This window comes from Schistocerca nitens, chromosome 6 (genome assembly GCF_023898315.1).
Source record: "Schistocerca nitens isolate TAMUIC-IGC-003100 chromosome 6, iqSchNite1.1, whole genome shotgun sequence".
Lineage (NCBI taxonomy): Eukaryota > Metazoa > Arthropoda > Insecta > Orthoptera > Acrididae > Schistocerca > Schistocerca nitens.
The window spans coordinates 63,860,098-63,932,186 of record NC_064619.1 but is presented as its reverse complement, the minus strand read 5'-3'; positions in this window follow the sequence as shown (position 1 = coordinate 63,932,186).

The following is a 72,089-nucleotide window of genomic DNA, read 5'->3' as shown; positions in this document are numbered from 1 at the left end:
TCTCCCATGGAGACGATCGTAGAGATGCTGGATGTAGTCCTGTGGAACGGCTTGCCATGCCATTTCCACCTGGCGCCTCAGTTGGACCAGCGTTCGTGCTGGACGTGCAGACCGCGTGAGACGACGCTTCATCCAGTCCCAAACATGCTCAATGGGGGACAGATCCGGAGATCTTGCTGGCCAGGGTAGTTGACTTACACCTTCTAGAGCACGTTGGGTGGCACGGGATACATGCGGACGTGCATTGTCCTGTTGGAACAGCAAGTTCCCTTGCCGGTCTAGGAATGGTAGAACGATGGGTTCGATGACGGTTTGGATGTACCGTGCACTATTCAGTGTCCCCTCGACGATCACCAGTGGTGTACGGCCAGTGTAGGAGATCGCTCCCCACACCATGATGCCGGGTGTTGGCCCTGTGTGCCTCGGTCGTATGCAGTCCTGATTGTGGCGCTCACCTGCACGGCGCCAAACACGCATACGACCATCATTGGCACCAAGGCAGAAGCGACTCTCATCGCTGAAGACGACACGTCTCCATTCGTCCCTCCATTCACGCCTGTCGCGACACCATTGGAGGCGGGCTGCACGATGTTGGGGCGTGAGCGGAAGACGGCCTAACGGTGTGCGGGACCGTAGCCCAGCGTCATGGAGACGGTTGCGAATGGTCCTCGCCGATACCCCAGGAGCAACAGTGTCCCTAATTTGCTGGGAAGTGGCGGTGCGGTCCCCTACGGCACTGCGTAGGATCCTACGGTCTTGGCGTGCATCCGTGCGTCGCTGCGGTCCGGTCCCTGGTCGACGGGCACGTGCACCTTCCGCCGACCACTGGCGACAACATCGATGTACTGTGGAGACCTCACGCCCCACGTGTTGAGAAATTCGGCGGTACGTCCACCCGGCCTCCCGCATGCCCACTATACGCCCTCGTTCAAAGTCCGTCAGCTGCACATACGGTTCACGCCCACGCTGTCGCGACATGCTACCAGTGTTAAAGACTGCGATGGAGCTCCGTATGCCACGGCAAACTGGCTGACACTGACGGCGGCGGTGCACAAATGCCGCGCAGCTAGCGCCATTCGACGGCCAACACCGCGGTTCCTGGTGTGTCCGCTGTGCCGTGCGTGTGATCATAGCTTGTACAGCCCTCTCGCAGTGTCCGGAGTAAGTATGGTGGGTCTGACACACCGGTGTCATTGTGTTCTTTTTTCCATTTCCAGGAGTGTATATGCTCCTGTGCAACCTAGCGGTGGCTTCATAATGGTGTGGGCTGTATTATTTGCATGCAATGGAATGGGTTCTCTGGTCCACTTGAACTGGTTGCCTGGAAATGGTTATGTTTGGCTACTTGGAGACCATTTGCAGCCATTCAGGTCCTTCATATTCCCAAACAGCGGTGGAATTATTATGGATGACAATGCACAATATCACAGGGCCACTGTTGTTTGCGATTTGTTTGGAGAACATTCTGGACAATTCGATCGATTGTTTTGGCCACCCAGTTCACTCGAGATGAAATCCATTGTGCTCTTACGGGATATAATCGAGAGGTGAGGTCGTGCACAAACTCCTGTATCGGCAACACTTTCACAAATTGTGGACGGCTGTTGACGCAGCACCTTTCAATATTTTTGCAGCGACTTGTCGAGCGCATGCCAAGTGGAGTTGCTGCACTACACTGGGGAAAAGGAGGTACGATACGATATTACGAGGTAACCCAAAACTTCTTCATCTCATTGTATGCTGCAAGCCATAAACAAAAATCCATAGATCGATTCGGTGTTTCTAAATTAGTAAACAGCTTCCAGTCAGTGTCAAACCGATGGGCGCCATAGACGCATTATCTCGTATGGAGTGTCTTCACTGACACGAAAGGAATACATGGTGTGTCTCACGGATGTGTAATGGAATCTTTACTGTCCATGTTCTGTATGAATGACTCACTGCGCTGTATTATTTTCAGCCTCCGACTTTTTACATAAAAAGCCGCCACTAATGGCGATTATCAAATTTATGAAAACTGCAGTAATATCCAAACAGTTTTTAGCGAAGTAGTATTAGATTGCTAAGACCAGTAACCAGCATTATGTAGCGAAACTAGTTGTTAAAATGTAATATCCTTTCGCTACACAGATAATGAGCCACTAGTATGTTGTGTGGTATTACAAAAATGCATGGGAACAACTATGTTTAACGATGTGCAGTGTAAGGGCTATTTAACGTTAGCTGATAAATCGAATGCGAGACTGTAATCGCACTGTGGAATACTCTAAAGTTGTTGATTGTCTTCGAATGTGGTCAATTACAAATCATTTCGACGGTTCATACAGCGCTATCGGAGGAGTGGTTGAAAATATTTTGCGACAGACCAGCAGAGGACATGGAGCATAAACGAAGCACAGGTGCGCGATGTTTCATGCATGTCTGTCACGGAAGAGTATGCGACTTGTATAACTAAATATCTTGAAATCAGGATTCTTTGACTCTGTCTCTACGTTGTCTAACGGGATGCCGTCAACTGTGCCATTTCACATTTCGTAAATAAATAACAAATTGTTCTTGACGTGTGAATCAGATTAAACTTCGTTTAGACGTATGCAGGTGCTGTAATTTAGACAATGTTCCACAGCAACAATTTTTAAATTTCAGTCATAATAATTTATTCGGGCGTCACATATTGAATGCAGACTGGTGATTAATCTCATCAGCGATTTTACGCAGATTTAAATACCTCGACCTCCTGTATGATGGATAGTTAACTCGTTACGTAGCTACAATAAACGGCAACATAGCATGTGTTTGAACCTCAAAATTGTCGAAAGCTCTGATCGACACTAAACATAAAAAACAAGCCTACTGGTCAGATAATAGAATGATTCGAAGTGTCGATGAGTGTTGAAATAAATAGAGTCCCGTCTAAGCAGACTGTGTTAAGAGTTCGACTCAGTACAAGATCACTCTATGACCGACCTGACTTAACATGCAAAAATGCAAGTTCCGCCGACATTTGAGTGATAACCATCGGGGATTATTCTAAGTTGCCACTGAGCTACCGTGTGAACTATATCTAAACGTCACGACTGTCGTCAAGTAAAGCTTCTATATCGTAAAAGGTTGTGGCTCAACCACCGCTGCGATCAGCATAGGTTCTGTCCCTTCAATACCATTCAAACCTGTGCGAACAGTTTTTATAATGTAAACGTTGTAGACGAACTGCCATGTAGGTAAACTTCCATGCTGATTATGTGGTTGTTTTGATTTATTAATTAAGCTGTCTCCAATGAGGGATCTCATTAAAGTACCTCTCATTGGTTAACTACGTATGTAACAAAATATGTGTAAAGACCGATCGATCTGTATCAATGAATGCTGTAAATTATTGAGTGGATCGCTTTTACGGATAGAAAATTACAAATGTAAACAATTATTTACTGAAATTCCTTTACAGAAACGTAAATGGCTTTTTTTCTAGTAATATACATCACTTTCATACTACGAGGGCTGTTCAGAAAGTAACCTCCGGTTGATTTAAAAAAATACACCAAGTTAAATAAAAATATTTTAATATATACATCTTACAACTACATCTTTGCACTATTTTTCTACATAGTCTCCATAGCGATTGAGGCACTTATCGTATCTCTTCACAAGCTTTGAAATTCCTTCTGCATAAAAATCACCCGCTTGTGCCTGGAGCCAGTCTGTGACCGCATATTTGAGCTCTTCGTCGTCATCAAACCGCTGTGACCCGAGCCATTTCTTCAAATGCATGAAGAGGTGATAATCACTTGGCGCCAGGTCTGGGCTGTAAGGTGGATGGTTGATAACGTCCCACTTGAAGGACTCAAGAAGGGCCGTTGTTCTGCGAGCAGAGTGAGGACGGGCGTTATCGTGCAAAAAAACGATACCGGAAGTCAGCATACCACGGCGTTTGTTCTGTATAGCCCGTCGTAACTTTTTTATTGTTTCACAGCACACGTCTTGATTAATGGTCGTACCACGTTCCACGTTCAACCAACAACACCCCTTTGGCATCCCAAAACACCGTTGCCATCAGTTTTCTGGCAGAAAAATCTTGCGAGGCTTTTCTTGGTTTGGTAGGCGAATTTGAATGTGCCCACATCTTTGATTGTTCTTTTGTCTCAGGGTTCACGTACTTAATCCAGGTTTCGTCACCGGTCACGATTCTGTTTAACAGTGGTTCTCCTTCGTCCTCATAACGTGACAGAAAGTCTAATGCAGAGGCCATTCTTTGAGTTTTGTGGTAGTCGGTAAGAATTTTGGGCACCCATCGTGCACAGAACTTACGGTAACCCAATCTTGCTGTCACTATCTCGTACAAGAGAGTCTTAGAAATCTGTGGAAAACCAGTAGACAACTCCGACATTGAGAAACGTCGATTTTCACGAACTTTTGCATCAACTGTCTGAACGAGTTCGTCAATCACCAATGATTGTCTACCACTCCTCTCTTCATCATGAACGTTTTCTCGTCCACTTTTAAATAAACGTACCCATTCACGGACAACTCCTTCACTCATAACTCTTGGTCCGTACACGGCACAAAGCTCACGATGAATAGCTGCTGCAGAATATCCTTTGGCTGTAAAAAACCTTATGACAGCACGCACTTCACATTTGGCGGGGTTTTCTATCGCAGCACACATTTCAAACTGCCACAAAAACTAAACTAGCGCGGGTACGACGTTCACTCGACCACGGCTTGATGCCGACTGACCTGTTGAGTGCGTGAACGCACAGATGGCGTCGCTACTCCCCCCACAACCCACACTGTGACCAATCGGAGGTTACTTTCTGAACCGCCCTCGTATATACTTACATCCGCTGGATTGTTTCACTCCGCTTTAAAAAAGCTCCGTCGTGCTTTCTGGTTAGTACTACGGTCTGTGCTTCACGTACACAAACATGTACAATGCTACATAGTTTTTTTCAGCTCTACCGGGTGTCCGGAAGGAGGTCGACCATGTGCCTCCAGCAGTGCCAGCCAGGCTCCGCGCTATTTTGCGCAAAACTGAATGGTGTGCATGACCGAAATCAGTCACTTCTATTCTCTTTCTACATTATATTGTGTTTCAAGTAAGAAAAGTTGATGAATGTTGACTCAGCTACAATATGAAAACAGTTGTGTATCGCATGAAATCTGCTTAGAAGAATTTCAAAAACCAACAACTATTATTCTGCAGTTCCTTAAACATCGGTACAGGAGAGGTGAAATACATACAAATGGACTAATATAAGCTTCCACTAGTGCATGGATGCTTTTATTTCCAGACTCAATTTTGATTTAATTTTAAGTATACGCTTAGAGGGCTGATGCCGAGACATCTCTGCACTCTACTATTAGGATAATTAATTCTGAAAAGCCATTGTAAGACGCGAATCTTCGAGGAGAAGACCAGGAAACCAGTTTTTGCATAAGAAAAGGAACTGAGGTGCGGGTTTATGTGTTTTCATCAGATATCAGCTAAGATCAACGTTGCATTTACCAGAAAAAGTCGCTAAGTAAAGGAATTTTTATTTTCGTTGTGCTCCGTAGCCTGACAAGACTAACGAAACATTGACATGCCTTAACCTAAATTTTCTTCTTGAGCATTATGTGTGGTATTTCTTAGTGAAATCGAAGTATCTTCTTCTGCGTGCCCCGTGGGCCTTGAGTGCCAAGAAAGAAACAATGTGAATAATTCGCTTTCTGTAGTCTCGAGAGATTAAAGTTGCTGAAATTATTCGCTGTGTACAACTGCAGTACGGTGATAGCAGTCTTAGTGAATAGAGATGTTATTGTTGTTGTGGTCTTCAATCTGAAGACTAGATTGATGCAGCTTGCCATGCTACTCTATCTTGTGCAAGCCTCTTCATCTCCGAATAACTACTACTGCCTACATCCTTCATCTCTTGATCACCCTGTACGATTTTGCACCACACACTTCCGTTTAATACATAACTGGTGTTCCCTTGATGTCTCAGAATGTGTCCTCTCAACCGAGCCCTTCTTTTAGTCAGGTTGTCCTACAAATTTCTTTTCTCTCCAATTCTATTCAGTGCCTCCTCGTTAGTTATCTGATGTACCCATCTACTCTTCAGCATTCTTCTGTAGCATCACATTTCAAAAGCTTCTGTTCTCTTCGTGTCTAAATTGTTTCACTTCCATACATGGCTTCACTCCATACTAATAATTTTAGAAAAGACACACTAAAATCTATATCTGATGTTAATACATTTCTCTTCTTCAGAAACGCTTATTCTTAGTCTTCACTTTATAGCGCCTGTACTTCGACCATCGTCAGTTATTTTACTGTCCAAGTAACAAATCACATCTACTACTTTATGTGTCTTGTTTCATAATCTAATTCCTTCAGAACTGCCTGATTTAATTTGACTACATTCCATTATCCTAGTTTTGCTTTTGTTGGTGTTCATCTTATATCCGCCTTTCAAGATACTGTCCATTCCATTCAACTGCTCTTCCAAGTATTTTACTGTCTGTGAGAGAATTTCAAAGTCGTCAGCAAATCTCAAAGATTTTGTTTCTTCTCACTGGAATTTAATTCCCACTCCAAACTTTTCTTTTGTTTCCTGTACCGCTTGCTCGATGTGCTTACTGAATAACATCGGCAACAGGTTAGAATCCTACCTGATTCCCTTCTCAACCACTGCTTTCCTTTCATGACCCTCGACTCTTATAACTACCGTTTGGTTTCTGTGCAAGCCGTAAATAGCCTTTCGCTCCCTGTATTTTATCATTCTACTTTCAGGATTTCACACAGAGTATTCCAGTCAATATTGTCAAAAACTGTCTCTAGGTCTACAAGTGCTGTAGATGTGGGTTTTCCTTTCCTTAACCAATCTTTTGAGACAAGTCTGAGCGTCAATGTCGCCTCGCGTGTTCCCAAATTTCTCCTAAATCCTGTTTGATCTTCCCCCGAGGTCAGCTTGGACCAGTTTCTCCATACTTGTGCAAAGAAATCGTGTTAGTTATTTGCCACTATGACTATTAAACTAATATTCACACCAGTCAAAATTGGAAATTTGTGGTAAGGTTTTATGAGACGAGACTGCTGAGGTCATCGGTCCCTAAGCTTACGCACTACTTAATTTAACTTAAACTAACTTACGCTAAGGACAACACACATACCCATGCCCGACGGAGGACTCGAACCTCCCACGGGGGGAGCCGCGCGGACCGTGACAAGGCACCTGAGACCGCGCAGCTACAACGCGCGGCTCACACCTGTCAGCACATGCTGTCTTTGGAATTGGAATTGATATAATCTTCTCGAAGTATGGGGGTATGTAGCCTGTCTCACACTTTTTGCACACCAGACGGAAGTTTTGTAAGTGCTGGTTATTCCAAGGCTATCAGTGCTTGTAACGGAATGTCGTCTACTTCCGGAGCCTTGGTTCGACTTAGTTCTTTCAGCGCCGTGTCAAATTTTTTCACAGTATCGTATCTCTTTCTCATCTCTATCTTCAATTTCTATAACACTGCTTCAAGTACACCTCCCTTGTGTAGATCCTGTATACAGGGTGAGTCACCTAACATTACCGCTGGATATATTTCGTAAACCATATCAAATACTGACGAATCGATTCCACAGACCGAACGTGAGGAGAGGGGCTAGTGTAATTGTTTAATACAAACCATAAAAAAATGCACGGAAGTATGTTTTTTAACACAAACCTACGTTTTTTAAATGGAACCACGTTAGTTTTGTTAGCACATCTGAACATATAAACAAATACGTAATCAGTGCCGTTTGTTGCATTGTAAAATGTTAATTACATCCGGAGATATTGTAACCTAAAGTTGACGCTTGAGTACCACTCCTCCGCTGTTCGATCGTGTGTATCGGAGAGCACCGAATTACGTAGGGATCCAAAGGGAACGGTTATGGACCTTAGGTACAGAAGAGACTGGAACAGCACATTACGTCCACATGCTAACACCTTTTTATTGGTCTTTTTCACTGACGCACATGTACATTACCATGAGGGGTGAGGTACACGTATACACGTGGTTTCCGTGATACCACATACGTCGACGCGTTTCCAGTGGGACATTTTCGAGCAACGTTGGCAGATCATTGTGTAGAAACGCGATGTATGTTGCAGCTGTTTGGGCCCCTGCAATGAAGTGAGGACCAATGAGGTGGTCGCCAATGATTCCGCACCATACATTTACAGTCCACGGTCGCTGTCGCTCTACCTGTCTGAGCCAGCGAGGATTGTCCACGGACCAGTAATCCATGTTCCGTAAATTCACTGCCCCGTGGTTTGTGAAACCCGCTTCATCGGTAAACAGGTGGAACTGCAACGCATTCTCTGTTAATGCACATTGACAGAATTGCACTCGATGATTAAAGTCATCACCATGTAATAGCTGATGTAGCGACACATGAAACGGGTTAAAGCGGTGACGATGCAGTATGCGCATGACACTACTTTGACTCAATCCACCGGCTCTCGCAATGTCCCGTGTACGCATGTGTGGGTTCATGGCAACAGGAACTAACACACCAACTGCACCCGCTTCTCCTGTGACGGGCCTGTTACGGACCCGTTTGCGTGGTACGACCATACCTGTTGCATACAGTTGGCCGTAAATGTTTCGCAATGTGCGGCACGTTGGATGCTCTCTGTCCGGGTACCGTTCTGCAGGCTTACCATGGTCACAGTTCCTACAACACTACACTATCACAGAGGTCTGGTAACACGGTGTACTACAGTTGGTCTGCGTGCGGAGACGAATGCAGAATAACAATAGCAGCAAGCGCTACATGCGGACACTGCGACAGCTAGACCAAACCACAACAGTGCACTACAGCCACACTTGTAAACACGGTCGTCATCGTAAACACGTCCCTGCAGATGCTGCTCGCCGACCGTGGCCCGTGTTTGTTACAACACGCAACTGAACGTCGGAGGTTTCAAGCGTCAACTTTAGATTACAATATCTCCGGATGTAATTAACAAAAAAATGGTTCAAATGGCTCTGAGCACTATGGGACTTAACAGCTATGGTCATCAGTCCCCTAGAACTTAGAACTACTTAAACCTAACTAACCTAAGGACAGCACACAACACCCAGCCATCACGAGGCAGAGAAAATCCCTGACCCCGCCGGGAATCGAACCCGGGAACCCGGGCGTGGGAATGTAATTAACATTTTACAATGCAACAAACGGCACTGATTACGTATTTGTTTATATGCTCAGATGTGCTATCAAAACTAACGTGGTTCCATTTAAAAAAAACGTAGTTTTGTGTTAAAAAACATACTTCCGTGCATTTTTGTATGGTTTGTATTAAACAGTTACACTAGCCCCTCTCCTCACGTTCTGTCTGTGGAATCGGTTCGTCAGTATTTGATGTGGTTTACGAAATATATCCAGCGGTAACGTTAGGTGACTCACCCTGTATACTGCTTCCACCTTTCAGGTTTCCCTTCTTCGCTTAGGATGGCTTTTCAGTCTGAGCTTTTGATGTGCGTAAAACTGATTCTCTTTTCTTCGGGGTCTCTTTAATTTTGTGTAGACCCTGTTAATCTTTCGTCTAGTGAAATAGAATCCTTATATTTGTCCTCTAGCCATTCCGTCTTAACCATTTTTGTACTCCTTGTCAATCTTATTTTTAATTTGTTTATATTCCCTTTCGCCTTTTTCATTTACTACTTTTTAAAATATTTATACTCTCTTCAATTAAATGCACTGTTTCATGTGCTATCCAAGGATTTCTAGTAGCTATTGTATTTTTACCTATTTGGTCCTTGCTACCTTCAATATTGCATCTGTCAAAGCTACCCATTGCCGGCCGGGGTGGCTGAGCGTTTCTAGGCGCCACAGTCTGGAACCGCGCGACCGCTGCGGTCGCAGGTTCGAATCCTGCCTCGGGCATCGATGTATGTGATGTCCTTAGGTTAGTCATATTAGTTAGGTTTAAGTAGTTCTAAGTTCTAGGGGACTGATGACCTCAGAAGTTAAGACCCATAGTGCTCAGAGCCATTTGAACCATTTTGAAAGCTACCCATTCGGCTTCTACTGTATTCTTTTGCCCTCTTCCTGTTAATCCTCCCTCCGAAATTCTTAAAATTTTGTCCAGGTCCCACCTCCTTTATTTCCAACCTTTCTTCAATTTCTCCACTTTTGATCTACAGTTCATAAGCAATAAACTGTGGTCAGAGTCCACATACACACTGGAAATGTCTTATAATTCAAAATCTGCTTCCGAAATCCCTGACTTACAATTATACAATCAATCTGAAACGTTTCGGTGTTCTCAGGTCTCTTCTATGTGTACAGTTCTCTTTCATGATACTTAAACTAATTGTTAGCGACGATTAAATTATGCTCTGTGCAAAATTCTAGTAGACGGCTTCATCTTTCATTCCTTTCCCCAAGGCCCAATTTACCTACTATGTTTCCTTCTCTCCTTTTCCCTATTATCGAATTCCAGTCCCCCATCACTACCAGCTTTCGCCTCCCTTAACTACCTGAATAATTTCTTTTATCTCATCGTACATTTCTTTAATCTCTTCATCATCTGCGGCGCTAGTTGGCATATAAACATGTACTACTGTGGTAGGCATGGGCTTCGTGTCCTTCTTGGCTAAAATAATGCATTCACTATGCTGTTCGTAGTGTCTTAAAGATGCCCATATTTTGTATTCATTATTAAATCTACTCCTGCATTACCCCTATTTGATTTTGTATTTATAACCTTTTATTCGCCTGACCAGAGGTCTCGTTCCTCCTGCCATCGAACTTCACTAATTCCTACTATATCTAAGTTTAACCTATCCATTAGCATCTTTAAAGTTTCTAACCTACCTGCCCCATAAAGGGATCTGACTTTCCACACTCCGATCCGTAGAACATAAGTTTTCTTTTCTCCTGATAACGACGTCCTCCTCGGAGATCCGAATGGGGGACTGTTTTACCTCCGGAATATTGTACCAAAGAGGTGAAAATCATAATTTAACCGTATAGTAGAGATACTTGCCCTCGGAAAAAATTGTGACTGTAGTTCCTCCTTGCTTTCAGCCGTCACAGATCTAGCACAGCAATGCCGTTTTTGTTGATGCTACAAGGCCAACTGAGTCAATCATCCTGACTTTGGTCCCTGCAAACACCGAAAAGGCTGCTGCTCTGCTTCAGGAACCACGCATTTGTCTGTCTTCTCAGCAGATACCCCTCCGTTGTAGTTGCAACTACGGTTCGGCTATCTGTATCGCTGAGGAACGGGAGCTCCCGACCAACGGCAAGGTCCATGTTTCATGGAAAGGCCGGGTGTCGGGCTGTGGGGGGGGGGGGGGGGGGGCTATATAGCGATATCATTTTGAAATTGTACGTGTATCTGTCTCAGACAAAGAGATTTGTACAGGCCATTCCCATCGATAACAAACAGGAGCATTCAAGCTTGTCAGCGAGGGTTTCGCAACGAACGTTAAGCCAGAACTGATGGTACTATGCATGAATTGAACATCAGTCGTGGTTCAGTAGTTCAAATCGTCGATGAATCTCTAAACAAATGGCCAGTTTGAGCTCGTTCACTAGCAGGTGAACTGACTAATACAAATAAGAACGTTTGGAAATTTTGAAATCACATGTAAGGAGTTCTGATGAGGGAAAGGAAGATTTTCTGTCGAACAGTAATCGTTAATAACATGCCGATCCATCACTATGAACCACTGAGTGAACGCCAGAACATGGTTTTTAAACATCCATCTTCGCCTACGGTGAAAATGTTAGAAAAACCAGCATCTGCAATAAACTTGGTTATATGAAAGAGATATTAAAGGTCCAGTACTGATTAATTACACTTCTGGATGTCAAACAGTGTATGGTGACCGCTATTGTGAGGAGCTGGGAGATCTAGCATCCTAAATGCAAAGTAAGAGAAGAGCGACACGGTATGGACTCAAAACGTCACTGGATATCCCTTGCAGAAATACTGAAGAGAGACATTGTATGGACTCAAAACGTCGCTGGATGTCCCCTGCAGAAATATTGAGCCATGTTGCTTCTGTAGACATCGATAATTGCGAAAGTGTTGCCGGTGAAGGATTCTGTGCACGAAGTGACGTCTCGATTGTGTCCCACAAGTACTCGATGGTATTAATGTCGAGAGTTCCAGGAGGCTAAATCGTTCGCTCGAATTATCCAAAATCTTCTTCAAACCAATCGCGAACAGTTGTGTCCCGCTGACATGGCACATTGTCACCCATAAACATTCCATTGTCGTTTGGGAACATCAAGTCCATGAGTGGCTGCAAATGGTCGCTAATCAGTTGAGTTAGACCAGAGGATCCAGTCAATCCCATGTAAACACAGCCAGCACCAGTATGGTGTCACCACCACCTTGCACAGTGCCTTGTTGACAACTTGGGTCCAAGGCTTTGTAGGGTCCGCACCACATTCGAACCCTACCATCAGCTCTTACCAACTGAAATTGGGACTCATGCGTCCGGGATCGGTTTTTCAGTCTAGGGTCCAACTGATATGGTCACTGCGGTATCTGCGGTAATCCGGGTGGCCACACTTTGAAATACGAGCGCCGTCAGTTACGCAGCTGCTTTTTCTACAACCGCCACCGCGGAGAGAGGGCGCTGGCACTAACGATTTCACCAAGGCCAATCAGATGCAAGGATCCCCTCTCCGGAGCTCCAGCGGCCGATGTATTTAAGTCCGAAATTTCATGCATTGACCGCATTTCGTGTGTTTCCCAGTTGACACCTTCTGAGTAGACATTGTACTGAAGATTGAGAGATTTATAAATGTTTTGAACCTGTATGTATTTCTACATTCAAATATACTGTTAGCAACGACGCTGCAAATACAGCAACAAAGCTATGTTTTATTTTTTACGATTTGATTTTAGATGTCGCATAAATTAATGTCTCAGTTCTCTGGTCATGAACGGCGTCCGTTCCTCGCTCCTGTATCCACTGAAGAACCACACAGCATCCAAGGAAGTCATAACAGTCACGAGCCCTGGAGGGGCGCTGCAGGCGATGTCGCGCTGTTAGCAATGGCACTCGCGTCGGTTGTCTGCTGTCGTAGCCCATTACCGCCAGATTTCGCCGCACTCTTCTAACGGAAACGTTCGTCGTACGTCCCACATTGGCTTCTGCGGATGTTTTACACCGTGTAGCTTGTCTGTTACCACTGCCAACTTTACGCAAACGCCGCCGCTTTCGGTGATCAAGTGAAGGCCGTCGACCACTGCGATGTCCGTGGTGAGAGGTAACGCCTGAAATCTGGTATTCTAGGCACACACTTTGCACTGTGGATCTAGAAATATTGAATTCCATAATGATTTCCGAATTGGAAAGTCACATGCGTCTAGCTTCAACTAATTTTCCGCATTCACTCTGTTAATTCCCGCCGCGCGGCCTAAATGACGCCGGAAACTTTTCACATGAAACACCTGAGTACAAATGACAGCTCCGCCGATGCACCCCTCTGTTATATCTCTGCACACGACACTACCGCCATCTGCATATGTGTGTATCGCTAGCCCATGGCTTCTGTCACCTCAGTGTACATACCAGTTTATTTTCTTACTATTATATTGTCATGACAATATCATTATATGTGTTCCAAAATGACTATCCAAAATTATATCACTATAAACTGAAGGCAAGCAGAGACAGTCCTGCACTGATAGGGAATATTGAACGTTTTTATATTCGTAGAAACTGGCAAGGCCTGTGGTTTCGAATATTCGTGTATTTGTTTCCTTGCCCACAGGTGTGTGAGGCGAATAAGCAGTGCGATCCACCGACGCTTCTCGAGAAAGCAGAAGAGCTGCTGATCAAAGACATCAAGTCAGAATGTGATAGTACTGGTATGACATACTGCGCGAACCGCTGGGAACTCATCGTCTGTCATCCTGTTTGGTCGCACATGCTGGGTGTCATCGAGTGTGACCGACATGTGAGTCTCATTTAGCAATGTAATGTACTTCGCAGTCATAAAATTGCGTCACTTGTGTTCCTAACTAAGGCCAAGTCTTTACCTCAAAATAAAAACAAGGCTGTATACAATTTTTATTTGAAAAGAAATACATTTGACGATCTTAAACACCTTGAAGAGTTCGGGTATTCTCGGAAGGTAATTAACCAGAATATGAATAGGCAAGTAAATGTTGTTGTGTTACACCGACTTGTGTACTTTAACATTATTATCTTTAATAGGATTAACCGTTTGGAAACATGAGTAGAAGTTGATGCAACAGTGTATCCTGACAGTGATAACTGTGGCTCACCGGCTGTAAAGCCACCATTCAAAGCGGTAGTTACAAATTTCGACGTTATGTTGTGCCCAGTTAAATTTTATGCTTACTTCACGCAAGTGAATCACTGAAAAATAACTAAGTAGCAAGTAGCTTCACACGATCCCTGTTCTACGTTCAGAACATCACAGAAATGTTGAATTCAGAGATTGAGCATCCAAAAGCCACTCAAACTCTCTCTACGATAGCCCACACAGCTGCAGATTCGTAGATGACTGTATCTCCCAACAAATTCTAAAAGCCTAGAGTTTTCATCAAAGATGTTCTAATTGTGAAATTCTCGCATAATAAGTATATTGCATTTTTCACAACGCACAAAGCAGTTCCACACTGACTTTAGCTGACACTGCAGCCATATCGCTGCCCAAACTGAGGCTCGTATTACAGGTTCTAGGGGCTGGGGTGGAGCGGGTGACAGGCTTCGGTTAGGAACCCAGGTCTGAAAATGTATAACATAATGTTTCAGTATAAAACAAAGTTGATTATCGGTTCAATTTCGAGTCTCTTGCATCGCCGTACGCACACAAACTGAGATGAGGGCACCGTCGTCACTGCTAGCTGTGATTGTGACATTGCGCACCATTTTCGTGCGGCTTTAAAAACGGCAGCGAGAAACGTAGATTCGTAACTAGGAGGGTCGACAGTAGTCACCCGCGAACGCGCCGCACTGCTGCCTTATGAATGGACGTCTTTCGCCATGCAGAAGAGAACCCGACTACGAGCACTCGAAATATTGCTCGTGTCGCGCGCTCCTGTAGAGCTCACTGGCGAGAGACGTCAGTCACTACGCTGTGTGCTTACCGTGATGTTTTGAACGTAGAATATAGCCCTAGATAATGTGTGACTTAGAAATTTTTGTGCGACTAACTTGTCTCATTATTAGAGCTGAAATAAGTCAGAAATTGATAACTATCCAATATTCAAACTTATTTTACACCCTAACGGTATATTTCCAGACAAGGTTTGCCTATAAAACTTTATCAAAGTTTCCTCTACAGACCGTAGAATTGGGAACTGCGAAACTCCATGCTTAAGTACTGTCCTCCCCAGTATTTGCCTGTCACACTATACCAGTAAGCAGTTCATTTTTGGACGTTTCAAACTACAGAAGTCACGTTAAATACAAATATGAACACGCTGATGAGTCAATCAAACCCATACCAATTACGAAATTCTTATTAGAACAGATATTAGTGGATGGCTACCGAAGAATTTTCATTTAACATTACATTTATACCTCGGAAAAGACTATCATTTGAATTTAACAATAGATCAATGTATAGTATGACACTATAAAATAATTTTTGATTCCCTTAGGCTTCATTACATTACATTAGTACTTGTTCCATAGATCACGCATACATTTCATAGTGATGTGGAACGTGTCACTTTAACGTAAGTTTTCTACATCTACATCTACATCTACATCCATACTCCGCAAGTCACCTGACGGTGTGTGGCGGAGGGTACCCTGAGTACCTCTATCGATTCTCCCTTCTATTCCACTCTCGTATCGTTCGTGGAAAGAAGGATTGTCGGTATGCTTCTGTGTGGGCTCTAATCTCTCTGATTTTATCCTCATGGTCTCTTCGCGAGATATACGTAGGAGGGAGCAATATACTGCTTGACTCTTCGGTGAAGGTATGTTCGCGAAACTTTAACAAAAGCCCGTACCGAGATACTGAGCGTCTCTCCCGCAGGGTCTTCCACTGGAGTTTATCTATCATCTCCGTAATGCTTTCTCGATTACTAAATGATCCTGTAACGAAGCGCTGCTCTCCGTTGGATCTTCTCTATCTCTTCTATCAACCCTATCTGGTACGGATCCCACACTGCTGAGCAGTATTCAAGCAGTGGGCGAACAAGTGTAATGTAACCTACTTCCTTTGTTTTCGGATTGCATTTCCTTAGGATTCTTCCAATGAATCTCAGTCTGGCATCTGCTTTACCGACGATCAACTTTATATGATCATTCCATTTTAAATCACTCCTAATGCGTACTCCCAGATAATTTATGGAATTAACTGCTTCCAGTTGCTGACCTGCTATTTTGTAGCTAAAAGATAAGGGATCTATCTTTCTATGTATTCGCAGCACATTACACTTGTCTACATTCAGATTCAATTGCCATTCCCTGCACCATGCGTCAATTCGCTGCAGATCCTCCTGCATTTCAGTACAATTTTCCATTGTTACAACCTCTCGATGCACCACAGCATCATCTGCAAAAAGCCTCAGTGAACTTCCGATGTCATCCACAAGGTCATTTATATATATTGTGCATTACACAATGCAATTTTTTTTTGCAGTTACTACCTCATGTCTAAAAATTCATCTATTGACGTCGAGTGCTAGGAACTACTAATCTGTTTCCACTACCCTTACTGACGTAGTTAGCACCATAAAAGCTTCTAAAGTCAATATTTATGCCGTTAACGTAAAATTCGAAAGCTGTGTTAATACTGATATTACTAACGGTGCTGAATTCTTTTACAAATGTTTATGTTTCTCTTGACAGTTATTCACAAATTAGCAGCAAAAGTTGTTGAGTAGTAATTAGGATACTTTACTGTAGATATACACTCCTGGAAATGGAAAAAAGAACACATTGACACCGGTGTGTCAGACCCACCATACTTGCTCCGGACACTGCGAGAGGGCTGTACAGGCAATGATCACACGCACGGCACAGCGGACACACCAGGAACCGCGGGGTTGGCCGTCGAATGGCGCTAGCTGCGCAGCATTTTTGCACCGCCGCCGTCAGTGCCAGCCAGTTTGCCGTGGCATACGGAGCTCCATCGCAGTCTTTAACACTGGTAGCATGCCGCGACAGCGTGGACGTGAACCGTATGTGCAGTTGACGGACTTTGAGCGAGGGCGTCTAGTGGGCATGCGGGAGGCCGGGTGGACGTACCGCCGAATTGCTCAACACGTGGGGCGTGAGGTCTCCACAGTACATCGATGTTGTCGCCAGTGGTCGGCGGAAGGTGCACGTGCCCGTCGACCTGGGACCTGACCGCAGCGACGCACGGATGCACGCCAAGACCGTAGGATCCTACGCAGTGCCGTAGGGGACCGCACCGCCACTTCCCAGCAAATTAGGGACACTGTTGCTCCTGGGGTATCGGCGAGGACCATTCGCAACCGTCTCCATGAAGCTAGGCTACGGTCACGCACACCGTTAGGCCGTCTTCCGCTCACGCCCCAACATCGTGCAGCCCGCCTCCAGTGGTGTCGCGACAGGCGTGAATGGAGGGACGAATGGAGACGTGTCGTCTTCAGCGATGAGAGTCGCTTCTGCCTTGGTGCCAATGATGGTCGTATGCGTGTTTGGCGCCGTGCAGGTGAGCGCCACAATCAGGACTGCATACGACCGAGGCACACAGGGCCAACACCCGGCATCAAGGTGTGGGGAGCGATCTCCTACACTGGCCGTACACCACTGGTGATCGTCGAGGGGACACTGAATAGTGCACGGTACATCCAAACCGTCATCGAACCCATCGTTCTACCATTCCTAGACCGGCAAGGGAACTTGCTGTTCCAACAGGACAATGCACGTCCGCATGTATCCCGTGCCACCCAACGTGCTCTAGAAGGTGTAAGTCAACTACCCTGGCCAGCAAGATCTCCGGATCTGTCCCCCATTGAGCATGTTTGGGACTGGATGAAGCGTCGTCTCACGCGGTTTGCACGTCCAGCACGAACGCTGGTCCAACTGAGGCGCCAGGTGGAAATGGCATGGCAAGCCGTTCCACAGGACTACATCCAGCATCTCTACGATCGTCTCCATGGGAGAATAGCAGCCTGCATTGCTGCGAAAGGTGGATATACACTGTACTAGTGCCGACATTGTGCATGCTCTGTTGCCTGTGTCTATGTGCCTGTGGTTCTGTCAGTGTGATCATGTGATGTATCTGACCCCAGGAATGTGTCAATAAAGTTTCCCCTTCCTGGGACAATGAATTCACGGTGTTCTTATTTCAATTTCCAGGAGTGTATTTATGTAATTACACAGCACATAAAAAGAGTAATCATTAGACATTTAGCTAGTCAATCGTATTATTTTTAATAGGTAGATGTTAATTTCTTGAAAGAGGGCACAAATGTTAATCAGCCGCTGGCCTGTCATGGAGAGGATATGTTTAACACGGAGGTGAGTGGGGCATTCAGGATACGTGAGATTCGTTCGTCTAACCTAATTATGGTTTATGCTTCCCGGCCGCTGTTCATAATTTAATTACAGCCTATCGCGACTACATGTTTGTTATTTGCGACGTGTTGAAGAAAGATAGTATACGTCAAAAGAATACGAATATTGATGGAGAGCGAATATTTTAGTATCAGGCGCTCTATGGTTAAGATTTCATGTAGCAAATTTGTGGCTTTGCATATAAGGATTTAATTAAACCACGATACGTTCCGCCTGAGGTTACGGATTGACTGATCTCGATAGATTCTGAGCTCGGCAGATGAAGGACGTAATCGGATGACGACTGCATTGGAGAGTAGGACCGTGTGGTGTGGCCTACATTATATATGTGCATTTTTTTTTCAAATATTCTTTGTTCGCAGTGTACGTCTTGTGCATAGGTCGTCTGCAGAATTCACATCCGGTGGATTACGTTTAGATTCATTTTGCTTGATACTTCGTGATCCGCAGATCTACGAAAGAGTTAAGATACGCATTCATGCGCATAGGACCACGTACATAAGAGCGTCTGATTTGCTGTCTCTCTGAACGTTCCAGTACTTACCGTATTTTGGACTTCTCCATCCTCTCACCAGCCGCTTGGATGTGGAGGAGCCGGCCGTTGCAGGTGCAAGAGGTTGGATAAGGGTGCCTATTAAACTCTTCTGCCTCTTATTCCCCCCCCCCCCCCACCAAATTGTTTAATTACTAAACAACAATATATAGATAGCTTACCGTAACCTATCATAAGTATTTAATGCACCTTAACTGCCCAAAATCGGTCGCTTGTGCTTAGAGCAGAGATTTTCCCGTGGTGTAGCTACTGTACTCTGTACATCGAGTGGCAAACTGTACAGTCTTCCTGACACAGCAGTGGAAGCTATGATAATCATAAAAAATTTTTCAAAAGGAATCCGACACATGTCTGTCAAATGCGGCCTCTGAAACTATCTTTCTGGTCTTGCTGCTGCAATGAAGGTTACTAATACATCACCTTCCGCTTCTTAGCACTCTGCGACGCATCCTAAGCACCATTTGTCATCATAAATAGCAACAACATAGCAACCGTCTTGTATGTTGCCACTTCTACTCCTGAATCCAAAGTGAGATTCACTGTGAAGACACATGTTGCGCATGAACCAATAATTATAACCAGACGATTTGCTCATCTGCACATTATTAGAGTCCACCGGAAAAATTTCATGATAGCTCCTTGTGCCTGCAATAGCTTTAACTTGTTCCAACCTGCTTTTTCGCAACTTTTTTACAAAGTTGACCTCATCTTTCGAAACATAAAATGACTGTATTTCGGAAATATTTTTCTAAACACAGTTAAATAATTGAAGGAGTGCTAGGATATGGCCTTCTCTAGAATGCTGCAGACTAGCTCTTCATGCCATGCACTTACTGGTAACACCAGCATCGTCACATACATTTTTGCCACGACTTGTTGCGAAATAATTCCATTCTGCATGAATCTGACAATCATAGTAATGCATGCAAAATGTTTTGAGATTTTTACAAGTTTTATTCTGGCTAGCTGCGCCATTACCGAAGTATTTTGCAGAATGTTTGTCAGGCAGCTTGTTTTTAACATATGCCATGACAGTGCGCACGTGGCGTGAACTGCAATGGCACCATGAATTAAGCAGTCACTAAAGACACACAATTTCATAACAGATACGCACCTGCTTCATCTCTACAGTAAATCGCATATGGTAGAAGAGTTGCTAGACTGTTGTCCCAATTATATCGTTGAATAGCATCTTGCACTATCAATGCACAATTTTTAGAAAATTCCATTGTTACTACAGTTTCATCTTATTCCAAATGTTCCTTACAAAACTGGAGATATGCAGACTGCGCTGTTGCAGTAAAGCTCTGTGTGGTTAGTTTGTTTTTTTTCACAATACAGTTCAACAAAATCTTCCACTGTGGCTTGCATTGTTTGAAGAGTTGTGTGATTCATGTGTGTCTATTCTTCACAAGAAATAACTTCGTCGTCATCCACAAACACCTCACCATACAGTTTATTATTAATGTTTTCTGCAAGTTTTGTCTTCTCGAGACACTTCTTGCACCTGTGATTCGTGCACTGGTAGGAATTGATGTCGCTCAGTAGCAGTTTTATTGCATCTTTGTAATTCAGATTACCGTCCCTTATAGCAGCAAACATCAACTTAGTATTTCAATGGATCTCACATACACACTCATTGTGTGAGCCCCGTCTACTTAAAGGCACAACCCATTTTGGTTGAAGACTGAAAAGAAGACGATAAACCCACTTTGACATTAAAATAATTTTCTTTGAATTCTATGTATAGTTCAGAAGTGTTACATAGCAAGAAACTTTCTTGCCTCTGTAGACGTACATTTCCCATTTTTACCGTAACATATTGTTTCTTGGCAGCCATTATCCTGCTGTAGTCATCATTTTCGTAAAACACCTTTATTTTTGAAATCAGGTGTCTACCCTGAGGTTGTGGAAGTTCTGGAAGTACTCCCTGGGGTTCTCTAATTTCCCCGGCTTGATTTCCATACATGTATACACATTGAATTTCCTTGCTGTTCGCTCAGTAGACCAACTATATGGTGCAAGGATAAGAGTAGCTACTTTTCTCTGGCATGTGGATAAGACCAAATTTTTCTTTCACATCATTCATACTTGTTTCCAAATCAGAGCATTAATGGCATGATTTCTGTTACTTGGAGCAGATAGTTCTTCCTCTTCCACCATTAATGTCCCTGCCATTTTGTATTTCATTTCCATTTACTGTGCTTACAGCTTTCTTCTACCATAACTGGATATGTCTCTTTTGCCGACTCTCTATGCCTTCATGGGAGACAGATCACGAGCAGTCACTGAAGTATTAAATTACTCAGCCACTGTGGTTGAAGGTGACTGATAGACCTCATCATTTTCAGTACATTATCAGAATGTTCCTCAGTTTTTAGTAGTGTGACACACGTGGAACATAACTTTTGTCCTGGTTTCATGTTAAGTTCTGTGCATTGATTCACTTTCAATACATATGTTATATGAAATTCTAGAAGACTACACCTAAATGTGTTCTTATGGATCGCAAATGGGTAAAAACAGCTTTGTAGGAAAGAATACTTATCCAGAAACACTGTCATAGAATGATAACAAACAGTCATGTTACCTGGAACTGTACTTCTCGCTCCCACAGGGTGCATCCCATAGTTCCACAGCTACACATCTTGTTCTGATTCATCCAGAGCGTGTACATATTTCCATATGTTGTTTTATGACATTCAAATTCTTGTGCTCTACCAAAAGTGCAACTTGTTTGAACAAAAGCACCACACACTTCTGCCTCCATACTGTAGGGAAGCAGCCTGCTCACGCCATATAAAATTCATATGCTTTCCATTGTGTGCCAGCCTAGTCAGCTGTAACTAGGTATGATGTCACGAATGTTGCGCAATACCTTCAAAGTAGAGTAAATAATCTGAAAAGTTAATAACATGTCAGGAGTGATGCTAAAATAATAATGTGTGAAGTTTCAGTTTAGTAACTTAAACAGTTTTCGAAATTTGGACGTTTTTCGTAAAATCATCGGAGCAGCAGTAAGGAGTTAGAAACTTCAAAATTTATATTCGGATTCCTTTTTCATTATAATTTCATGGAAACAGCATGCTGGATCACACAAAGTAATATTTTGGTTGAAATTCATAATTTTCTGTTTTGTGTCCTTAAAGTACGGAAGCAAGATAGATTATGTAACTGATTAGATAAAACTAGGATGTTTAGATTTAGGTGGAATGGAGGTACGCTATAATAACAAAGATGTGAGACGTTTCAAAAAGGTAGCTATAAAACTATAGCTGTATCGTCTCTCCAAAGGGCAAGTTCAGAGCTCATATATTGCGTGCAGTAAACCTAAAATAATTCTCTCGCCAAAAGTAATTAACCTAGCCACGCTAGAATTTTATTATAGATACTTACCTGTGTGCTGATTGCACAATGAAATCGAGAGCTTCGTTGGCCTTCAGCGAATGAAGCAATTAATTATTTAGTAAATTAAAGTGGTATTCTATTAGCCCCAGCAGCTGGTCAGTAAGGCAAATTTTGTCGGCTGCGCCTTCGGCGGTCCGCACCGCGGCTATGTAAATAAGAGCGTGCGAGCTAGAGTAAGGCCCCAGTTCTCTTCTAGATTCGTATCAGCGCGCACTTCGTGTTGGAAGCCGCGTCGCGTTTGTGCAGTTGTAAGGAACAGCCTGGCATGCCGTGTAATGTAACTCGTTAAGCACGTAACAATGAGTTCGCGTTGTGGTAAAGTGTTAATTATGGAACGACTCCAGTGATTTAGTCTCAGTTGGCGTCTGTCGTACACTCCTGGAAATGGAAAAAAGAACACATTGACACCGGTGTGTCAGACCCACCATACTTGCTCCGGACACTGCGAGAGGGCTGTACAAGCAATGATCACACGCACGGCACAGCGGACACACCAGGAACCGCGGTGTTGGCCGTCGAATGACGCTAGCTGCGCAGCATTTGTGCACCGCCGCCGTCAGTGTCAGCCAGTTTGCCGTGGCATACGGAGCTCCATCGCAGTCTTTAACACTGGTAGCATGCCGCGACAGCGTGGACGTGAACCGTATGTGCAGTTGACGGACTTTGAGCGAGGGCGTCTAGTGGGCATGCGGGAGGCCGGGTGGACGTACCGCCGAATTGCTCAACACGTGGGGCGTGAGGTCTCCACAGTACATCGATGTTGTCGCCAGTGGTCGGCGGAAGGTGCACGTGCCCGTCGACCTGGGACCGGACCGCAGCGACGCACGGATGCACGCCAAGACCGTAGGATCCTACGCAGTGCCGTAGGGGACCGCACCGCCACTTCCCAGCAAATTAGGGACACTGTTGCTCCTGGGGTATCGGCGAGGACCATTCGCAACCGTCACCATGAAGCTGGGCTACGGTCCCGCACACCGTTAGGCCGTCTTCCGCTCACGCCCCAACATCGTGCAGCCCGCCTCCAGTGGTGTCGCGACACGCGTGAATGGAGGGACGAATGGAGACGTGTCGTCTTCAGCGATGAGAGTCGCTTCTGCCTTGGTGCCAATGATGGTCGTATGCGTGTTTGGCGCCGTGCAGGTGAGCGCCACAATCAGGACTGCATACGACCGAGGCACACAGGGCCAACACCCGGCATCATGGTGTGGGGAGCGATCTCCTACACTGGCCGTACACCACTGGTGATCGTCGAGGGGACACTGAATAGTGCACGGTACATCCAAACCGTCATCGAACCCATCGTTCTACCATTCCTAGACCGGCAAGGGAACTTGCTGTTCCAACAGGACAATGCACGTCCGCATGTATCCCGTGCCACCCAACGTGCTCTAGAAGGTGTAATTCAACTACCCTGGCCAGCAAGATCTCCGGACCTGTCCCCCATTGAGCATGTTTGGGACTGGATGAAGCGTCGTCTCACGCGGTCTGCACGTCCAGCACGAACGCTGGTCCAACTGAGGCGCCAGGTGGAAATGGCATGGCAAGCCGTTCCACAGGACTACATCCAGCATCTCTACGATCGTCTCCATGGGAGAATAGCAGCCTGCATTGCTGCGAAAGGTGGATATACACTGTACTAGTGCCGACATTGTGCATGCTCTGTTGCCTGTGTCTATGTGCCTGTGGTTCTGTCAGTGTGATCATGTGATGTATCTGACCCCAGGAATGTGTCAATAAAGTTTCCCCTTCCTGGGACAATGAATTCACGGTGTTCTTATTTCAATTTCCAGGAGTGTATTTTCACGTTTCGCTGCAGGACAGACTTTCTGCTTTTACTAGCGTGGCATTTAATGAGTATTAACATCAAATTTTGGCGAGCATTTATTTTGAACATTTAGATCAATAACGATTATTGAACAGTTTCGTTATCTAGGGACATAGGATCCATGCAATAGACTCTGAACAGTTCTGATAGTGCAATAGCTGATATGGGTAATCATTTGTCTGGAATTTTACGCTTTATCATTTTCAGAATATAGTGAAAGTTGTTACAGTAAACTGCATTTTCTAAGAATCCCAGACATCATCCTGAATCCTCAGAGTAATGAACTTCAATAACCAATAAAATTATTTCTCCATCAGAGTGAGCACAATGAACTCTAATTACAGGCATCACGTTTTTGCTAATAACTTTTTGGTTGCCAACATTGCAGCTAGCCTGTGTAGAGAACGGCAACAAATAATAGATATAAAATAATTTAATATTCCACCCGGCACCCCACAATACTGTCTCTACCACAACAACACCGACCAGTCTGAATTATAAGCTTGAAAGCATGAGTAACCTGTGTTGCTCACTTGGTTCCTCTGTACTTCTTGCCCCACAATGTTACATTCTGTTTCTCAACATCTCTGTTTAACTTTCGTTGCCAAATGATTCCCAACACTTTCTGCAGCCTTATTTGACACAAGAAATGAATCTCATCAGATAAGGGAGACCACAGCTGTCTGCATCATCACTATTAATGTTAAAACAAATGTAACTATACACATCTCTGTCAGCTTTCAATTTACACAATTGCCTTGCAATAAAAAGTAGAAATTTTGAGACGTCTTACAGTATGGTTTACTTATACAGTGTATGAAATTTGGTTAGGATATCACTTGTCTCTTTTGTGCTACCTCACTGTGTAAGCCGACGTTTTTCCAGTGATTTTCAATTTTTTCTATCATAATGTGCATGTAATTCAGTACATGTGAAAGATATGGACATGATGTGTGTGCTTAGCCGACGTCAGGTTAACCACGAAAACTATTGTCCTCTACGTGAGTGAATTATGTTTGTCATGGCGGGCCCCTACAATATGTTTCTTTTAACATTTCATGAAAATTTTTGTTTCCCATCAGGAGCATTTTGTTGGTGTTCTTATACATTTATTATGGTCCCTAAGTGAATGTCACTAGGTTGTAAGAGTTTCAGTGGACTATGAGGGATATTTCCTAAGTTATTAAGCTCTCACGTCGGCTGTGAAGATTGATTGCCAGTTGGGCACTGCATTTTTCGGGTCGCAACAACTTCTTTCGTAAGCTATAAGTTTAGAACTAACACTCAGTTTAATCTGATACTTTGTACATGAGCGATCCACCATTGGTGTGCTATAATTCAACCAAATCTGTGACTGTGAGCTGGAAAATTGTCAGTCTGATTGAACTGACGAGGAAAGACTCATTAATACGGAGGCACTGGTTTTTATTTGTGACAATGCAAGTACAGAAGTATAGCATTTGGTTTTTAGCTTCAGACGTGTGGCTAATTTTAAAATTTTTTACCTCTAGAGAAAAGGACAGCTTTGCTTAAAGATTATGAGTCATCTGGTAACGAATGTCTGAAAGACTTTCTCCATGGTCTCGCATTTGGAGCAAGTCTACATATGCAACAGAGTACCGTCAATACTATAGCTCTGAAAACGCATTTTGTAAAAAAATATGGCCTTTAGAACGTTTTCCACTCTTCGGAGCTGACTCATAAAAGTCCCAGAAGGCTGAAACGTTACTATCATGTGACGTAAGACTCTATACGAGCAACAAAAACAGTTACTGTTGATTGAATTTGTTTCACTGGTGCCTTGTAAGTTACCAGCCTCGCTAGCGCAGGTCGGTAATGCACGGTAGCTCGGTGTCACCCAAGCCACGCATAGCCGGTTGAGAGCCTGTTAGTGGAACAAGTTATCTTGACATGTTCTTCACGGTAAGGGAAGCTGATGTGTTGACGTACAGCTGTTGGACACTGGACACCGCTCGTAAGACGTACACTAGTGAAAATACACCTTCTGTGTGCGGTCGTCAGATGATAAGATATTGAGCATCCCTCTTTCTGCTATTCGAGGGGATTCTCTTAGAAGCTAATATCGAATTAACTAACTGCTTTCCATTGATTAGTATTTTCAATCACAAAACACTACTGGTACTCTATATCGAATTGAATTGCTCCCCTACACACTATACGGCTTAGCACCTGAGAGATCGCACATCGAGGGAAATCTTACTACGCATAAATATTTTCTATGTTGCTGCCATTGCAATACATTCCTTCTTGTAACCCTCTAAAAATTCTTAATTAATAAACAACTCATCCACAGTCCCATTTGTTTCCCTGTCTTCTTTTTATGAGAAACTTAACAACTGCTTTCTTTCTTTCCATAAAGTATATTATTTTTTAAAATAAATCACTGCTGGAGCCCTGTGCGTAGCCGTCTTGGTGATCAATTAAATAGATGATAGCGTCAACTGACGATAGTAGACAGCATATTGTTTTACAGCTATCTTGAGATCTATACTTTCTTTTCAGGGAGATGGCAGCTACATATGCAGTATTATGACCGATTCCTGCGAGAGGAACCGTTCGTCTTTGTGGGAATCGTTGGGCGGCATCGATTCAGCCGCATTCGGAATTCCGCCCGGTGAAAACTGTGAGGGCGGTTACGGTGAGTCTTTCAAAGGGCGCTTTTTCCCTGTTAAATTCTATCCAAACATGTACATATTTAATTACCTTAGAATAACTGATTGATTAGCCTACTTCTGCAGAACATGCTGACGTAGTGGTGTTGTAGCAACTATCAAATGGGTTAAATGGCTAGTCAGTCGCTGTATGCCGCTATCATTCGAACGCGTTTCAAAATTGAGAGAAGGAACGATAGAATTCAGCATACTGCTGGTGATGTTTAAAAACTGACCAAACGTTCTGTTGGACATGCCGTGCAACAATAACAGTTCATGATTTGAAGAAACCACTGGGAAGCTAATTCACGATATTCAGTGAGTGAACAGAATCCTACTGCTACCAGATATCATTCCGAAGGTGAAGCTGGCAATTTTGGTACATGGTTTCGGTGGAAAGTTCGCTAAGACGTTCGTCAACGATAAACTTATCTACACATGTTTTCACTTTTAGATCGACACAGAGGACTTTTTAGAAGACAGTTGTATATACTGAATTTGTCTTCGTCCTAACTTAGAGTCTACTTCGGGTACCGTATATGATGCAGTCCAGTGGCTGACTAGTGAAGGCATCATACTCTGGAATGGTGAGCTAGGGTTCAAGTCTGAAGGGGATAACGCTCCCCTCGGCCGTGACATTCAGTCATGCACACGTGTCTCGGTGCCGGCCAGAGTGGCCGAGCGGTTCTAGGCGCTACAGTCTGGAACCGCGCGACCGCTGCGGTCGCAGGTTCGAATCCTGCCTCGGGCGTGGATGTGTGTGATGTCCGTAGGTTAGTTAGTTTTAAGTATTACTAAGTTCTAGGGGACTGATGACCTCAGAAGTTAAGTCCCATAGTGCTCAGAGCCATTTGAACCATTCTGAACGTGTCTCGGTGGTGGTGCCAACTGGCGAGCAACTTGTGGAATTGAGCCACTCTGAGGTTGGCAACCGAAGGCTTCCTGAACTTAGGAGTGCCGCTGGTCTTCTGTAATCGTACGTTCTGTGCATTGACCACCATTAAGGGACGGCAATGGATCATTACGAGTCATAAGGAACGGGAATTTTGGTGTAACTGCCCAGATCACAAGGATAGTGCAAACCGCTATAAAAAAACTCAACCTTTATTTGTTTATGTGGCAATACGTTGAATAGCTGTTTAGGTGAAATAGTCGATATAGGGTAACCTACCACAGTATAGGTGTTACTGAGGCTAATGGGGTCTTTCTACGTGGATTCTTATTTTTCTATCGCTTCGTGGGACTCATGGCTCATAATTAATATACAGGATTATTCAAAAGTACCTCCGAGGTTTCAGATGACGACTGCACGAAAACGGAAGACACACAAACATACACACATCATTGGTCAGGGCGTATGTACAACTTTTTAACTCACGTTACGAGTGCTCAATATGGATACAATTTATGACAGAGCAAACGTCAATACGCGTATGAAATCCATTGCAGTCACTCGTGCTGCTGTTGATGCCAGGGAAGCCACAACGAAATCTGTTCATTGGGTTGCCTGTCTGCAGGTGCGAACCAATGTGGTGAGCCAATACAGAGCAGATGATTTGTCTCCGGGATATAACAGTGCGGCCGTTACTGGCGTTTACTGCAGCTTCACAAGAACAAGTATTCCGAATTGAAACTTGGAGAGAAATTCTATCAATTGTTATGTGCCCCTTTTCCTGCATATCTTTCAGTTTTCAGGAAGTCGTCTTTTGAAACTTCAGAGGTACTTATGACTGACGCTGTACTATGAAATCCTCCATTGGTTAGGATGGGCTGTTGACAATGTCTATCATCCAAACATTAAAGAGAGATTGACAGGTTGTTTCTTCAGACCAATGAACAATGTCTGTTGCATTCGTGAATACTGATAGCGTACAGCTATAGAAAAATGTAATTACAAGAATTGAAAGGAAAGAAAGGTGTCCGAAAAAAGTGTCTCGTTCCTCAATCAAGAAAATAGCTTAGCAATGGGATGCTATTAATAAAAATAAGTATGACTTTGCAGCGCAACGAGTTTACCATCACACGTAACTCAGTATGTAACACACCGAAAAGTAACTGATATTTACAGAACCATAGCCACACCTTGCATGAACAAACCTGTTATGTATTTGGAGCTAAATACAAGTTGGATCAACCGAGTGGTTTGTTAATTTTCCGTACATAGATTTTACGTTTTTTTTTTTTTCTAATGTTGGAGGGTTCACTGCAAAACACACCGCCAGATGCTTTCTCTTAATATCGAAACCAACCATTTCGTCCGTCTGAAATGACCTCGTCGTCGACAAGACGCAGTCTTCTGTTCTCTCCTCATTTTTATTACAAATTCGATAAACATCTCGGAAGAGTTCCCTTGGCGAACACCGTGTTTTCTGTGCTATGTCGTGCAAAGAACGGCTGAGTGTAGTGACATAGTGGTTTGCACTCTTGCGTTTTTACTTGGTAGCAGAGTGCTTCATATCCCTGTTCAGCCATCCTAATTACTTTTGTAGACATATTAAAATTATTAACGTATTAAGCTATTTAATCTGCTCTTTATGAAATAATTTTTTGTCTCTCAGAAAAGTGCTTTGGGTAAAATCAACATAACATGCTGCAAATAATTTAAGTTCAACCCACACTTCCACGTGTACCAGTCGTTTAATTCTGTCTCTTGTACTCAATCGCTTTACAGCGTTACCATGTGCAGGTATTCAACAAAACAGTTTCGTTGGTAGTGAGAGAGATGTCTTCAGCTGCAGGAATATACTTTAATTTCGGCGTTGAAATTCTACATGTTTAAGTGAAATGCTGTAGTATACCCATCATCACAGTACACAAAAGCTACGCCAGATTATATACGGGCTATATATGAAGAGGGATGAACATTTTAGTGAAGTCAGTTCTGTTCTTCAAGCAATAAGTCTAACATGAATTATAAATAAAGTATTCCTCAGATGCTCCACGAAGTTTTCTGTTTCCTCTCGATCATTTTAGGGATTTATTTTGAACATGAAAGAAAGAGGTTTTAGTTGAATACCTAACGGAAATGGGACACACGTTAACGAAAATTTCTGCTCTAAATTATCCACACTACCACCTCGAAACAGACGCTGCCGGTGAATGTAAAATGTACATGCTGAAGAGACGACTGCAATTGATTGAGGTGATAGTTCCATATTATACATTTTGTTTTACGCATAATTAATATAATCATAGGGCCAAAATCCAATGGGTGTGTGTCGTAAGAAGCTGTTCCAGTAATTTGTGTAGCTTCTTGTAGCAACAATGTAACTCTCGAGCAATCTATAGAGGTGATCTTGGAGCTATCTGTATTGATATGCCAGCAGGTGTGGCAGTGTACACACCCGTTTTGGTGCAGTCACTGAAGGGATGTTGCCAATGCCCCGCACTACCTGCTCCGTCCCGTATGTGCTCATTTCAGCGGGTCTGATGGTCATGTTGAACAGCAGAACATCTTGGAGTATCTGTTAGGCAAAGCGGATGGCTGTGCATTCACAAATATGTGCAGATCTCCATCACGTTACAAGAACGGAAGCAGATTGTGCTCCATGATGATCTAATGTAATCTCACTGACCAGCGGCATTCATTATATATCAGAAGTTCACCGTCGCTCTTAAGCTGTGACTTCTCCGCGCCTTGATGCTTCAAGCAGGTTCTTTGTAGCGCTGATTGTCTCCGCTCTCCAGTCCCAAGTCGCGCTACCAAATGACCAATATGTCCAAGAGCCAGAGTCAGATTTTCATGACCAAGTACCTTCCAATAAAAATTATATAGTTAATACTCGCGACCGTCAGCTGCGACTCCGTGGGTGGGGCGGGCGGTGGCAGCCTCCCACACATGAAGGAAAAAAAAGTTGTTTTAGTCAATTCCTCCCATTTGAAAATTTGTCAGATTAAAGTTTACCTAATATTCTGAAGGAAAAATAAAGTCAGCTGACGATAACATGGTGGATTATATGTCAGCTGGCTGCTTGAACATGAAAAAAATTATATTTTCAATTATTTCGTCTAAACTAAACCTTCACCTGGTGACCGTTTATATGCTACTATGAATGAAAATTAATGTCAGCTTGCTGTATCTCAGTGGAAAGTTTGTCAGCTGGTACCTTGAAAGGTGTAACGCAACAGCATCTATCACCTACTGAATCTTATCAGCTGACGACTTTTTCCTTGACTTACAGCTAGCTGATTTTTTTCATTATTTACTAAAGCATGTTAACAATCCTCTTAAACAATCCTCTTATAAATTTTCATCCGGGAGGGAATCACGTTTCTTAAGTTATTCTCTTTCATTTTACAGATTGAAGCTATACATAAGCCCTTTCGATATTGCTGATAGATTGTGGATTAAAATTACCTTCTCCAGATGCTATGCTATAGCAGAGCATAGAACGCTAAAGGTACACTTGGAGGGGTAAGTTTTACCCATGACTGCGTACAAAGGCCCTTTGTTGAGTATAGCACAGTAGAAGATTGTTGGTAGAAACAAAATAGGTGGGGAATATAATGCGACTCGAAAAGAAATTGAAACTTGTTTAGTCGAAGACAGTGTTAGTATAGTAACAGTTCAGTGTAAAATAAAATAATAAAAAATACCCATGCTCAGTTGAAATTATTTAGTGAAGTATTTACAATACGAAAGTATTTACAATACGAAAAGATAATAACCTAGCTGATCACGATACTTTGCTTCCTACACAGCCAAACAATTTTCAGTTGTATCACAGTGAATGTTATCGACGTTATACAGCTTTGCCGCCAAAATATAGTAAAAGAAGAACGATATCAGAAGACACACCTTCTTCACCATTACGGTACGTATATGGATTGGATATAATTTCTATAAATTATTTCCATTATAAATTTATATTAATTTAATGTAAGAAAAAGTATAATTTAGTAATATATTAGTTGCCTCATGTACGATATCGATATTACTACAGTTTTGAACTAGGAAATTACACGATAGACTCCTTCTACACTAAGCATGTATACACTATACACACTTTTTAGTAAAGTAGTATGTGTATATGTGCGCTGTACAATGAAAAGTAGTAATAATATATGTTACTCTAAAGAATAAATTATGTTTTTAGGCAAAACGAAGATGCCTTTCATGTAAGTGCAGGACCAAGAGGACTCAAAAAACACTGGTAATACTCTGTCTGCCGAGCAAGCTGACGCCAGTGAGGTTACCCCGGAGCTACACGTTCCCGAAAATTTTAGCTTAACTGCTGAAGCCGACATTACTCCTGAAGATGTCACTGAAGATGTTACTGGAGGTAAAAATATTTGTACACGTTTCTTTTGCGGGAAGAGCCGAAAAAAAATTTAAAGGTCGCGAGGAGAAATTATCTATTTTCACTACAAATGGACGCAATTCGATAGAAAATTTGGCGATAGAGAGCAACGATTCCGACATGATAAAAAAAATTCTGAACTTACCATCCGATGAAGAGTTATATTTTCATAAAAACTGTAAAATAGTGACATAACTTCACTAGTCTATATTACAAGAAGATAAAGATAAATTGGAATCGCTTTTTACACGAAATATCCAAGCAGAAGCCTATGAAGTTGTTGAAAAATTTGTCGAGGAAAATATTATCTTACAAGAGCCAACTTTCTTCTTAAAATTTTTAAATAATATCTATATTGAACTCTTGAAAAATACTCATCAAGATATTTCAAATTGCAGTATTGGAGTATTCCATGTTATAATGGCGTATTTCAAGGCAGTAGGTAAATTCATAGATAACTGTGGTTTGTCAACCATCATGGTAAATGAAGAATTACTCGCCAACTGATCAGTCAACGGGTTCGTTACTGGAATACATTTTAACAAATGTAAGCCTTTACATCCTATGATTACGTTAGCGTTGAAAAGGTTACATTCTGAACACTTTATTCATCAAGAAAAAGTCAATTTACCCGATGGGTTGAAAACCAGTTTGTGACGGTTTCTAAAAACAAGGGCGTCTGAACCTTGATTGCAACAAGCTGAGTTAACGGAAATATTTAATAAATATGAGGAGTTTACAGTAGAAACATTGGAACGCAAACATGGTAAGACAGCGCAGTATTACATGATGTATGTAAGGTTGATCCATTACTGCTTAGTGCTTACTACCAGCATCCGTACCAGTAACTTCGGAATGTTTAAAATGGCTTTACTGAAAATAGTTAATTTGTATTTTATTTCCAATCAACCAAATTATGCGTGGTATTTAGTTAAGTAACTTGATAATTTAATTTAATGAAAGTTGACGAGACTCATCCAGGCTTCCGTGAGAATTTTGAGAAGGGATCATTTGGTATAAAGCCGACCAAAAAGCCTTTTTCAAAACAACCTATTGATCTTACTCTTGAGCAAACAATTCACGCTGATGCTGCCAATAAGCTGACTGGAATTTCTCACATTACCAGTTCAATCTCAGCTAGGCAACGACGGTGTCGTAGTCATACCATTCGTTCAACAGTTATTACTTATACAATGCAAGAAACTGGACTAAGCTCTGTGCAAGATGTGACAGCAGATCTTAAAAATCGCCGAATAAAAAAAAGTACTGAGCATCTGCACAGATTCATCGACGGTATTAATCGTAATATCAACCCGTTTGATAAGAATTTAGATAAACGATTTTTATACAGTATTTCTACGTGAAGCAGCACCCGAACATACCGAGAATTTTGTACTCAATATTGAAGAAGGCGGCAGTAAAAGACTTGCGGATTTCATACTCTGTTGCGTTACAGATCCGAACAATTTTGAGCAGGCTATTCCATAAATCAAGTGCCATACTTTTGTTGATATGACTAAGAAAAAAAATTAAGGTTGGCCGAAGGTAAATGGAACTTCCAAAGCAGCGTGACTTATTTGGGCAACTGCTTCAGATCTCTTTGAAGAAAGAACTTGATTTGGATAAAGTTCTTTCTTATCCGTTAACACCAGTGCCACTATCTTTCTGCCACCTCGACAGTACTATCTGCAAAACACCCAGGTCAGCATTGATTGCTTTATTAGAGAAGCAAAAACAATCCGCGCCACCTCAAGGTACTGATATCATTATATGCAATGGATATTTCATGTTACAGGAAATGAAAGACGTAGCTCTTAGCTTAGGGTATATTTCGAAAAACGTTTTACAGATGATTTGTGCAAACACAGCTAAGATTATCATCATTGCTTTTGATCGGTACATATTTCCATCGATCAAAGATACCGAACACAAACTTCGAGGTGGAGCAAGCTAACTTTGGTATCGATGGTCCTGATCAAGAACGAAAAAAAGACTTTTCAGTTGAGCTGAAAAATATTCAATTCAAGGAAGAACCTGTTCAGTTCTTTATTGAAAATTGGGAGCAAGATTATATGGCATCACACATGAGCAACAAAACTACTTTCTTGAGTACGGATGCTTGTTGTAGATACGTGGTCACTTAAATGAAAAGTTGTAAGAACTGTAGAGAACGCATTTTCGTGTCCAACTCATGAAGAAGCGGATACAAAATTATTTTTCACGCTTGTCAAATCGATTTTAGTGGTTACTTAACGATTCGTTGTTCTGACACTGATGTATTTGTTATAATGTTAGCTAATATGGCGCATGTTTCACAACATGTTACGTTTTCGTGGAAGTCGGCGTTGGAAAACATATGAGGTTCATCAATGACACTCAACTTTATGACACTTTGGGATCGTATTTGAGCGCAGCACTTCCAGCATTCCATGCATTTACAGGATGTGATTACAGCCCTGCATTTTTTAGAAAAAGCAAGAAGCGTCCATTTTCGATAATGTCAAAATCTGAAGCTTTTACAGAGTGTTTTGTACAATTGTCAGACCCTTCGATGAACAGAGAAGATTTATTTGGCAGAACTCAAGAGTTTGCTTGTGATATGTATGGCCCTAATCGGTTAAGAAACATAAACGACGCTAGGGTTGCATTGTTCCAAAAACCTTATAAATTTTTGGACCATAATGAATTTAAGTTGCCCAAAAAGGGTATTGACGGTTCTTCTCTACCACCATGCGAATCAGAACTGTACAAGCAATATTTAAGGGCTTCTAGTTACATTGCGCATATTTGGTCTCACGCAATCCTTAAAGTTCCAACAACTGAAGAACCTACTGCCTATGGCTGGGAAGAAATAGACAACCGATTCGAATTTGATTGGTTTCTTGGGACTCACTTATCAACGTCGATTGAGGAAATAACCATTCAGCCTGGAAGAGGTATCATTTCTTTTTTCATATTTTCGTTTTTTCATATGATCATGATTTACTATACACGCGTACTAATAATTATTCTTTCTAACTTTTCACAGATGATGATGATGAAGACATGATTGCATGTAACTCTGACTGTGACTCTGACAGTGAATCAGAGAGAGATGAAAGCGACTCAAACCAAGGCGAGGGTGAAAATGATTAATCGTCATTATTATTTTTAATCAGTTCATTGAAATAAAAGTTAATTAATTAAATAATTATGCTACAAGAAATTATTCATTAATTAATTTAATTATAACAACATTTCCTCCATTATTGAACTTCATATATGTGTTATCAAAACACTCAGATCAAGCATACTGCCGAATAACGTAAGAAACGTGATTGTCTCCCGGATGAAAATTTATAAGAGGATTCTTAACATGTTTTAGTAAATAATGAAAAAAGTCAGCTAGCTGTAAGTCAAGGGAAAAGCTGTCAGCTGGTAAGATTCAGTAGGTGATAGATGCTGCTGCGTTACACCTTTCAAGGTACCAGCTAACAAACTTTCCACTGAGATACAGCAAGCTGACATTAATTTTCATTCATAGTACCATATAAACGCTCACCAGGTAAATTTTAGTTGAGAGGAAATCATTGAAAATATAAATATTTTTTCCATGTTCAAGCAGCCAGCTGACGTATAATCCACCATGTTATGGTCAGCTGACTTTATTTTTCCTTCAGAATATTAGGCAAACTATAATCTGAAAAATTTTCAAATGGGAGGAAATTACTAAAACAACTTTTTTTTCCTCCATGCGTGGGTGTCTACCACTGCCCGCCCCACCCACGGAGTCGCAGCTGACGGTCGATAGTATTCATAGTATGAATCCCTAATGCATTTCACGAAGTTCCGCTCGAGAAGAAATAATTGAGCGAATTTGTAACTCGCTCCTGGACTATTAAATTAGGCCCAAAATAAGCTTCGCATGCCGAATGTGAAATGGGCATCTACCCTTTCGGAATCAGGTTGACGAACGTGTGTATCTCCATACACAGCTGACTTAACTAGCCCGATGTGATATCTTGCTGGGAGACTATACAGCCGCGTCTACGGCAGTAATGTAGTCAGTCCACTAATTGTACAAACAGTTTTCATGTACACTCTTGTGACGTGCTGGAAATCAATATTACTAAGCGACAACATCGGGAAGCAGTACCCGTGATTCAGTTGAAGGGTTGCCTATCCAACGCCTACCAGGGACAGCAAAAGCTTCACTTCCAATATTTCACATAATTATTGAGCGGATGTAAGAATCTAAAATGGTGTCATAATCTACTCATTAAGAGACGTTCAATACACAAAGGCCAGCCTAAAGGTTATAAGCTGTGTAAACGTCTTGATGCAGCGTAATTCACAGCGCGCGGATACCCAGAAATTATTCTTCCGGTATTTGAGAATGACAAAACTTAGAGACATTGCAAGAAACTTTACATTTAATTTCATACCTTCACAAAATTTTTCTCCTTGTGACCATCACAAAATGATGAAAGTAAAAGGTTTATGGCCTACTACATTTTCGCTGTCCATGCAGTAAAACTGTAGGATTAGACATTAAGTTTTAAGTTATTTCCCGTTTATCACTAACTGCATTCTCAACGCATTTTATAGATGGTGTCCACATATATCACTGAATGTACTTAGAAAATTGTATGATTCTGTGAGACATAGCTCAGGAGATGGGACGTCACAAACATGGAGATACGTGAAACACAAGTTTTTGAATAACATGGAGCGAAAATAATGAGGGTACTTAGTGACTACTAACAAACTTTAATAGTAATTTAAACTCTTTTTAATACTTTTACCGGTTGTATGCTGACGTCGAGTATTTAAAACTTTTAACTCATTTGCTAAACTCGACCATCTGGTGAGCAAGATGTATGAGACAGGCGAAATACCCTCAGACTTCAAGAAGAATATAATAATTACAATTCCAAATAAAGCAGGTGTTGACAGATGTGAAAATTACCGAACTATCAGTTTAATAAGTCACGGCTGCAAAATACTGACGCAAATTCTTTACAGACGAATGGAAAAACTGGTAGAAGCCGACCTCGGGGAAGATCAGTTTGGATTCCGTACGAATATTGGAACACGTGAGGCATTCCTGACCCTACGACTTATCTTAGAAGCTAGATTAAGGAAAGGCAAACCTACGTTTCTAGCATTTGTAGACTTAGAGAAAGCTTTTGACAATGTTGACTGGAAAACTCTCTTTCAAATTCTGAAGGTGACAGGGGTAAAATACAGGGAGCGAAAGGCTATTTACAATTTGTACACAAACCAGATGGCAGTTATAAGAGTCGAGGGGCATGAAAGGGAAGCTGTGATGCCGGCCGAAGTGGCCGTGCGGTTCTGGCGCTGCAGTCTGGAACCGCGAGACCGCTACGGTCGCAGGTTCGAATCCTGCCTCGGGCATGGATGTGTGTGATGTCCTTAGGTTAGTTAGGTTTAACTAGTTCTAAGTTCTAGGGGACTAATGACCTCAGCAGTTGAGTCCCATAGTGCTCAGAGCCATTTGAACCTTTTTTTTTTTTTTTTTTTTTTTTTTTTTTTTTTTTGAAGCTGTGATTGGGAAGGGAGTGGGACAGGGTTGTAGCCTCTGCCCGATGTTATTCAATCTGTATATTGAGCAAACAGTAAAGGAAACAAAAGAAAAAGTCGGAGTAGGAATTAAAATCCATGGCGAAGAAATAAAAACTTTGAGGTTCGCGGATGGCACTGTAATTCTGTCAGAGTCAGGAAAGGACTTGAAAGAGCAGTTGAACGGAATGGACAGTGACTTGAAAGGAGGATATAAGATGAACATCAACAAAAGCAAAATGAGGATGATAGAATGTAGTCAAATTAAATCGGGTGATGGTGAGGGAATTAGATAAGTAAATGAGACACTTAAAGTAGTAAAGGAGTTTTGATATTTGGGGAGCAAAATAACTGATGATGGTCGAAGTAGAGAGGATATAAAATGTAGACTGGCAATGGCAAGGAAAGCGTTTCTGAAGAAGAGAAATTTGTTAACATCGAGTATAGATTTAAGTGTCAGGAAGTCGTTTCTAAAATTATTTGTATGGAGTGTAGCCACGTATGGAAGTGAAACATGGACGATAAATAGCTTGAACAAGAAGAGAATAGAACCTTTCGAAATGTGGTGCTATAGAAGAATGCTGAAGATTAGATGGGTAGATCACATAACTAATGAGGAGGTACTGAATAGAGTTGGGGAGAAGAAGAGTTTGTGGCCCAACTTGACTAGAAGAAGGGATGAGTTGGTAGGACATGTTCTGAGGCATCAGTGGATCACCAACTTAGTGTTGGAGGGCAGCGTGGAGGGTAAAAATTGTAAAGGGAGACCAAGTGATGAATATACTAAGCAGATTCAGAAGGATGTAGGTACTGTACTGGGAGATGAAGAAGCTTGCACAGGATAGAGTAACATGGAGAGCTGCATCAAACCAGTCTCAGGACTGAAGACCACAACAACAACAACTCATATGCAAAGTAGTGAAAAGTTTTATGCTGTTTAAACAACGAGTTACTTTTGTAGCAAGACAGACTCAGTTGTAATGCACCCATTCTTTTGTTCCCAGTAGTATTATTCAACTCCATCCATGACTCGGTGCTGCTAACGATTGCCTGTGCTGCTCTTGTTAATCCAAACATGGTCATTCTTCGTTGGGCTGTAGTCAGTACTCGTCGCTACATTACAGCACATACCTGGCTGCGCACATCGCAGCTGACTGTTGCACATACGGGAAAGTATAAAAGACAATTACAGCCCTTGAATTTAGCAGAGCCGGCTTCTGAGAATTCGCGGTGCCTTATGCAGGCACTGCAAAACCCTTTGTATCGTCTATGTACGTATCTCCGTGCCAACCACGCAGAGCCAGCTTGTGAGAACCACTCCAGCTGAATATTTCCTGCAGAGTTTGTTGTGCTAGCCACGTGATAGGCGGGTGGTCACGACTTCACGGCAAACGGTTCCATTAGGAGAAAATCTGTCGATATCCACAGGAGCCACGCGCGCCGAGCCATTAGTACGCTAGGCAAGATGCTGTGCCCTAAGGACCTACTCCTCTGCGGGGTACCGTGGGTTACATGAAGTGTTAAAAGGATCGTATGGTTGACATTTCAGTTTAAAATTGAGTACGTTATCATATTTAAGAGTGTTTCCTTCATGTTTGCCAAAGATTTAAAATATTCACAATACTGTATTACCAACGCACATTCTCTGTGGAAGTTGACCGTGTTACCCACCTTAGTCAGATTGACCTCACAAAAAGAAGCTACGAAATAAGTGCTACTTCGTTCACAACGTAAATCATCGAACACTTTTAGTTTCTTACTTCTCACTCTTTGCTGTGTAATGCTAACGAGAGGTTCCTATGTTTGTTTTACGACGGAACATACCAATGATGGCAGTATTTCTCCATAGCTAGCTTCTATTCGACTGTATACACCGTAATCTATGTATTTATCGATCTCAGGTCACTGAGTGCGGAAACGGCGTGTAACATGTTGGCTTCCTTTGCCACTAGCCTACACTTGACTGGTCATATGTTCGTTATGTCTGAACAATTTTGTCATCGAAGTAGCGGCTGGACCAGCTACAGCTTCTAACCTTACATAACGCTTCAACACTAGAAGAGAATATAGGACTGTACATACTATCTCGTGAATTGTCGCAAAATGTTAATGGTTCCATTTTTAACATCCAATTAGTTCTGAAACAACCCGTACATATAGGGAATTTTAGTACCCTATAAATGCAAATGTATTCAGTAACTTCGCCAGACTCTTAGACGATATTTGAAATCTGCTTAAACAGTTTCACAATATTTGGAAAGTTAGACAATATTTCTGTTCGTTACCATTTGTTTATTTCACAAAAATTTTAAGATATGAATGGTACGCTGCTGATGCGCTTATTGCTCAACTACTGTTCCCTAATTTTTAAAAGCTTTGTGACAAGTATACGCTGTGCATCACTTGTGAGTGCAATTTATTCCTGGTGCTAAGTACAGGATGGAACTCAATTTCAGATGACGTGTACCCAGAGGATTCACCGTTCTTCAGTACCATGTGCTGTCCGCCAACTTTATGCCGTACGACGGTTTCAGGTCAGTCTCTGACAGTCTTTGAGAATTACCATTCCCCTATAGGCAGGGCCGGCGCTAGGCCCCTTTACCCTGTCCGAATATTTCGGATATTGAATTTCATATCCCAACAGCATTATTTAAGATTTCACATAGAAACGAAAAGTAGAACAACTTCCATAGTGTTATTGTAGAATTCTACTGTGAACAGGGGGAATCAGAAACATTGGAAACTTCTTGACATTTCTTCTGTAATGTACTGTGTGTTCTAAATCACAGAGAAGAATGTAAGGGATTTATTATATTTCACTGCTGATACCTGATAATGCCTAGAATTTGATGTAGGCCCCAGTTTACCCTAAAATAATCTCAATATCTCAAGTGTTGCAGAATTTCGATCAGCACTGTTTATAAACAGATATTTTAATACGTTTGTACTGGCAGTTTACAAGTAAACTGAATAATACATTTCATCTGAGTTAGTTTCGAACGTAATGTGGGGTGCACGAAAAGGAATACTTACCTAAGATAGGTACCATCCTTTACATTCGTCTACGACTAAATTCTCATTATCGAAAGTTCTTCGACAACTATTCAAGAAGTGGCTGTGTTGTGCAGGCTGATAATGATACAGGCAGGAAACTCTTCACTCGATGCAAATTTTGAAAGCTGGCCCTCTTTGTAAACACATGTAGAGAAATTTGTGTGTGGTATTTCAATCACATTCATCCTGAAAGAACCTATGAGGAGTAACGGGTAAATGAAGGGAGACTGTAGCACGTATGGGACACTAGGCAATCGCTTTCCCCGGTGACCTTCCAAGAGTGAAGTAGGAATTTGTGCATATTATGTCAGTACACAATGTAGTTTCCCCTACCCCACTTACAACAAATGGAAGCTTGTGTTATATGTGTATATATGCAACGCTGGCTGCTTAAGTGCACACTGTTAAGTTGTAAATATTGAAGATGAATCTAGTCAGAAAACCTTAGTTTTCCAAGCTGCTTGTATTGTTAAATGTTTCTATCATATATTTGTCCGACTGATTTATTCGACCCCACTAGATTATTAAGTTGGTTGTCAGCCGTAGGACTTTATAAACTTTTCATGTAATAATCGGTAACTACTAATGTAATGTTCGATTAGTTACGTCAGCTACAACTGGATACAGAAGAGATAACGATATAGGATAGCAATTGCAATATCATTTACCAGACCACAGGTAAAACCGTACTACATTTCTTGAACAGAGTCTGCGGTCACCGACACACAAAATACGAAAGCACACAAGTGTCATCGGCAACGACTGGTAAATAAACATCTGTTCGGAAAATGTTCCCATTCCGGGACTGGAGAGGTTTTATAATCTTATGGCTATTATAGGTCACGACTCTACCTTATCTTTAAAAAAAACACATGAAGTGTGAGAAACACTTTTTGATCCAATTTAATTTATCGTTCACTGCCTGAATGTGATACCTCTGCAGGTAGTTGTTGGAGCCGTATAAAAAATATTAATAGCTTTACTTCAAATTCACTGCTGTAACATGACTTGACCCATAATAACCACAACATTTACAATATGTATTTCGTGGAAACTGAGGGAAAGGACAAGCGTCTTTTTTTCTGCTGGACAAATAAATTCCATAAGCGTGTATCAACAAGTATATGATGCATTCTCGGAAATCAAATGACACTTTATGTTGTCCGATTGTAAAGTTAAAATATGGTCTTTTCTGTTTCGTATGTACTTATTCAAAACCCGAGAAATGTTTGATTATGTGTAACAGAAAAGTACACGTGTCTTGGTCGTCTAAAGTACGAGACCGCTGTCTTGTACCGTGCACTGTCTTGAACACTACTCTATCTTGATGCAAATATCTGTCATTGGCTGAAAAAGTATAGACCACTTCACTTCAGACTCGCTTGAATTTTTGTGACTGAAATCGTTCAGGCCTTATTGTCACAAGAATTCTATCCTACAAAAATCTCTATTACATAACATTACCAAAGGTTACTAGTCACTGATTCCATTGGCATGCTGACGAGTAAATCTGTCTCCCTGTGGTATCACGTTCGACTGCTTACCATCACGGTATCAGTACAAGTTTTAAACTTCTCTACGGCTGTTTAGTTGCTGTCCAACACCTCATAACGTCAGATGCTAATTACTTATTTTCTATGTGCATACTACTCTAATAATCTTGTTGGTTGTCTCAGTTTTCCACTCTGCTCTTTATACAGTGCCCAGTATTTCATTCGAATATGAGGCTGCATATGAGTACAATCCGAGAAGAGGATCCTATTTGAACTGAATTTTTGCTACTAGTATATCACATGGCAGTTGGTCTTATATTGACAACATTATACAGCGTAGTCATCTGGTATTCAATCGATTAAAGTGGTAATACACACTGTTGTAAGTTAATGAAATAAATACATAGCGTATATAAGTTAAAATTCGGATGGATCTTCACGTTTCCACTTTAGATGAATTTCATTTCGATTGCAAATGGAAGTACTACAAGTTGTAGTCCTTACTCGCATTCCACTGAAATAATTTTAAACATTCAAATTTATTTGTGATTTTTACCGCAACAACTTTTCCGCGATCTTACAGGGCACATTTAATATGTCGCCCGGCAATGCTAGCGTCGGACCTGCCTATAGGATACATGTATTACGTATGAATTATTGAAAATGTTGAATAAGGCACTGATATTATGTGAAAATTTAACAGCGGTTAGAAGTTTTGCACAGATTGAAAGTATATCTTGAAATACGTTGGTATGCCGTGAGTTAGGCACTATGTTCTGATATTCACAAACTACAGGCTAGTAACAAGTTTACTTTCTAAATTTTGCGTAATTTTGTAGCTTGTTCCAATAACTGGACTTCCTTGCAAAAAATATTTTTCACCATGAGGAAATCAGGAGTTAGAAAAGGTGATAAAAGTGACTAACAATAGCGTATGCAAATAATACATGTGTCAGGCCAGTATCAATAGAACAATATTTTGTCAGACCGCCGGGAGTGGCTATAATTACTTTCCTACGTGATTACATCTAATAGAAGAGGTACTGATAGTTTTTACTAAATGAGATATTATGCACCTGATGTATGGATACTCGTCACCTGAGGGGATACAGCGTTCGGCAACTCTAAACGTTACATGCCCGTACGGGCTGAGTTGCAAATGCAAAAATACAGACCTTTCTAATGAAATGCGAAAATTATGCTGGGTGTTTGTTGTGGGACGATCCGTGCGTAATTAAATTACTGAGTGGATGATATTAGCTGAATCGCTAGCATTAGGTAGGTCACAAATGACCACCAGTTACTGTGATATCGTTCCATTCCAATGTAAGTTGTGTCCGCTTCCCAACATTGATCTGCCGGCCGCGGTGGCCGAGCGGTTCTAGGCGCTTCAGTCCGGAACCGCGCGACTGCTACGGTCGCAGGTTCGAGTCCCGCCTCGGGCATGGATGTGTGTGATGTCCTTAGGTTACTTAGGTTTAAGTACTTCTAAGTTCTAGGGGACTAATGACCTCAGATGTTAAGTCCCATAGTGCTCAGAGCCATTTGCAACATCTGAACCAACATTGATCTGAGCTGCTCAATTGTCAAACACACTGCAATCTAGGGATTCCTTCTACAGAAAAACACGAACTGTTACCACTGATCGGCTGGTTTCACGTACTTAAGCGTGATTCATCTCCTGGAGAATGCAGTCAATATTCGAAACGACATTGAGAAGAAAATGTGAGTTAACGTCGCTTGATAATTTTCGGGCCTTTTTCTGAACAATTTCGTTGGGTAGAAAGATCATTATACTTAAGAAATAGCTCAGTCACGTCTGACCTGAAGTATAGCATCTCTGGATGACGTGACAGAAGATCTGTTATGACTTTTTCAGTTTTAATAATCAGGTATTTTAATCGTAGTTTTGCATTACCATTTGTCCGAATCGTCGTATAAAAATCATCTTTTCATTTGGTTCTTGCATGCAGCTACAATTTTTTGTTGTGAAACGTGCCCTCAAATTATTTTGTCTGCTTCTTGTTAGTATTTTACCATAACCGGCAGCTTCGAAATAATATAGGAATCTTTCAAAAGAGTTCTGCAACATTCCTCAGTTGGAACGCCTGACATTAACATAATCCATATATAATTTATATATTTTGACTGATTATTTTTGGACAGATTACGTGAAGTAAGACACATGTTACTCTGTTGACAGGTTTAGCGACTGGCAGACCTATATTGTCGAGTGCTACACCCACCACTGAAGAGTGTGAAGATGAGTCGACAACCCCTTTAGCAACGACTGCCGTATCAACGACAAAAGGTAACAGCACACCCATTCACTTTCGGAAAATTGACCAAAACGGTACTGGAGGTAGGATCTGTTGGCTTCATAACAGGTTACACATAATCAATGAAATATGATGATATTCATAAACGGTTGAATTTTTTACACCGTAAGAGTTACTTATGAACAGCTGGTTAAGAATTTGAAGTACGATGATTGTTCATGTTTCAATACCTAAAATAAATGTGATGACTTCAAAACACAAAGGGTCACATTATGCTAAATTAGTACTATATGTTATTGACATACCTGGATTTAACAAGCAAAACCTAAGTGGGATTGCACTACTAGTTTACTTCCGTTCGGTGAGTTTGCTTCGTACGGTTATATACAGGGCGGTAAAGAGTGCAGGCGTAGGTATTTTGATACGTGGTACAAGTGCACACATCAGCGTTTCCCTTTTTTCACATCTGCAGCTAACAGTCTTAACGCAAGTATTGACATAATTTAATACCTGATGGTTTCTGCACAGTTGTAACTGAAACCCGAAGTGGACTAAGCCTGTCAGTACCGAATAACCGTTTCTCATGCACGTGTTCACATTTCAATACCTGATCTGCTGCCCTTATATTTATAGGTGCTAACCAACCTAAAATCACACAACTTGTAATACCTATAATTATAAGTCTGGAGATGACGTAAATGCTGGTGTTATGTTGTTAGTACACCGTCCTCAGTCACCAATAGAAATATCTGCAATTATACTCGTTACACCGTGCGTATCTGTAAAGCCTTGATGTATTCGTGGTTTTGGTTGTAATTTTTCTATTAATACATAACTAACATATCTGCGTTAACTTCGCTGACATTGCTCTATGTTTAAAAAAACGTCAGGTATGAAGGCATACTGTGGCATTTTCTCGAAAGGTCAAGGCAGTAATCAACTGTTAATCAAGAGTGTTACTCAACCTACAATTTCTGAAGAAAGTAGCTTTTAGAAACAAGTAATGAAACAGTTGATTACATGTAGCAACACACAGGTATGAGTTAAAACTGAGCATTTATTTGCAACCTTAGTTGCATTACTCGTTGGAAATACACAGACACTTCTATGCAACTAATTCCTTGATTTGTAGTATGTCTTGTTTCAGTTTCTTCCCTGCGGGGTAGCGTTTGCGCGAAACATTTGGCGTACCTCGATTAAGAGTGGAGCATTAATTAGCCAACATCACTGCACTAGTGCGATGCTGATAGCGTGACTCTATCACCGGGATGCTCTGGTGAAAACGTTCACAATGTTCATCGCTAACGACCCTAAGTTTTCGTGGCTGAAATCAAGACTTTAATCCAAGGAAATGAACTTTCAGTGACTTATGGAAACCTAGCAGTTTGCACAATAATTATGTACTGTGGACAGCAGATTAATAATTTCCAAGGAAGTTGGCTGCGACTGACTTTAACACCATCCACGCATGACTTCCAGCACCACTCAATAAGTCTTGGAAGTTGCTATTAGCAATGACCTTCTTTAACTGCGAATTCGTAAACAAACCTTCTTTCACTGTCACATACCTTAGTAGAGGAAAAATATCTCCCACGTCCAAAATTCTTCATGACCCGAGGTTCACACGATGAAGTGGCGTGACATCTTCGGCAAATTATTTCTTCCTGGTTGCAATCCATGTCTGATCGACCATTCCCTCTGTAAGTAGTGATACATTCTGTATCTGCTGAGTCGGGCCTGGTAGCTGAGTCGGCAGTACCAGCCCGGCACACCCAGCGTTCAGTCACACGGTGTTCACTTGAGTGAGCTGCGTCCAGTATATACAGGTTATGTGCTATCCCTGCTGTCTCACGTAGCATGTTAGCATGTATTATAAAGTTAAGTGGAAACTGACAGGCATTACACGTTTCTAAGGATGTGAGAAAGTAAAACAATAATGAGAACCTACTGGTACCAGTCAGTACTTTGTTGGGCTGGCCCATCTCACGTTTTGCTCACCATGTGAGTTGAATCGCTATCAGCTAATAAATATTTAACGCTCGTAATAAGTAAATTAAGTCATACGTAAATTAAGCCATCTACTTTTATATTATTCCCTGTACTTTCTGGCGACACTTTTGCACTCTGTGTTCCTTGTACTCTAGCTAGGGCCATGATTTACGACTGTAGACACGGACAGAGGGCAGTGACTTGAAGTGTGTTTGATCGACCACCGCCCTGGAAGTGCCTCAGCGTCCAGCAGAGGTGCCAGGAGATTGGCCGAAGTGTCCACTCACGGCAGTTACAACACTATGGCCCAAGTACTATTTAGCTCCGGCACCTGGCAGTTGAGATCCGACAACTTTCCTCATAATGCACCCAGCACAGAACAGAGCCCAGGCCTCTGTCCAAAGAAGTCATACACTGTGCCTTGGCGAATATATGAGGTTATGTTTTCTCCAGATGGCTCGCCTTCCTCGCACGCTTTGCAGTGTGAAGACAGTCACAGGTACAGAACTCTTTGTCCTGTGACAAAACATGCAGTTACATTGTGTTCAGTAATTATTTTCTTTCTTTGCAAACTGATGGGCTGCGAATTCCACTTAACGTGGGGTGAACACCCACCTGACTAAGCATTTGTAAGAGGACACGTCATTGGCAAATTTTTAAAAAAATAGCAGTGGAGAGGATCAGGTCCCCAGTTTCCTAGAAATTAGGAAGTGGATGCAAGTTTACTGAGTGAAGTGAAAACCTTAACTGAGAAATGGGAGTATAGCTCAAAATACTTTAAGAACTGCGTTCGTGGGAGTTAGACGGTTGATTAATATTGTGAAACATCTGACTGGTGGAGATTTTTTTATTTTGTTAACAAAAATATTATTGGCAGCATGTTACGTAGCCTCTTCTGTGCACAGGAATAGTGTGGACATGTAAGGAGGTAAGAGAAGCCGGTTTCAGTAAGGAGCACTTCGTCTGCGGGTTCAGAAGAGACAACCTTGCCTGGGGATTCCAAGCAGAACACATCGTCTGAAGATGTTGTGGGAGGCAATTGGCCTCAGAGACTGAATAGATACACATCACTCAACAGGTGTGGAGGAGAGATGTTCCCGCAGTCAGCAGCAGATGGTGGTGCTCGCAACTTCCTACTATATTGCACGCAGAAAATTTGAAGGAATTGCTGGTTAGGAGAGCAGGGAATTAGACTTACCGATCGCTTTAGGTGAGTTGTTTGAATCCGATAAGTTATGCGAATATAATCCTTTTTTGAGTGACAGAGGGCTCATTCATTACGTGATTGATAATGTGACTTACATGCTGTACGTTTATTCTTGAGGCGGAATCAGGCAGTCATTTTGTGCCCACCACGGATTTGTCTTTCCATAACTAATTTGGCAAGTGTCAGGTTTTTCCAATTCACTTTAACTAAATAGTTTAGACAAGAAGAGAATAGAAGCTTTCGAAATGTGGTGCTACAGAAGAATGCTGAAGATTAGATGGGTAGATCACATAACTAATGAAGAGGTATTAAATAGAATTGGGGAGAAGAGGAGTTTGTGGCACAACTTGACTAGAAGAAGGGATCGGTTGGTAGGACATGTTCTGAGGCATCTTCACCAATTTAGTACTGGAGGGCAGCATGGAGGGTACAAATCGTAGAGGGAGACCAAGAGATGAATACACTAAGCAGATTCAGAAGGATGTAGGCTGCAGTAGGTACTGGGAGATGAGGAGGCTTGCACAGGATAAAGTAGCATGGAGAGCTGCATCAAACCAGTCTCAGGATCGAAGACCACAACAACATCCGTTGTTTTCTGTTTAAGCGTTCGTGTTAATAATAGTCAATTTCCAGGTTTTATGCATTTTTCAAGATCGTATAGGTTTTGTGATTAATTCTTGTTCATGTACGTGTTGGTAGCGAACATTTTAATAAATAGGGTTTCATGTGGACGAGTAGTTCATTTCACAGTTCTAAGATTCTCCTGCTTATTACCTTCTGTGATGTGCAAAATCCACGTTCCATGTTTGCTAGGAGCACTTCTGAGCTATTATTAATTCGTGGCACCATAATTTTGTTGAACCTCATGATCCCATAGCGAGCGATTTCACTATTATCATGCAGTAGAAACAAGGTCTGTGCCTCGATCCAAAGGGAGTAAGATATATCAATATGGATTTTAAGGAACTAATAACGTCTGTAAAGGGTACTGTGATCCATCAAATAAACATAACTAGCGTGGGGCAGATACCGTCATTATTCATTTGCAGTGAAACAGGCCACGCTAAAGAAATCTATCTAGACGATAATAACTCCGTGATCTCAACTTAAATAAACGTAAACCTTTATTATCTGACTCCGTAGCAGGAATATGTAGTGAAGCAGGAGTAAACAATGCCATACGAGCTGAAAATAATTCAGTTTCTGCTAATGATACCGAGACTCTAAACAATAAGTCTGGACTCAGTAGCGATGTTCATAGTATGTTACAGGATCATGCATTTCAGCTTTTATTCATACTTAGGGATAGTCAAAACGACCTGCAAATAGAGAACACTGACCCTTTATTCATCCATCACGCCCAGCTAGTAGTACAGCCGAAAACGGTAGCACAGCTAATACTACAACTATGGAGTCAACAAACGGTAAATAGCCCGACATTCAAAGAGATATTACTGACGTGGTTGGATGGTTCAGGACAAACAAATCAGACATGTTCGCAGTGCAGGTCATTGAGGGTGCCTCTAGAGGCATCCTTTGAAACTAGGTCACTGATACATCCAGCGGTAGCATCTGAAGATTGATCGTCGGAAACAGTAGAACTGTCACAGATGGACATCAGTGAGTGTGCTGGTACAGAATAGCTGAGACAAGTTTCGAATGAAAAGACTAATAGGAAAATTACTGTGAGCAGCAAGGGAGACAGGCAAAATGGCGTAAACAAAGCTGCGCTAACAACATACAGCAATGACCTAGGGGAAACGTAGATTAAAGATATCACAATGACTGACTCGGAAGTGATCTCCAGTGCTGTACAACAACAGCGTGCGGTTGATTGTAAGGAAGGAAAATAAGTGTAAAAGCTAGTAATTATAGGGTCAATTAGACCAAGCAGAAAAGTAGGAAAAGAGAGACAATGCCTAATCTGAATCCAAAGTCTAGATCTATCAAAAGATCAGGAGCAATTATTACAGATATGAGAACAGAGAAAAGCAATTCACAACCACGAAAGACGCTAATGACCTATTAGACGTGTAAAATTTTTACTTTATATATCAAAAGAAAATTAACTAAGTCAAAAGTGACCTGTCTCAAATTGATCTTATGGAGGCAAAACTGACATAGCATTATTGCAGGAAGTTGAGACTATAATTCTAGATGAAATTCCTGGAAACAAAGCCGTTCTCAAAATATATGAAAATGAACGTATGGCGATATCAACAAAATACATTATTCAAATGGTTGAAACTAGGGCTTTTCAGTGATAGGAGAATATCAGCAGAAAGCGAAGTAAAGCGCCTTCAATGCGTGGGAGGCATCTGGGAGCCAGGATGGTGCCAGGTTGTTGTAAGCGCTGCGGGAGCCCTGTTGGCCCCAAACAAAAGCAGCTGGAAATGTAACAATTTATTTTATTGACGCCTCTACACGCTGGACACACCGAGTCAGTGGCTGACAGGTCGCTGAATTCTGCTGTGCTGGCTGCATGCATGCTCTGTGATGCTGACACGGTGCTATGAGCACACTGCACTGGCGGCCTCATTACCTAAGCCGCCTGCACAGATCCTGTGCCAACGACATGTGTCGACGACGCCGTATCTGCTACTGGCCCTTGCAATGCCCAGCTGTGTTATGGCACGGAACGTCCATCACAGTGAAATGCCCGCGCTGCAATGGAGGATGATGCCCGATCTGCGAGTGGAATGGCCCAGAGTCTTCTGGGCAGGAGTTGGCCATGCATCTGGAGATGAGCTGGTGTGGTCAGTACACTATCGCGCTATGTCCAGGGAGGGACTTAGTGCGTACCACTGTCGCCCTATCGTAGCCTCAAATTAGTGACTTCTATAGGCACGCCCACGTGGCGTCCTCATCCAGCCCTGTCGTATTGGGTGGACTGTGAGACTCTGAATAATTCCACCAGAAAAATAGTCAATCTTGACACGCTTGTTCTGCATATGCGCCACTGCCAGTCATGTATCCTAAAACACTACTGACACTGTTAGCGTGGATATCTGCCTAGCCCCTTTCCGTACTAGTCTGCTCCGTTCGCATGAGTCTGCCTTTGAAACAAGCTAATGTGCATCACAAAATTGTATTGGCCACGTCCTAATCTCTCAGTGACAACGTCCGGCGCTCGCCTGTTGTCGGCGCTGCTGCAGTACATCACGCAGGCTCACACTAGCAACCCATGTATGCTCGTTACGCTACAGACGATATACCTTTTTAAATGTGTATTATTCGTCAGCTTGCAGTCGTAGAGACGCGGGGGGTTACTTTTTCGGACAGGGACTTTTATTTCATTTAGCACTGCCATGGAGAAAGTCATATCAGATGGTGCTTTTAAAATCTTCGACTGGCAAAAAAGACGAAAGGAAAAATTTCGGTAGATTTGCGAAACTCAAATACGTCATGAGAGATTTTAATGTAATTGTCGCTTTGGAGTAATCAAACTCTGACTCATTAATATATGCAGATATCAGTGCTCATTCTGCGTGCAGAATGGAACGAATTTACATCTCTCAAGACTTGTGATGCCAATATGTCACAAATATGGCATGTACATTTTTTGATCATTGTGCTTATATTGCGAGAATGGGTTGGTAGAAGCAAGCCACGTTTTATGGGAAGGAAAACTGAAACTAAACACTACCTTACTTAGAGAAAAGGAATTAGGAAATATGGTGCTGTAAACGTGGAATGCCTTCCTCATTTAATATAAGGCAATAACCCATCCAATTAAGTTGATGGCTGGAGTATGCGAAATACAAACTAACGACATAGCGTCGATAATATGGTTACAACATAGGTGAGTTGGAGGAATATATAGAGGAATTTTATTTAATGTCTCTCTGATAATTTTAATAAAATTCACAAGTAGTGTAGCAGTGCCGGTTCTCGAATAAATTAACGCTCGCATCGTAACCTGATACCTCTTCTACACCTCTCACACAAGAGCATGAGGTATATTCAAGCTCACTGTGTAACCTCATACCCATCATGTTTTAAGCCCCTCTCCATTGTCACCCCACACAGCTGTGGTAACTGTGTGACATAAATACAAAATTCACCCACCATTTTCCCACTTTCAGCCCAGCGACTGCGCTAAGATGAGGTCAGGCTTCCTCCTGGCCCCAGTGATTTAGGCCAATAAGATGATTGAAAATGGGGAGAAACCTATCCCCATCCCAAAGTGATCTAGACTAATAGTATCATGTTAAAATGACATGAAACCCTTACACTCCTCCTTTTTTCAGTAGAGCAATAGGATGAGCTCTGACAATTCTACTCTTGATTGCTATAGTAAAAGGATAAGATTTGCTTGGGAGGAAGCTGTTGGTTTTTCTTTGTAAATATTAACATTTATATAAAAATTGATTTCTGTTTTATTACCAATAATTAATCTTTCGTTGGTGAAAGTTTTACAATTACTTCTTCTGATTTAATTTTTATAAAAATATTTTTTTTGTTCTTGTAATACATTTTTTGTTCATTAAAAGAAAACTTATAATTTGTATACATTTTTACATTGACAGTAGCAGGTAGAGAGATACTTACGTACAGGGAGATACTCTTTTTTTCTAATATTAGTAAAGGAGAATTTATGTACTACGTATCCATGTCAAAGAGAATTTGGTGTGGCACCACCAACACTATCGATCATGTGCTCCGTGTAATCATGAAATGGTACAGCTGTTGTGGCCACATGTTGCACATCGTCAGCAAGCGTTTGGTTGGCGTTCATGTCTCTGTAGTATGCATACATTTTTTATCCAAGGCTCACAAATCCCACGATCTCTGACCCATTTGTTTCGTCTTTCATCAGATGGGCATCCTTAATGTTGTGAGGTGTGAGGTGTATAGTTCATACTTTACATTGTTATGCTGAATACTGAACTGTTCATTCATACAAAATTATTCTTTTTGATGTTGATATCTATATACACCTTCAAATATCGTGACTGATTGTAGGGGATAGTGCAGGCATTTCTAGAGATTGCTGACACGCACAAGATATCGCTTTTTATCTCCCGGCGTCGCCATCTGATTGGAGAAGGAACCCTTTAATTGATGTAGTCGTTCTAGACAAAGCATCAAGTTGAAGTGCACATCATGCAAACTAAAAGCATATGACAATTTTGTCTTAACGACATATTCGACCCCAGAACCTCAACCACATCTCGGAACGTAAAAAATGTGATGATTTTTTTATTGGACCACAAAGACCCTTTAATTGGCAGGGATCGTAGCATGACATGTCAGTGTAAGTTGTCAGATGCACTGTACTCCTCCTCACTCATTCAGAGTTTAGTTTCCTTGCCATACCTGTGCATACGATGACAAAGTCCCCACAAATACAGAGTTTAAAAAAGAGCAGAATAAAAACATCGTGAACAGTTTGTTACTGACAGGTCTTCTTTTTAACATTCGGCCCACAAAAGCTGTGATGCTGTGTAGTAGGAAGTAGGTCCCAGCATTTATATCTCTATTTATAAACTCCGGAAATTCTCCATGGCAGATGAATGTCTGTGTCCATGTATAGTCTAGCATGCTCCACTAAATCAGGATGTTTAGTTACTGCTAAACATTCACTGCATAACCATGCTCAGGGATGTTGAGTTACTGCCAAACATTCACTCCATACTCACGCTCCACTTCCTTTTTCCTCTATCGGTGCATCTGTAAGGTTACTGCAGAACGCATCTATGATGGCCAATGTGCTCTCGTTATATCTCTCTATTGAGCCTATGCATTCATGTGGGAAGAACCCCATTCTTCATCACAAGCTGCAATATTTCATCGTCGGTATGTGCAGAATTAGTGGTAGGCATATCCTGACGAATTGTTTCGCCACTTTTTGAAGTGTTTGATGCATAGATCAGTGCTTAATTCTCAGTGAGATTCCCTTGGAAAATGAAATGTATTGTAAGACACACTCAGGAAGGACACTGCCCTACAATTTCTCAAGCTGGAATCAGGTAAATGCACGATAATGAGAAACGAAGCATGAAGTGTGGGAGCAAATGGGTATGTGAAATGGCAGCTGGTACTTGAAGTTGCACTTCTTGTGTCTTTCACCACAGAACTTCCCCATTAGATGACTGTGCTCTCTATGTGCTCCCCTTTTACATATGTCCACGAGTATCCCAAAAATAAAACAGTCAACAACCTCCCTGTATAATTTCCTGTGATTTAGTAATGGGATGTTGCTGCATTGTATCGACAAGCTGCTCGACCCCAAAAGCAACCATATCCAATGAGCAATTTAAGTGACTGAGACTAGAGTCAATTGAGCATACTACCCGAGGAGCCACCACACATTGAGTGTGGCCTTCTGTGAAGATGCCATGCAGTGTGGTCACCTTTAAAATGTCCTGCAGGAGGTATGAGGCACTCGAACTTCGCAAATACTACAAAATGGCAGCGCTGCCTGTGGTGAGCATTTTTAAACTTTAGTAACTTGTATGCCGCGGTATGCATTACCACATGTCCTGGTTCTTGGCTGGAGCAGTCAGTCAGAAGCTTATCTAAATACCCACCTGAAGTAAATGAACTGAGTCATCTACAAAAAAATTTCATATATGTTCTTTTTTAATCAGTTGGTAGGACAGTAGGCAGGACATGTTTTCGTTACAGATGCAGTGTTCCTCGCCCTCAGAGAATCAGAGCAACTCAATGTGTCTGGGACGTTAAGCAGCTACTTTTGAAAAATAGAGTGATTCTCATATTCTCTATCACAAGGCACAATAGACAATCCAGAGGAAAAGTTATCACCCTTTTGGCATCAACACATGCCTTTTTAGTAGCAATATCTCTTGGAAGCCAGATGAAACTGGAAACCCATTTACTTCATCGTAAATATGCAAGTATAATTTGAGGTGGTGTCCATAATTGGGTGTCTTATCAGACTCTGTCACCTGCATTTTTACACAATGTTGCAAGAAGACACTCAAGGCAAAAGTTCCGAACAAATCAAAAATGTGTCATTCAACGTCATAGACTATAGCCTTTTTGGTCTGCATCAATACCTCCTTTCAGGTGGTGCATAAACTTGCAGCATTGAAATACACTGAACATAATGAAAGGAAACTACTGGTCTTTTACTCTCTTGGGAAGCTCCCTTCCGAAACAGAATGACAGTCATTTAACAGAGTGGTAGAATGTTGCTAGCCTGCTAAAGATTATCGAACCTGATGTTCCTTAACAGGACAGCTGGGGAAGAGAAGGACTGCTCCTATGTCCTGGTCGAGGTGATGTATGATGCCGAGGTGAGTTGATGGCCACTGCTGAGATGGTCCAAGGGGTGGCAAAGGCATCGATGATGAACTGGGCTGGAGAGATGGTAGTAAATCGTGCTCTGATGTTCCCAGTTGAGGGGATCATTACGCCAATGGGTGTGGCAAATGCATTATCAACAAGTCTGGCCAATGTGCTGTTGGCATAATCCTTCCTCCAGATGGTTGCAGTACTCCAACAAAAAAAATATAATAAATAAATAATGAAACGATGTGTAAATGTATCCTACGTAATGATTCCAAAAGAAACTCACAATAGACATATGCATGTGACCATAATAATAACTTTCTAGTACTTACATAGAAAAGCATTGGCGTCCATGTAGTTGTAATACATGGATTGCATTGTATCATGGACTGATGTACTGCATCATGGTAGCATTTCCTCATCATCACCAGCCTCAACCATCACTACATCGTCATCAAGTGCACATAGAAACGAAAAATATCAGATAAGCATTTCATGCAAGAGTTAACTTCTACTTAGAAAACTAAATGAACTACTACTTCCACTATGTTTGTCCCTCAACAATTGGCGTCATTCAAATGAGCTTACGTGGGAAAAAGATGTCATGGCTTTACCTGTATCCTCACTGCTGCAGTTGGACTGGCTGTTGTGTCAACTTTAATCATAGTTTGTAAATTAGATGTAGTCTGTGAATGCACAGTCATAGGGATAGACTGTACTTCACCGATCGCCATGACCACAACCTCATTGAAAAATTCAAAATGAAAATAAATATTACATTAAATAAACATAGTATAATGATTCTTACACATGGAGAGAAAAATATTCAAAAACCGTGTTCTTACTATAGCAAAATTCTCCTTTCAAATGTGCTGGTTCGCCAATTCGGATGCATGTGACACCATTTGAAGTGCCTATCGGTTCCAGTATATCTTCCAATTTACTGTGCTGCTTGAGGCGTGACAGTATACCCTTACTTCAACAAAACGAAATTCATTATCAGATTGCAGCCATATAATTTACAAAGAACAAAGAAACTGATACATAAAAAATAGTTCTATATGCATACCAAATCGAGTGTGTTTGCTAGTCCTTGCAGTAGCATCGTAGCCAATCCTAGGCTCAAGCTCCATCTCTACGATAACACTAGCACCGCTGATGTTATTCGGGCTTAGACTGGGATTGAAGTGATTAGTCTTGGGAAAATATAGATGCTTCCTGATTCTGTGCACGATGAAGCCAATGGGAAGCAAAAGAAATCTGGAGGGTTATTGGCCGCTATGTAGACGATGGGAAGTTTGTTTCTATAATGCAATATCAGCATTCACATTATCTGTGAGGTCATGCACAGGCGAGGATCATCGTTGCAATCAGACCACACTTCCTGCTGCCACTGGTCGTAACACGTAGGCAGTTCCTTTAGCGTGCCGAGACTGATACGTATGCAGGCTCAGTTCTCATCTTATTGCTTGCAGTTATCAGGTAACTATCACAGACTGCGCCGTCTCCGCAGTAATAATGTCCAGAGGGCAGCGAGAATATGTTACTCTGCAAACAAGTCCACGTGTGAGGAATGCTCAGCGTCTACACCAGTCGGGTGCTATCACAGCCAGTGTGCCTACAGTCTGTGTGCTGTTTGCCGTCTGGAGAGAGTGCCACGTTTCTGTGTCATTTCGCTACCAGCGTAGCAAAGTGTGTTGTATAACCTGGCTCTGTTGTACAGACACACACCCTGAAGCACTTGTTAACAGATGATATAGGCCTGAATAAATTACCGGTAGCACTTTGTGAGATATATAGGTGGTATTGCTTGTCAGTTATATGTTTTAGTACTGAAATCATGACTATAATGTTGACCGGTTTTCTTAAGGGAGTGTTAAGATCGTGATGTATACAAGTTGAGAATGACCTATCTAGATACTGTTTCTCTCTGTGTAGAATGTCGAAGTGAGTGGTGTGACCCTCTCTAACAAAAGAACGTTCACATCCTTTGGACAGGTAAGATACAAAATCATTTTCTTAACTTCATCGTAGGACCTTTAATCCAATGAAAAAAAAATCGGTATATCCTGTATTCTCATTTTGTATCTGGAATTTAAAAAATCGCTGAAAAATCTTGTATTATATTCACAGTGGTAAGGTGATAATCATCTACAGTAATCTGATACAATAATCCATGCACTTGGTCCATTAGTAAATGCATTTTAATGATGGTCTATGACGTAGCCATAGGTGCTTTGTAGTTCCTCTAAATTGTTACCTCCACTCCCCTGCTAAATATTTTCTGATATCCCTATTGCTGATTTAATGTGGCTGAAGTATAGGGGAATATGACAGTTTCATATGCACAAATTACCCTCTTTCCGCTGTTAAATTATACAGATGTGATGTCATCCCTCACCTACGTCTCGTAGTTAAGTTAAAGTCCTATATCTTTTACCGAAAACTCCCCTTATTTCCTCTCTATAACGCTTCTTTTTCTAAGTGTAGGTAACGTATTATCCATCTCTCATATAACTAGTATTTATCACACAAATTTCGATTACACCATATGTATTAACAGGGATATCCTGAATTCGTCTTTTGTCTCCAGATTCGCATTCATCCCCAAGCCACAGAGAATTAACAAGGTGTTTGCAAGATCGTATGTTTCTCTTCACCTTCCAAATGTCAGCCCAGAAATAAACTTATCTCAACGCAGAATTCGAGCTACCAGAGATAACCTTCACAGACACTAAAAAGAACACACACGCGTAGATTGTGGTGGAGCTGGAGTGCTGACTTTAGATGTACAAATACAGTTTTGTGCCCACTGATTTTTAGAAAATATCAGTCCGTGACCACCCAAATATGATGACGTACTTCTGTCCTTCCTCATATGTTAATAGCACAAAATACAGCCCTACTCAGTTGTTAACGGTCCGTATATACCCCAAAGGCACAAGATGGAAATAATGTTTAGAATAGTTATTAACCTTTATGTTCTCAGAGGGTAACTTGGGTAACCTTTATAACTGCCTGTTTATCATGTGTAGCGCAGGATGCCATTTAGAAGAAATACCACAAACCTATGGATATTTCCTAGACTGGTGTTAAAATGCATCTTTAATGGGTCAAGTGCATGGACTATTGTATCAGCTTGGTGTAGACAATTATCACCTTATGACTGCAGGTATAATGCCAAACTTCGTTAGATTTCTTTTTATATCGAAATAACAAATTGGAATACTGAATATTCTCTATATTTTACATTGAATTAGGGATCCTATTGTGAAGATAGAGAAAAATACTGTATAATTATACATGCATACACAATGCATAATTATCAAAATATCCAAAGGATTCTACAAAGAGATTGTATCTAGATAGGTCAGTTCTTAATATGAGTGCGTGGTGATCTCAATACTTCTTTCGTAAATACCAGTTGACATTAAAGGGCATGATTTTAGTGCAGAAACGCAGAATTTGCAGACAATACCACGGTTTGCGGATGTGCAAATTCCACCACAGGGCTAAAAAATGTCATGTTATTCCATTCAGAGCGTTTCTGGTGAAACATTAGGGTCTGTATCATCTGTTAACAAGTGCCACATGATGTGTGTAGCATGACAGAGGCAGGTTGTATGACATACTGTGCAATGCTAGCAGCGTTTGATACATACGTGCGACTCTCTCTCCACATAACAAACGGTGCGTAGTCCGTAGGCATGCTGGCTACAACAGCAGCTGACTGGTGGGGGCCCAGAACAACGCTCACCTCTGGCCTTGTTTTTGGAGTAAAATATTCTCGCTGCTTTCAGTTGTTATTGCAGAAGCAGCGAGTGCCGTTACAGCTACTGGACGCTGACTGGCACCTATGGACTATAAGAACAGTGCTCACTTACCTATGTGTTTGGACATGCCATTGGAAGCACCTATGCATTGCTAGATGCAGTATTCTTTGACCAGTGCTGGCTGGAAGTGCGGTCTGATTACAGCATAGGCCGCCGCCTGCGCATTACCCCGTGGATGAGGCAGGTGCTGATCACAATTTTGCAGCGATGAACCAGCCGTCGTCTGCACAGCCGAGAATAACTTTCCAGAAACCTCTGGCTTCTTGTGTTTCGATCTTCCACATAACTACGATGTTTCTGGTTTTCTGTCTATAAATCAGAAACGTTTTTTCGGGAGTAATCACTTCGTTTCTAATGTGAACTCTGATCTCTTCAGCAGGACTAGTCTTATAGCAGAGATCAAGTGTCAATCCAGGGATATCTGTGATGCTACTGCAGAAGCTACCAAGTGCCCTCGGTTTGATTCAAGTGATATTGCAAGAACGCATATGGGACTACGGTTTTCTATGTATGAGTTTTTTTTTGAGTTCATAGCACACGGTTGCAATCTGATGATGAATTTCGTTTTGTTGCAGATGGGAGTATACCGTCACCCTTCATGCATGACAGTACATTAGAAGATCTAATGAAACTAATAAGCACTGCAGAGGGTGTCGGGTGGCTCCACTGCATCCCAAACTGTGACAGTTTTCTCCTGCATGAGATTGTGGGAATGACCCAAATTTTCAGGGGCACATATGTAAGTAGTATTATTTCATGTTCTCTTCGGCAATAATAACAATTTTACATATGCATTAATAGACTATGAGATTTTTTGTTTATAGATAAAGATATTGCTATAGTATAAGATGATGATGACAAGGAAACGGAGCTGAGAGGTAGTACACCAGTTGTTGATGATATGCTATCCATGTATTTAAGCAATATGGACGACAACGATTTCCTGCGTAACTGCTGTAAAATCATTGTTATTGAGACCTGAAAAAGCCTATTGCGAATTTTTTTCGAAACTGTTACACAGGATACTTTTCAGTGTTGTTTCGTTTTCTTCCTTTGGAAGAGTATTGGAACCATATTCAGAAAGACTTGTGGATGCAACGCCATGGCTTAGTACAGTGATGATGAGTACACTGTACCCATCAACGCCGCGCTCCCCCCTGCCAGGCCCATCGATCAAGGACCCGCTCACATATTTCCTCATCAACTTCGTCGATGAACAACTTGCTTGGGTTCCAAGATTACGGATTTTTATCTGATAAATTCGTTATGAGCGCACCCATATAAGAAAAAGTGACAAGGTGTCAGGCACAAGACAGACGTGGGTGGTTTTGGTCTCCTCGTAACGAGTTAGTCTGTCGAAACTTTTCGCGCAAACAGAGCAATTGTTTCTTCTGAAGTGTGGCAGATTGCACCGTCTTCCAGAAACCATAAATTCTAGATTTTCACTTGATCGAAACGGGCCCAGAGGTTACCAGTAAGCATCGCATGATAGTGAACTCCATTCAGCGTTACAATACTTCCTTGTTCATCTTCAAAAAAGTAACGACCGATTAAGCACCTACTCCAAATCCTATACCAAACCGTTACTCGCTGTGGATGCATGTCTCTCTAGTAAAATAGTCTTTTATTCTCTGATCCCCCTATTCGTCAATTATGCTTCTACGCAAAGCAGCTTAAATGGAAGTGAGCTTCATCTGACAGAATGATGAGCTTTATATAAGTATGATTCTCTGGTTACTTTTCCAGGGTCCAACGCACAGATTATCATCGTTTTCGACGATCCTCTGGTTTAATTTCCTATGTTAATTGAACTCTCTATTGGTATAAGTGCAAATATTTTATTAAGATTTTGTGCATTGTTATTGGACACAGACACTTTTTTAGCATGAAGGCGACGTGATTTTGCCGACTCCCAGTAACAAAACTACGCACAGAAACAGCATTTGCCTCATTCCAGCCACTGCGAGTGTGACCAGGGTTTTTGATGTCTACTGTTGAACCGCTTTTTTTCTCTAACTTCTTGATGAACTGACAAAAAATGGATTCATTTGGTGCACTGTTGTGTCCAAGAATAGTATGGAGTTTCTGAACAGTTGTCACGAAACTAGCAACTTTCTTGTAGTCAGTTTTCACACACTTACTGTTCCGTACTGTATCTTCTCATTCCAAGGCTCCACAAACACTTACCTGGAAAACAAAAGTACAGTATTAAAACATAACCTCAATGAACACTTGGAGTGTTTATTATACGGCTGATAACTGCTGTATTTAGCTCATGTGGCGATGTTTTAACTGCTGGGGCAACATCTGTTCTAGACCTATTACTCCATGCAGCTACACCTAACACCGCCACCTAAACACTCCCTTATTAGACCGATGTAGAGATTCAGCCTTCCGACTCTTGTGATTTATCTCATGGTCCAGCTAGGCTGTTCCTGTTCTTCTTCGACATCGAACATATTTCTTCTGTGCAGATTTCTAAAAGTGAGATGACTATAAAGCAAAACAGTGCTCCTCTATTTAAATAAAGCGTAGATTGGTTCCAGTTAACTCTGTTTATCGACACAAACTTTCATAAACGGTTATACGTCACACAGAAAGTTACTACTCCCAGAAAGAACACCTTATGTCGCTCGTCCAGTGAAGATCTGCTTAATTCAACCTTCCACGAACATTTTAGGTCGAGAAGTTTTCCAGACTCATAACTGTAAGATAGACTGATCTGAGTCCACGTGACTTTTGGGTCTGGAAATAACAAAAGGAATACGATTACTAGGGTCACTTTCAGTCTCCACCTGATGTGTAGGCCAGTATACCCGATCACGTTGCTTAGATTGCACCGGAACTGCAGCAAGCACCTATTGATCACGTCGTTTTACAGATACAGCATCTAGTCGACGTTTCCGGTGCTCATACTAAACACTCTGTGCAAAGGGCGGTCATTAATAAAATCAACGTTATGCCTTTCTCTCTTGTTAGACCTTTTCTGCCCACATGCCGCTCCTAGTCCATTATGGAAACAGTTTCAATATAGGCAACTTTTTGCAGTATGGAAACAGTTGCACACGTCTTTCCTGTATTCAAAGCGACATATTTGCACTTGGTGGCCAAAACTGAAACTATTTTTTTTCAGCTGAAATCGGTTCCACATTAACGCATTAGAATTTCTTCCAAGTTTCGCTCCCATATTATAATTACAGCCCACACTGGACCTCTCTGAGCAGCTAGACTTCAATTGTACCCATTTATCTTGACCACATGTGAGCATAAGACAGCTTGAACACGATACTGGCATTCCTAAAACCAGTGTACATCGTATTCTTACACGTCACAGGTTCCATACTTACCATGTACACCTACATCAAGAATTGCATGGGGATGGCTCAAATGGCTCTGAGCACTATGGGACTCAACTGCTGAGGTCATTAGTCCCCTAGAACTTAGAACTAGTTAAACCTAACTAACCTAAGGACATCACACACATCCATGCCCGAGGCAGGATTCGAACCTGCGACCGTAGCGGTCTCGCGGTTCCAGACTGCAGCGCCAGAACCGCGCGGCCACTTCGGCCGGCCTGCATGGGGATGATTTCTAGAATCGGGTACAGATCTGTCAGTGGGCACAGCAGCAAATCTTCACCTACCCGAACTTCATCTCCAATGTTCTGTCTACCGATGAATGTTCATTCTCAAACAAAGGACAGGTAAATACAAGGAACATGCATTATTGGTTCTGCGACAACCCACGATGGCTTAGACAGGTGGAACATCAGCGATAATGGAGAGTTAACGGTTGGTGTGGGATGCTTCTTACTAAAATTATTGGCCCTTATTTCATCAATGGTAGTCTAAACGGCACAGTGTATGCCAACTTCCTCAGACGAATTCTGCCGCCTCTTCTGGATGAAGTGCCGCTAAGAACCAGTTTGCTTATATGGTACCAACACGATGGATGACCAGCACATTGTGCCTTGCGTGCACGTCATGTTGTGAATCGAAGATATGTTACCAGACGGATTGGTCGAGGAGGAACTGTTGCTTGGCCTGCTTTGTATCCTGATTTAAATCCTCGGAACTTCTTCCTTTGGGGATGCATTAAAAACTTTGCCTCTCACGACTGCTACGGTCGCAGGTTCGAAGCCTGCCTCGGGCATGGATGTTTATGATGTCCTTAGGTTAGTTAGGTTTAAGTAGTTCTGAGTTCTAGGAGACTGATGACCTCAGATGTTAAGTCCCATAGTGCTCAGCGCCATTTGAACCGTTATAGCTATTGCGATATTCCAACAACTCCAGAGGACATGCAGGAATGTATCGTGTTTGCTTGTAATTCTCTTCAGCAGGCAACACAGGAAGCGGTAGATAATTCTTTCATTCAACGAGTGTATCATTGTATCGGTGTCCAGGGTCACTACTTTGGGCACCTTTTAATGTTCGACTCCTGGGCAATGGTACAGCAGAGTCAAAGTGAATTTTGTGTTGTGTTTTTACGTGGTTTTCATTTGTTTTGTGACAACTGCAGCAAGTGGACGAGTTTGTGATCCCGGGCTCAAAGTCAATGTTGTGTTACGTAATTAATAACGTTATGTTTAGGTGAATGGTTCACTGCGAAACATTTTTGAATAGGTCTTCAGGAGAGCAAATGAATTACCGAATTAAAAATTCAATGTGCCATTTAAAAAGGTCATACCGCTGTTCATATCTTCGTATAAAACAAAGTTACAACGAAGGCAATCATGCTGATTGATGTCCCCCTGGCAGCTAAAGAACATGTGCTTGAAACATTCGGTAATTTGCATCTGGACAAACAGTTATTTAGGGTGGTCAAGAGAAATGGGACACCATATATATATATATATATATATATATATATATATATATATATATATATATATATATATATATATATATATATATATATATAGTGAGTGTGTATGTGTGTGTGTGTGAGACGCAATGGCGACAGATGAGTCGTTAAATTACAAATTATTAAATTAAAATTTAATGCCAAAGATGAGCTCTGCTTCTGTCCGTATAGGCTCTGCTTCTGGTCTTCTACGGGCAAATTTTATTTCCTACAATGTCAGTGTAATTTAAAATAAAAGTCTTAGAACGATTACCGACAACTGGTCAGAATTTCACTAAGTGCTATGTTGAAACAAATTCGCAGGTTTTTAAATCACTAACGCTACTACGAATAATCTTTGTTTTCACATAACAAATTTATTGTCCACTCAGTACGTTATAGTTTCCTGGGCATCAATACAAGTCGTTGAGCAGCGATAACTGAAATGACACAAACCCCCTACGGCGGTCAACAAAGCACCGTAAATTAAATAAATTAACGAACTTGCTGGAAACCACAAGGCAGCTTTTACATCAACAAATTACATCGATTAGGTATGGAATTCGACTTACAATTCCAATAAAAACTGTGGCACACTGCAAAATTATCAGAGACGAAACTTAGCGCTAATAATTTTTGGTCCTGCGACTGTGCCAGAAACTAAGTCGTAAACTGCACAAAATTCGTCAGAGTCCACAAGGAACGCGAAATAATTTCAAACACCAAAGTCGCGGCTAGACCACCGCTCATGCCGATCGCCTCTGATCGCGAAATCCAACCGCCTGGCCATGAGGCTGCGACATACAGACCGACTACCACACCCAGACTGACACTAGACAGACTGATCTCGAGGAACCCAGCTGCAGCCTTCTAAAGCTTCCATCACCCCTATTTTAACACTTAGCGCTGCCCCCCTCGCGAAAAATGCATCCGGTGACGTCACACACGTCCATCGTGTGATTACCAGTGTAAATTCACAACGTTATATACATACATTTAATTGAAATTCCGATTACACCAGTGGCTGCGCGCTAAAATTCTACTACAAACACTTAAAGCATAATAATTTCTATGTACCCTATTTTACCTATAAATCATAATTTAATTATTCGTAGGTAGAGCCTTTAACGACGAAAATTGTTTGTACCTTTGGAATATTTGTCATTTAGTTTGCAGATGGTACATTATATTCGTCAGATTTTGTCTCCTCTTTCCACTGCTGTATTCAGAATGTACGTATATTTGATGAAATTCAAGTTATGGGATAACTTATGTGAACTTAACGTTAAACAATAAAAATGGATAATATAAAATAATAACCTTACGATCTAAATAATGTAAGTAATTATTAGTATTCGCTGCCAATACATACTGCCGTGCTGACAGCGTATCTGCTTTGGAATACAAGTTACGCTGAATTTCATTTATTTCCAGTCAAATTGATTAACTCATCTCAATTGTAAGCGTTATGGATAATATAATATCTCAGTCAATGCGGCTCATCAAAAGCAACAGTCTCATTACTCAACTTCTTTGGAGGCACGATTACATAAAAAATTTTGAATTATCAAGTGCATACGCTATATATATATATATATATATACTCCGCTGATATCTTTAGATGCATAATATGCCTTGAAACGTCAACTAGTCAAATTAATGTTGGGAAATAAGAACAGAGTGGTGTTTGTTAAAACATTATTACTATCTGATATTTTACCAAAACACTCGTAGCAAAACCCTTATACGATTACTGGAGCTTGAACAGTTTATGGACAACAAGCCGTTACTGAATGACAGTAAAGTCCATGATGCTTCAACACCACACGAGTTCTCTAACAGTTATTTCGAAACATGTAAGTTATCTCACATTTCACAGCGATAGTAACAACCCAGTAATACTAACAGAGCACATAAGGCTCCCAAATGAGCCCAGCCCAGAATTATTCCAACACAGATTTTAGTATGGACCTTTCATGTGCTCTCACACGTTCTGTGTCCACCCATCTCTATATTATAAATTTCTACAGAGGTCCCCCTGCATTCTTATTTGAAACTTCTCAGTTAATATCAGTGAAACATAACTAAAATCCGAAACCAACCACAGCATGACTAAAATCCAAAACTACAATCTAATTTACTCATTAATAAATTTAAAAACATATAAATTTAGGACATAAAGACACAAAACTAACATTTACATATCTTGCGAACATTGGCGAAGCGGCCCATGCAGCTGCATCTGTTGCCACCAGGGTGTTTCATTTCCTCCATCTAACGGCCTTTACTAGTTTCATCTTTCTGTTCACTGTCCACGCAGATAAATGGCAATTACCATACTGAACGTTCATCTGAAACAGAGATACTACACGATTCAGCTCCTGCTGGGCAGAAAGACAGGGAAAAATCGACGTGAGGCCCGATAACACAGTTAGCACTCCACAATTGGGTGAAAATGATGTGATACACATTTGGGTGAAAATGATGTGATACCAAAAATGCAGTGTAACCCAGTCCCCACTTCATTGTAATATGGACCTTATACTCGCATCACAGTATACACACTAACCTAATAGGCAAACAATGACCCATAACATCTATTTCGATATATGAGTTCTATAATGCTAATGGGGGTCACAAGGCAAAAACCGACTACACTGCCCAAGAGTCTGCGGCAAAACTCAGTGACAACAAGCAATATCAGCATCTCAGTTCCGAGCATCACATTTTCTTCAATATGGAATTACTCAGAAGACTTACCACATAACAGCCTCTTGACTATGACCATTTGCACTACAGAACAGGAGGCTGCTCCCATCAACCACGTTCCATCAATAGCATCATGCTCATACTATACAGGAGTCGTCCCTCTCTGAAGGCAGTGACTCAAAATCTCGACAGCCTCAACCGCAGTAATCGCAGCAAACTTCCACGTCATTAACAGAACACCTACTGACGCAGCCCCAACTGTCACAAATACGTTCCGTCACGTTCTACCCCACCAACGATCAGTCAGGCGGCAGTAGCCGGCCGAGACAACGCAGCAACAGGGAAGTAACTTCTTTTGTGTCATTTACGAGTTCCTAACGAAGAGCGGATTTTATTGTATCATCTGTTTGCTTTAATAGTTTAGTTTCTTGAGTTTCTGCGTGTAAATTTAATATCTAATGGCCACAGTTGTAGCGTTTTCGTTGCGTCGAAAAGTAAACCGATTTTGTGACATATTACAAGTACCTAATCAGGGGCAAATTATTTAGTTTCACCTGAGTGCTTCGGTAGTTAGGATTTTAAATATCTGAGTATTACTAGACACAGTTCGTGCGTTTTCGTTATGGTCTACGGTAGAGTTGCGCAGCACTTGCCGATAGTCCGTTTATCTGCATAGTTTAGTTCTCCACGTTCTTTACTATGGACAAGGACTGTGATTGTTGTGTGCGGATGCGTGCCGAGTTGGTGACACTTCGCTCTCAGGTTCAGGCTGTGATGGCTTCTGTTACACAGCTTGAGGCTGCAGTGGATGGGCACCACTGTTGTGGGCAGGCCGTGGGGATCCAACGGACGTCTAGCACGTCACAGTCCTCCGATCGGTCCTCACCGGTGGCCAACCCAGTTACTGCCTGCACTGAGGCTGATCCTTCACCTGTGGTCGAGTGGGAGGTCGCCCCAGGGCGAAACAGGCGGCGGAAGACTTCCCAGGCGCCCGCACGTAAGACCTCCCCGGTTTGTCTGACAAACAGGTACCAGGTGTTGTCTGTGGCTGACACTGTCGCTGAGCCATATGCTGTCGCCTATCCTGCTTCAGAGGAAACCACTGAGCCTGCAAGATCCGGGCTATCGCAGAGGGTGGGATTATTGGTAGTTGAGAGCTCCTGCGTTAGGCGCGTTATGAAGCCGCTTAGGGACTTGGCTAACAAGAAGGGTAAAAAAACCAATGTGCACTCCGTGTGCATACTGTGTGGAGTCATTCCAGATGTGATAAGGGTCCTCACGGATGCCATGAGGAGAACAGAGTGAAGCCAACTGCAGGTGGTTGCTCACGTCGGTACCAATGATGTGCGTCACTTTGGATCAGAAGATAGTTTCGAGCGGCTAACAGAAGTAGTAAAGGCTGCCAGTCTTGCTTGCAAGATGAAAGCAGAGCTGACCATTTGCAGCATAGCCGACAGGACCGATTGCGGACCTCTGGTACAGAGCCGAGTAGAGGGTCTGAATCAGTGGCTCAGACGGTTCTGTGACCGTGTAGGCTGCAGATTCCTCGACTTGCGCCAAAGGGTGGTGGGGTTTCGGGTTCCGCTGATTAGGTCAGGTGTCCACTATACGCAGGAGGTGGCTACACGGATAGCAGGGGCTGTGTGGCGTGAACTGGGCGGTTTCTCAGGTTACAGGGTTTCGGGAAAACACAAGATGGGATTCAATCACAAAGGGTGCAGGCTGAACACAGGAAGAACATAGATACAGGAACCATTGGTATAACTGTTGTAAATTGTCGTAGCTGTGTTGGGAAAGTACCAGAGCTCCAAGCGCTAATAGAAAGTACTGTTGCTCAAATCGCTGTAGGCACTTAAAGCTGGCTAAGGCCGGATACAAGTTCAGCCAAAATTTTTGCGAAGAACCTAACGGTGTTCCGAAAGGATACGCTAAACACGGTTGGCTGTGGCGTGTTTGTTGCAGTTAGAAGTAGTTTAACTTGTCGCGAAATTGAAGTAGATACTTCCTGTGAGTTAGTATGGGCAGAGGTCATTGTTGGCTGCCCATAATAAAATAATAATTTGATCCTTTTACCGACCTCCCAATTTAGATAATACAAGTGCTGAAAGGTTCAAAGAAAACTTGAGTTTGATTTCAAACACGTACCGTACTCATACGATAATAGTTGGTGGTGACTTTAATTTACCCTCGATATGTTGGCGAAACTACATGTTTAATTCGGGAGGTATGCATAAAATATCATCCGAAGCGCATTCTCTGAAAATTATATCGAGCAGTTAGCTCATGAGCCCACGCGATTAGTAAATGGTTGTGAAAACACACTTGACCTCTTAGCAACAAATAATCCTGAGTTAATAACGAGCATCAAAACAGATACAGGGATTAGTGAACACAAGGTTGTCGTAGCGAGATTGAGTATTGTAATCCCCAAATCCTCGAAAAACAAGCGAAAAATATACCTATACAAAAAATCTGATAAAAATTCACTTGATGCCTTCCTCAGAGACAATCTACACTCATTCCAAATTAATAATATACGTGTAGACCAGATGTGGCTTAGATTCAAATAAATAGTATCGGCAGCAATTGAGAGATTTATACCAAATAAATTAACAAACGACGGAGGTGCTCCTTCTTTATACACAAAACGGGTTAGAACACTGTTGCAGAAACAACGAAACGAACATGCCAAAATTACCAAGACTGGTGATATTTTACAGAAGCTCGAAATTTAGGGCGGACTTCAATGCGAGATGCCTATAACAGTTTCCACAACGAAACTTTGTCTCGAAACATGGCAGGAAATTCAAAGTCATTCTGATCCTATGTAAAGTATGTTAACGGCAAGAAACAATCAATGCCTTCTCTGCGCGATAGCAATGGAGACACTATCGAAGACAGTGCTCCTAAAGCAGAGTTACTAAACACAGCCTTCCGAAATGCCTTCACAAAAGAAGACGATGTAAATATTCCAGAAATCGAATCAAGAACAGCTGCCAACATGAGTAACGTAGAAGTAAATATCCTCGGAGTAGTGAAGCAACGTAAATCACTTAATAAAAGCAAGTCTTCTGGTCCAGACTGTATATCAGTTAGGTTCCTTTCGGAAAAGTGTTGAGTGCTATTGACAAGTGATTTCAGATAAGTTCCGAATTTCTGGATTTCCGGAAGGCTTTTGACACTGTACCACACAAGCGGCTCGCAGTGAAATAGCGTGCTTGTGGAACATCGTCTCAGTTATGTGACTGGATTGATGATTTCCTGTCAGAGAGGTCACAGTTCGTAGTAACTGACGGAAAGTCATCGAGCAAAAGAGAAGTGATTTCTGGCGGTCCCCAAGGTAGTGTTATAGGCCCTGTTCCTTATCTATATAAACGATTTGAGAGACAATGTGAGCAGCCGTCTTTGGTTGTTCGCAGATGACGCTGTCGTTTATCGACTAATAAAGTCATCAGAAGATCAAAACAAACTGCAAAGCGATTTAGAAAAGAAATCTGAACGGTGCGAAAATTTGCAGTTGACCCTAAATAACGAAAAGTGTGAAGTCAACCACCTGAGTGCTAAAAGGAACTCGTTAAACTTCGGTTACACGATAAATACGTCTAGTATAAAAGCCGTAAATTCACCTAAATACCTAGGTATTACAATTACGAACAACTTAAATTGGAAGGAACACATAGAAAATGTTGTGGGGAAGACTAACCAAAGGTTGCGTTTTATTGGCAGGACACTTAGAAAATGTAACAGACCTACTAAGGAGACTGCCTAGACTACGATTGCCCGTCGACTTTTAGAATACTGCTGCGCGGTGTGGGATCCTTACCAGATAGTACTGACTGAGTAAATCGAAAAAGTTCAAAGGAAGGCAGCACGTTTTGTAATATCGCAAAATATGGGAGAGAGTGTCACATAAACGATACAGGAATTGCCTGGAAATCATTAAAAGAAAGGCGTTTAGCGTTGCGACGAAATCTTCTCACGATACTCCAATCACCAACTTTCTCCTCCGAATGCAAAAATATTTTGTTGACACCGACCTACATAGGGAGGAACGATCACCACGATAAAATAAGGGAAATCAGAGCTCGTACGGAAAGATACAGGTGTTCATTCTTTCCGCGTGCTATACGAGATTGGAATAATAGAGAACTGTGAAAGTGGTTCGATGAACCCTCTGTCAGGCACTTGAATGTGATTTGCAGAGTATCCATGTAGATGTCGACTTGCTTGCTGCCGCTCCGTGGTGCCCCACATAGAATCGTTTTGGCTGTCACCGCCGTACTCCTAGTGGTGCACACCGCGTAGCTATCGACCGCCATAAACCTATCGATAGGGAGAGACGTTCCAGCCGGCGCAATAATCATACCTACATGTGTATCTGTACGTGGTATGGTTGAGCATCTGAGACTTTCCAACAGCCACTAGCTTGTGACTGAAACCACGTGGACGGATGTAGGAGCGACCTTGCCGCCCCGCCAGCTTAACGGCTTGCGGCAGAGCAGAAGGCGCCCTCTCCCAGCGACATGCGGCAGTGTGCGTGCCTCCTTGTCTCGTAAGCTGCGCCGGCGTGTGGTTCGAACGCTATGGCCAACCAAGTTCCATCTCAGTAGGCTTACACAGATATGCCTTGACCTGTTATGAGGCGGTCAGAAACAGTCTGAAGAGCTTATAATAGTGTTTCAGGGGTGTTTGCGCTGCGATACAATTGTTAAGCAAAAAATTCGCTACGGTGCGTCATTTTCGAGTTATTTAGTATTATCGTTGGGTAATCACCTCATCGCGTATGTAAATTCTAGCAGGCTGCTAGAGGCCGTGTCGCCAAAACTGTCCTTCGTTTGTTTTTCTCAGACTGAACAAACATTGCTTTTGCTAGTCTAGCTTAAATTCATCACTTTCAAAAAAGGCACATTTTATCTGGTAATAAGCTTTCGAACCAGCGGTAACTCACTGACCACCAATGTCTGCTCCTTACCGCATTTCAACATGTACAAGTGCTTGAATTTGCGCGCGCAACTACCTGACTGATTATTTTCAATGCTAAATAATTACGAAACGGCGCGACGTATATAATGTTTTTCTTAAACTCAGCAAAACCTCCCCTGCAACACCCTTACAAATTTTTCAAACTATTTCTGCCTAAGCTACACATGTATATAGGCACATAAACGTTTCCGTATTTTTTTTGTTCTTCAGCTATCGAATGTCTTTTTGTCAGTATTATCATTTTATCATTTCCCCCTCTAAGAGCCTCAGATATATCAGATGTGACAGTGACTACTGTTCCCCGTAAAAACAGGATTGTATAAAAAAGCCAGTCAGAAGATAACAAATTTTTTATACGGGAAAACGTAGTACAAATTTTTCTTTGCTAATATTAGTTTAAAAATTGATATGTCTCCGTATGCAAGTACCACTGTGCCTGCTAGTACTGGTATGAAATAGGTTTCTGTTTAAAGTACTATATACACTGAGATCTCATAAGTCGTAGGATAGCAATATGCACATATACAGATGGCGGTGGTATCGTATACACAGGATATAAAAGGGAAGTGCATTAGCGCAGCTGTCATTTGTACTCAGATAA